The sequence below is a fragment of the Microtus oregoni genome, unplaced genomic scaffold, assembly GCF_018167655.1.
Source record: "Microtus oregoni isolate MIOR12 unplaced genomic scaffold, Mior012 000051F_ref0000332, whole genome shotgun sequence".
Lineage (NCBI taxonomy): Eukaryota > Metazoa > Chordata > Mammalia > Rodentia > Cricetidae > Microtus > Microtus oregoni.
Genome location: NW_024543811.1, coordinates 11,810,289 through 11,882,377, shown reverse-complemented (window position 1 = coordinate 11,882,377; position 72,089 = coordinate 11,810,289).

The following is a 72,089-nucleotide window of genomic DNA, read 5'->3' as shown; positions in this document are numbered from 1 at the left end:
AGCACCGAGCACCCTGAGCACTGAGCACCCAGCACCCTGAGGACTGAGCACCCAGCACCCTGAGCACTGAGCACCCTGAGTACTGAGCACTGAGCACCCTGAGTACTGAGCACTGAGCACCCTGAGTACTGAGCACCCAGCACCCTGAGCACTGAGCACCCTGAGGACTGAGCACCCAGAATCCAAAGCACTGAGCAACCAGCACCCTCAGTACTGAGCACCCAGCACCCCGAGCACTGAGCACCCAGCACCCTGAGTACTGAGCACACTGAGTACTGAGCACCGATCACCCTGAGCACTGAGCTCCCAGCACCCTGAGTACTGAGCACCCAGCACCCTGAGCACTGAGCACCCAGCACCCTGAGTACTGAGCACCCAGCACTCTGAGCACTGAGCACCCAGCACCCTGAGTACTGAGCACCCAGCACCCCGAACACTGAGCAACCAGCACCCCGAGAATGAGCACCCAGCACCCCGAGTACTGAGCACCGAGCACCCTGAGCACTGAGTACCCAGCACCCTGAGTACTGAGCACCCAGCACCCTGAGCACTGAGCACCGAGCACCCCGAGTACTGAGCACCCAGCACCCTGAGCACTGAGCACCCAGCACCCTGAGTACTGAGCACCCAGCACCCTGAGTACTGAACACCCAGCACCCTGAGCACTGAGCACTGAGCACCCTGATCACTGAGTACTGAGCACCGAGCACCCTGAGTACTGAGCACTGAGCACCCAGCACACCAGGCACTGAGCACCCAGCACCCTGAGTACTGAGCACTGAGCACCCAGCACCCCGAGCACTGAGCACCATGCACCCTGAGCACTGAGCACACAGCACCCGAGTACTGAGCACCCAGCACCCTGAGTACTGAGCACCCAGCACCCTGAGTACTGAGCACCCAGCACCCTGAGTACTGAGCACCCAGCACCCCGATCACTGAGCACCCAGCACCCCGAGTACTGAGCACCCAGCACCCTGAGTACTGAGCACCCAGCACCCTTAGCACTGAGCACACAGCACCCCGAGCACTGAGCACCGAGCACCCTGAGCACTGAGCACCCAGCACCCTGAGTACTGAGCACTGAGCACCCAGCACCCCAGGCACTGATCACCCAGCACCCTGAGTACTGAGCACTGAGCACCCAGCACCCTGAGCTCTGAGCACCCAGCACCCTGAGTACTGAGCACTGAGCACCCAGCACACCAGGCACTGAGCACCCAGCACCCTGAGTACTGAGCACTGAGCACCCAGCACCCCGAGCACTGAGCACCATGCACCCTGAGCACTGAGCACACAGCACCCGAGTACTGAGCACCCAGCACCCTGAGTACTGAGCACCCAGCACCCTGAGTACTGAGCACCCAGCACCCTGAGTACTGAGCACCCAGCACCCCGATCACTGAGCACCCAGCACCCCGAGTACTGAGCACCCAGCACCCTGAGTACTGAGCACCCAGCACCCTTAGCACTGAGCATTCAGCACCCCGAGCACTGAGCAACCAGCACCCTGAGTACTGACCACCCAGCACCCTGAGCAATGAGCACCCAGCACCCTGAGTAGTGAGCACCCAACGTACTGAGCACCGAGCACCCCGAGCACTGAGCACCCAGCACCCTGAGTACTGAGCACCGAGCACCCCGAGCACTGAACACCCAGCACCCTGAGTACTGAGCTCCGAGCACCCCGAGCACTGAGCACCCAGCGCCCCGAGCACCGAGCACCCTGAGCACTGAGCACACAGCACCCCGAGCACTGAGCACCCAGCACCCTGAGTTCTAAGCACCGAGCACCCTGAGTACTGAGCACCCAGCACCCTGAGCACTGAACACACAGCACCCTGAGTACTGAGCACCTCGAGCACTGAGCACCCAGCACCCTGAGCACTGAGTACCCAGCACCCTGAGCACTGAGCACCCAGCACCCTGAGCACTGAGCAAACAGCACCCTGAGCACTGAGCACCCAGCACCCTGAGTACTGAGCACTGAGCACCCAGCACCCCAAGCACTGAGCACCCAGCACCCTGAGAACTGAGCACTGAGCACCCAGCACCCCGAGCACTGAGCACCCAGCACCCTGAGCACTGAGCACCCAGCACCCGAGTACTGAGCACCCAGCACCCTGAGTACTGAGCAAACAGCACCCTGAGTACTGAGCACCCAGCACCCCGAGTACTGAGCACCCAGCACCCTGAGTACTGAGCACCCAGCACCCTGAGCACTGAGCACCAAGCACCCCGAGCACTGAGCACCCAGAACCCTGAGTACTGAGCACCCAGCGCCCCGAGCACTGTACACCCAGCACCCTGAGCACTGAGCACCCAGCACCCTGAGTACTGAGCACCCAGCACCCTGAGTACTGAACACCAAGCACCCTGAGCACGGAGCACTGAGCACCCTGAGCACTGAGTACTGAGCACTGAGCACCCTGAGCACTGAGCACCCAGCAACCCGAGTACTGAGCACCCAGCACCCCGAGCACTGAGCACCCAGCGCCCCGAGCACTGAGCACCCAGCACCCCGAGCACTGAGCACTGAGCACCTAGCACCCCGAGTACTGAGCAGTGAGCACCCTGAGCACTGAGCACCCAGCACCCCGAGTACTGAGCACTGAGCACCCTGAGTACTGAGCACCCAGCAACCTGAGCACTGAGTACCCAGCACCCTGAGCACTGAGCACCCAGCACCCTGAGCACTGAGCACCCAGCACCCTCAGCACTGAGCACCCAGCACCCTGAGTACTGATCACTGAGCACCCAGCACCCCGAGCATTGAGCACCCAGCACCCTGAGCACTGAGCACCCAGCACCCGAGTACTGAGCACCCAGCACATTGAGTACTGAGCACCCAGCACCCTGAGTACTGAGCACCCAGCACCCCGAGTACTGATCACCCAGCACCCTGAGTACTGAGCACCCAGCACCCTGAGCACTGAGCACCCAGCACCCCGAGCACTGAGCACCCAGCTCCCTGAGTACTGAGCACCCAGCACCCTGAGCACTGAGCACCCAGCACCCTGAGCACTGAGCACCCAGCACCCTGAGTAGTGAGCACCCAACGTACTGAGCACCGAGCACCCCGAGCACTGAGCACCCAGCACCCTGAGTACTGAGCAGCGAGCACCCTGAGCACTGAGCACCCAGCACCCTGTGTACTGAGCTCCGAGCACCCCGAGCACTGAGCACCCAGCGCCCCGAGCACCGAGCACCCTGAGCACTGAGCACCCAGCACCCTGAGTACTGAGCACCCTGCACCCTGAGCAATGAGCACCCTGAGTACTGAGCACCCAGCACCTTGAGCACTGAGCACCCAGCACCCGGAGTACTGAGCACCCAGCAACCTGAGTACTAAGCACCGAGCACCCTGAGTACTGAGCACCCGCACCCTGAGCACTGAACACACAGCACCCTGAGTACTGAGCACCTCGAGCACTGAGCACCCAGCACCCTGAGTACTGAGCACCGAGCACCCCGAGCACTGAGCACCCAGCACCGCGAGCACTGAGCACATAGCACCCCGAGCACTGAGCACCCAGCACCCTGAGTACTGAGCACCCAGCACCCTGAGTACTGAGCACCCAGCACCCTGAGCACTGAGTACCCAGCACCCTGAGCACTTAGCACCCAGCACCCTGAGCACTGAGCACACATCACCCTGAGCACTGAGCACCCAGCACCCTGAGCACTGAGCACTGAGCACCCTGATCACTGAGTACTGAGCACCGAGCACCCCGAGAACTGAGCACCCAGCACCCGGAGTACTGAGCACCCAGCACCCCAAGCACTGAGCACCCTGAGTATTGAGCACCCAGCACCCTGAGTACTGAGCACCCAGCACCCTGAGTACTGAGCACCCAGCACCCTGAGTACTGAGCACCCAGGACCCCGAGCACTGAGCACCATGCACCCTGAGCACTGAGCACACAGCACCCGAGTACTGAGCACCCAGCACCCTGAGTACTGAGCACCCAGCACCCTGAGTACTGAGCACCCAGCACCCTGAGTACTGAGCACCCAGCACCCCGATCACTGAGCACCCAGCACCCCGAGTACTGAGCACCCAGCACCCTGAGTACTGAGCACCCAGCACCCTTAGCACTGAGCATTCAGCACCCCGAGCACTGAGCAACCAGCACCCTGAGTACTGACCACCCAGCACCCTGAGCAATGAGCACCCAGCACCCTGAGTAGTGAGCACCCAACGTACTGAGCACCGAGCACCCCGAGCACTGAGCACCCAGCACCCTGAGTACTGAGCACCGAGCACCCCGAGCACTGAACACCCAGCACCCTGAGTACTGAGCTCCGAGCACCCCGAGCACTGAGCACCCTGCGCCCCGAGCACCGAGCACCCTGAGCACTGAGCACCCAGCACCCCGAGCACTGAGCACCCAGCACCCTGAGTTCTAAGCACCGAGCACCCTGAGTACTGAGCACCCAGCACCCTGAGCACTGAACACACAGCACCCTGAGTACTGAGCACCTCGAGCACTGAGCACCCAGCACCCTGAGCACTGAGTACCCAGCACCCTGAGCACTGAGCACCCAGCACCCTGAGCACTGAGCAAACAGCACCCTGAGCACTGAGCACCCAGCACCCTGAGTACTGAGCACTGAGCACCCAGCACCCCAAGCACTGAGCACCCAGCACCCTGAGAACTGAGCACTGAGCACCCAGCACCCCGAGCACTGAGCACCCAGCACCCTGAGCACTGAGCACCCAGCACCCGAGTACTGAGCACCCAGCACCCTGAGTACTGAGCAAACAGCACCCTGAGTACTGAGCACCCAGCACCCCGAGTACTGAGCACCCAGCACCCTGAGTACTGAGCACCCAGCACCCTGAGCACTGAGCACCAAGCACCCCGAGCACTGAGCACCCAGAACCCTGAGTACTGAGCACCCAGCGCCCCGAGCACTGTACACCCAGCACCCTGAGCACTGAGCACCCAGCACCCTGAGTACTGAGCACCCAGCACCCTGAGTACTGAACACCAAGCACCCTGAGCACGGAGCACTGAGCACCCTGAGCACTGAGTACTGAGCACTGAGCACCCTGAGCACTGAGCACCCAGCAACCCGAGTACTGAGCACCCAGCACCCCGAGCACTGAGCACCCAGCGCCCCGAGCACTGAGCACCCAGCACCCCGAGCACTGAGCACTGAGCACCTAGCACCCCGAGTACTGAGCAGTGAGCACCCTGAGCACTGAGCACCCAGCACCCCGAGTACTGAGCACTGAGCACCCTGAGTACTGAGCACCCAGCAACCTGAGCACTGAGTACCCAGCACCCTGAGCACTGAGCACCCAGCACCCTGAGCACTGAGCACCCAGCACCCTCAGCACTGAGCACCCAGCACCCTGAGTACTGATCACTGAGCACCCAGCACCCCGAGCATTGAGCACCCAGCACCCTGAGCACTGAGCACCCAGCACCCGAGTACTGAGCACCCAGCACATTGAGTACTGAGCACCCAGCACCCTGAGTACTGAGCACCCAGCACCCCGAGTACTGATCACCCAGCACCCTGAGTACTGAGCACCCAGCACCCTGAGCACTGAGCACCCAGCACCCCGAGCACTGAGCACCCAGCTCCCTGAGTACTGAGCACCCAGCACCCTGAGCACTGAGCACCCAGCACCCTGAGCACTGAGCACCCAGCACCCTGAGTAGTGAGCACCCAACGTACTGAGCACCGAGCACCCCGAGCACTGAGCACCCAGCACCCTGAGTACTGAGCAGCGAGCACCCTGAGCACTGAGCACCCAGCACCCTGTGTACTGAGCTCCGAGCACCCCGAGCACTGAGCACCCAGCGCCCCGAGCACCGAGCACCCTGAGCACTGAGCACCCAGCACCCTGAGTACTGAGCACCCTGCACCCTGAGCAATGAGCACCCTGAGTACTGAGCACCCAGCACCTTGAGCACTGAGCACCCAGCACCCGGAGTACTGAGCACCCAGCAACCTGAGTACTAAGCACCGAGCACCCTGAGTACTGAGCACCCGCACCCTGAGCACTGAACACACAGCACCCTGAGTACTGAGCACCTCGAGCACTGAGCACCCAGCACCCTGAGTACTGAGCACCAAGCACCCCGAGCACTGAGCACCCAGCACCGCGAGCACTGAGCACATAGCACCCCGAGCACTGAGCACCCAGCACCCTGAGTACTGAGCACCCAGCACCCTGAGTACTGAGCACCCAGCACCCTGAGCACTGAGTACCCAGCACCCTGAGCACTTAGCACCCAGCACCCTGAGCACTGAGCACACATCACCCTGAGCACTGAGCACCCAGCACCCTGAGCACTGAGCACTGAGCACCCTGATCACTGAGTACTGAGCACCGAGCACCCCGAGAACTGAGCACCCAGCACCCGGAGTACTGAGCACCCAGCACCCCAAGCACTGAGCACCCTGAGTATTGAGCACCCAGCACCCTGAGTACTGAGCACCCAGCACCCTGAGTACTGAGCACCCAGCACCCTGAGTACTGAGCACCCAGGACCCCGAGCACTGAGCACCCAGCACCCTGAGTACTGAGCACCCAGCACCCTGAGCCTTGAGCACCGAGAACCCTGAGCACTGAGCACCCAGCACCCTGAGGACTGAGCACCCAGCACCCTGAGCACTGAGCACCCTGAGTACTGAGCACTGAGCACCCTGAGTACTGAGCACTGAGCACCCTGAGTACTGAGCAACCAGCACCCTGAGTACTGAGCACCCAGCACCCTGAGCACTGAGCACCGAGCACCCTGAGCACTGAGCACCCAGCACCCTGAGCACTGAGCCCCCAGCACCCTGAGTTGTGAGCACCCAACGTACTGAGCACCGAGCACCCCGAGCACTGAGCACCCAGCACCCTGAGTACTGAGCACCCAGCACCCTGAGCATTGATCACCCTGCACCCTGAGCACTGAGCACCCAGCACCCTGAGTACTGAGCACCCAGCACCCTGAGCACTGAGCAGCGAGCACCCTGAGCACTGAGCACCCAGCACCCTGAGCACTGAGCACCCAGCACCCTGAGTTGTGAGCACCCAACGTACTGAGCACCGAGCACCCCGAGCACTGAGCACCCAGCACCCTGAGCACTGAGCACCCAGCACCCTGAGCATTGATCACCCAGCACCCTGAGCACTGAGCACCCAGCACCCTGAGTACTGAGCACCCAGCACCCTGAGTACTGAGCACTCAGCACCCTGAGTACTGAGCACCGAGCACCCCGAGCACTGAGCACCCAGCACCCTGAGCACTGAGCACCCTGAGGACTGAGCACCCAGCACCCTGAGCACTGAGCACCCAGCACCCTGAGTACTGAGCACCGATCATCCTGAGCACTGAGCACCCAGAATCCAAAGCACTGAGCAACCAGCACCCTCAGTACTGAGCACCCCTCACCCCGAGCACTGAGCACCCAGCACCCTGAGTACTTAGCACCCTGAGTACTGAGCACCGATCACCCTGAACACTGAGCTCACAGCACCCTGAGTACTGAGCACCCAGCACCCTGAGCACTGAGCACCCAGCACCCTGAGTACTGAGCACCCAGCACTCTGAGCACTGAGCACCCAGCACCCTGAGTACTGAGCACCCAGCACCCCGAACACTGAGCACCCAGCACCCCGAGAATGAGCACCCATCACCCCGAGTACTGAGCACCGAGCACCCTGAGCACTGAGTACCCAGCACCCTGAGTACTGAGCACCCAGCACCCTGAGCACTGAGCACCGAGCACCCCGAGTACTGAGCACCCAGGACCCTGAGCACTGAGCACCAAGCACCCTGAGTACTGAGCACCCAGCACCCTGAGTACTGAACACCCAGCACCCTGAGCACTGAGCACTGAGCACCCTGATCACTGAGTACTGAGCACCGAGCACCCCGAGAACTGAGAACCCAGCACCCGGAGTGCTGAGCACCCAGCACCCTGAGTACTGAGCACACAGCACCCCGAGCACTGAGCACCCAGCACCCTGAGCACTGAGCACCCAGCACCCTGAGTACTGAGCACTGAGCACCCCGCACACCGAGCACTGAGCACCCAGCACCCTGAGTACTGAGCACTGAGCACCCAGCACCCTGAGCACTGAGCACCCAGCACCCTGAGCTCTGAGCACCCAGCACCCTGAGTACTGAGCACTGAGCACCCAGCACCCCGGGCACTGAGCACCCAGCACCCTGAGTACTGAGCACTGAGCACCCAGCACCCCGAGCACTGAGCACCCAGCACCCTGAGCACTGAGCACACAGCACCCGAGTACTGAGCACCCAGCACCCTGAGTACTGAGCACCCAGCACCCTGAGTACTGAGCACCCAGCACACTGAGTACTGAGCACCCAGCACCCCGAGCACTGAGCACCCAGCACCCCGAGTACTGAGCACCCAGCACCCTGAGTACTGAGCACCCAGCACCCTGAGCACTGAGCACCCAGCACCCCGAGCACTGAGCAACCAGCACCCTGAGTACTGAGCACCCAGCAACCTGAGCAATGAGCACCCAGCACCCTGAGTAGTGAGCACCCAACGTACTGAGCACCGAGCACCCCGAGCACTGAGCACCCAGCACCCTGAGTACTGAGCAACCTGAGTACTGAGCACCCAGCACCTTGAGCACTGAGCACCGAGCACCCTGAGCACTGAGCACCCAGCACCCGGAGTACTGAGCACCCAGCACCCTGAGTACTAAGCACCGAGCACCCTGAGTACTGAGCACCCAGCACCCTGAGCACTGAACACACAGCACCCTGAGTACTGAGCACCTCGAGCACTGAGCACCCAGCACCCTGAGCACTGAGTACCCAGCACCCCGAGCACTGAGCACCCAGCACCCTGAGTACTGAGCACCGAGCACCCTGAGCACTGAGCACCCAGGACCCTGAGTACTGAGCTCCGAGCACCCCGAGCACTGAGCACCCAGCGCCCCGAGCACCGAGCACCCTGAGCACTGAGCACCCAGCACCCTGAGTACTGAGCACCCTGCACCCTGAGCAATGAGCACCCTGAGTACTGAGCACCCAGCACCTTGAGCACTGAATACCCAGCACCCGGAGTACTGAGCACCCAGCAACCTGAATACTAAGCACTGAGCACCCTGAGTACTGAGCACCCAGCACCCTGAGCACTGAACACACAGCACCCTGAGTACTGAGCACCTCGAGCACTGAGCACCCAGCACCCTGAGTACTGAGCACCGAGCACCCCGAGCACTGAGCACCCAGCACCGCGAGCACTGAGCACATAGCACCCCGAGCACTGAGCACCCAGCACCCTGAGTACTGAGCACCCAGCACCCTGAGTACTGAGCACCCAGCACCCTGAGCACTGAGTACCCAGCACCCTGAGCACTTAGCACCCAGCACCCTGAGCACTGAGCTCACATCACCATGAGCACTGAGCACCCAGCACCCTGAGCACTGAGCACTGAGCACCCTGATCACTGAGTACTGAGCACCGAGCACCCCGAGAACTGAGCACCCAGCACCCGGAGTACTGAGCACCCAGCACCCCAAGCACTGAGCACCCTGAGTATTGAGCACCCAGCACCCTGAGTACTGAGCACCCAGCACCCTGAGTACTGAGCACCCAGCACCCTGAGTACTGAGCACCCAGGACCCCGAGCACTGAGCACCCAGCACCCTGAGTACTGAGCACCCAGCACCCTGAGCCTTGAGCACCGAGCACCCTGAGCACTGAGCACCCAGCACCCTGAGGACTGAGCACCCAGCACCCTGAGCGCTGAGCACCCTGAGTACTGAGCACTGAGCACCCTGAGTACTGAGCACTGAGCACCCTGAGTACTGAGCAACCAGCACCCTGAGTACTGAGCACCCAGCACCCTGAGCACTGAGCACCGAGCACCCTGAGCACTGAGCACCCAGCACCCTGAGCACTGAGCACCCAGCACCCTGAGTTGTGAGCACCCAACGTACTGAGCACCAAGCACCCCGAGCACTGAGCACCCAGCACCCTGAGTACTGAGCACCCAGCAGACCGAGCACTGAGCACCCAGCACCCTGAGCACTGAGCAACCAGCACCCTGAGCACTGATCACCCAGCACCCTGAGCACTGAGCACCCAGCACCCTGAGTACTGAGCACCCAGCACCCTGAGTACTGAGCACTCAGCACCCTGAGTACTGAGCACCGAGCACCCCGAGCACTGAGCACCCAGCACCCTGAGCACTGAGCACCCTGAAGACTGAGCACCCAGCACCCTGAGCACTGAGCACCCAGCACCCTGAGGACTGAGCACCCAGCACCCTGAGCGCTGAGCACCCTGAGTACTGAGCACTGAGCACCCTGAGTACTGAGCACTGAGCACCCTGAGTACTGAGCAACCAGCACCCTGAGTACTGAGCACCCAGCACCCTGAGCACTGAGCACCGAGCACCCTGAGCACTGAGCACCCAGCACCCTGAGCACTGAGCACCCAGCACCCTGAGTTGTGAGCACCCAACGTACTGAGCACCGAGCACCCCGAGCACTGAGCACCCAGCACCCTGAGTACTGAGCACCCAGCACCCCGAGCACTGAGCACCCAGCACCCTGAGCACTGAGCAACCAGCACCCTGAGCACTGATCACCCAGCACCCTGAGCACTGAGCACCCAGCACCCTGAGTACTGAGCACCCAGCACCCTGAGTTCTGAGCACTCCGCACCCTGAGTACTGAGCACCGAGCACCCCGAGCACTGAGCACCCAGCACCCTGAGCACTGAGCACCCTGAGGACTGAGCACCCAGCACCCTGAGCACTGAGCACCCAGCACCCTGAGTACTGAGCACCGATCATCCTGAGCACTGAGCACCCAGAATCCAAAGCACTGAGCAACCAGCACCCTCAGTACTGAGCACCCAGCAACCCAAGCACTGAGCACAAAGCACCCTGAGTACTGAGCACCCTGAGTACTGAGCACCGATCACCCTGAGCACTGAGCTCCCAGCACCCTGAGTACTGAGCACCCAGCACCCTGAGCACTGTGCACCCAGCACCCTGAGTACTGAGCACCCAGCACCCCGAACACTGAGCACCCAGCACCCCGAGAATGAGCACCCAGCACCCCGAGTACTGAGCACCGAGCACCCTGAGCACTGAGTACCCAGCACCCTGAGTACTGAGCACCCAGCACCCTGAGCACTGAGCACCGAGCACCCCGAGTACTGAGCACCCAGCACCCTGAGCACTGAGCACCCAGCACCCTGAGTACTGAGCACAGAGCACCCTGAGTACTGAACACCCAGCACCCTGAGCACTGAGCACTGAGCACCCTGATCACTGAGTACTGAGCACCGAGCACCCCGAGAACTGAGAACCCAGCACCCGGAGTGCTGAGCACCCAGCACCCTGAGTACTGAGCACACAGCACCCCGAGCACTGAGCACCCAGCACCCTGAGCACTGAGCACCCAGCACCCTGAGTACTGAGCACTGAGCACCCAGCACACCGAGCACTGAGCACCCAGCACCCTGAGTACTGAGCACTGAGCACCCAGCACCCTGAGCACTGAGCACCCAGCACCCTGAGCTCTGAGCACCCAGCACCCTGAGTACTGAGCACTGAGCACCCAGCACCCCGGGCACTGAGCACCCAGCACCCTGAGTACTGAGCACTGAGCACCCAGCACCCCGAGCACTGAGCACCCAGCACCCTGAGCACTGAGCACACAGCACCCGAGTACTGAGCACCCAGCACCCTGAGTACTGAGCACCCAGCACCCTGAGTACTGAGCACCCAGCACCCTGAGTACAGAGCACCCAGCACCCCGAGCACTGAGCACCCAGCACCCCGAGTACTGAGCACCCAGCACCCTGAGTACTGAGCACCCAGCACCCTGAGCACTGAGCACCCAGCACCCCGAGCACTGAGCAACCAGCACCCCGAGCACTGAGCACCCAGCGCCCCGAGCACCGAGCACCCTGAGCACTGAGCACCCAGCACCCTGAGTACTGAGCACCCTGCACCCTGAGCAATGAGCACCCTGAGTACTGAGCACCCGCACCCTGAGCACTGAACACACAGCACCCTGAGTACTGAGCACCTCGAGCACTGAGCACCCAGCACCCTGAGTACTGAGCACCGAGCACCCCGAGCACTGAGCACCCAGCACCGCGAGCACTGAGCACATAGCACCCCGAGCACTGAGCACCCAGCACCCTGAGTACTGAGCACCCAGCACCCTGAGTACTGAGCACCCAGCACCCTGAGCACTGAGTACCCAGCACCCTGAGCACTTAGCACCCAGCACCCTGAGCACTGAGCACACATCACCCTGAGCACTGAGCACCCAGCAACCTGAGCACTGAGCACTGAGCACCCTGATCACTGAGTACTGAGCACCGAGCACCCCGAGAACTGAGCACCCAGCACCCGGAGTACTGAGCACCCAGCACCCCAAGCACTGAGCACCCTGAGTATTGAGCACCCAGCACCCTGAGTACTGAGCACCCAGCACCCTGAGTACTGAGCACCCAGCACCCTGAGTACTGAGCACCCAGGACCCCGAGCACTGAGCACCCAGCACCCTGAGTACTGAGCACCCAGCACCCTGAGCCTTGAGCACCGAGAACCCTGAGCACTGAGCACCCAGCACCCTGAGGACTGAGCACCCAGCACCCTGAGCACTGAGCACCCTGAGTACTGAGCACTGAGCACCCTGAGTACTGAGCACTGAGCACCCTGAGTACTGAGCAACCAGCACCCTGAGTACTGAGCACCCAGCACCCTGAGCACTGAGCACCGAGCACCCTGAGCACTGAGCACCCAGCACCCTGAGCACTGAGCACACAGCACCCTGAGTTGTGAGCACCCAACGTACTGAGCACCGAGCACCCTGAGTACTGAGCACCCAGCACCCCGAGCACTGAGCACCCAGCACCCTGAGCACTGAGCACCCAGCACCCTGAGCACTGATCACCCAGCACCCTGAGCACTGAGCACCCAGCACCCTGAGTACTGAGCACCCAGCACCCTGAGTACTGAGCACTCAGCACCCTGAGTACTGAGCACCGAGCACCCCGAGCACTGAGCACCCAGCACCCTGAGCACTGAGCACCCTGAGGACTGAGCACCCAGCACCCTGAGCACTGAGCACCCAGCACCCTGAGTACTGAGCACCGATCATCCTGAGCACTGAGCACCCAGAATCCAAAGCACTGAGCAACCAGCACCCTCAGTACTGAGCACCCAGCACCCCGAGCACTGAGCACCCAGCACCCTGAGTACTGAGCACCCTGAGTACTGAGCACCGATCACCCTGAGCACTGAGCTCCCAGCACCCTGAGTACTGAGCACCCAGCACCCTGAGCACTGAGCACCCAGCACCCTGAGTACTGAGCACCCAGCACTCTGAGCACTGAGCACCCAGCTCCCTGAGTACTGAGCACCCAGCACCCCGAACACTGAGCACCCAGCACCCCGAGAATGAGCACCCAGCACCCCGAGTACTGAGCACCGAGCACCCTGAGCACTGAGTACCCAGCACCCTGAGTACTGAGCACCCAGCACCCTGAGCACTGAGCACCGAGCACCCCGAGTACTGAGCACCCAGGACCCTGAGCACTGAGCACCCAGCACCCTGAGTACTGAGCACCCAGCACCCTGAGTACTGAACACCCAGCACCCTGAGCACTGAGCACTGAGCACCCTGATCACTGAGTACTGAGCACCGAGCACCCCGAGAACTGAGAACCCAGCACCCGGAGTGCTGAGCACCCAGCACCCTGAGTACTGAGCACACAGCACCCCGAGCACTGAGCACCCAGCACCCTGAGCAATGAGCACCCAGCACCCTGAGTACTGAGCACTGAGCACCCAGCACACCGAGCACTGAGCACCCAGCACCCTGAGTACTGAGCACTGAGCACACAGCACCCTGAGCACTGAGCACCCAGCACCCTGAGCTCTGAGCACCCAGCACAATGAGTACTGAGCACTGAGCACCCAGCACCCCGGGCACTGAGCACCCAGCACCCTGAGTACTGAGCACTGAGCACCCAGCACCCCGAGCACTGAGCACCAAGCACCCTGAGCACTGAGCACACAGCACCCGAGTACTGAGCACCCAGCACCCTGAGTACTGAGCACCCAGCACCCTGAGTACTGAGCACCCAGCACACTGAGTACTGAGCACCCAGCACCCCGAGCACTGAGCACCCAGCACCCCGAGTACTGAGCACCCAGCACCCTGAGTACTGAGCACCCAGCACCCTGAGCACTGAGCACCCAGCACCCCGAGCACTGAGCAACCAGCACCCTGAGTACTGAGCACCCAGCAACCTGAGCAATGAGCACCCAGCACCCTGAGTAGTGAGCACCCAACGTACTGAGCACCGAGCACCCGGAGCACTGAGCACCCAGCACCCTGAGTACTGAGCACCCAGCACACCGAGTACTGAGCACACAGCACCCCGAGTACTGAGCACCCAGCACCCTGAGTACTGAGAATCCAGCACCCTGAGCACTGAGCATCCAGCACCCCGAGCACTGAGCACCCAGCACCCTGAGTACTGAGCACCCAGCGCCCCGAGCACTGAGCACCCAGCACCCTGAGCACTGAGCACCCAGCACCCTGAGTACTGAGCACCCAGCACCCTGAGTACTGAACACCCAGCACCCTGAGCACTGAGCACTGAGCACCCTGAGCACTGAGTACTGAGCACTGAGCACCCTGAGCACTGAGCACCCAGCACCCCGAGTACTGAGCACCCAGCACCCCGAGCACTGAGCACCCAGCGCCCCGAGCACTGAGCACCCAGCACCCCGAGCACTGAGCACTGAGCACCCAGCACCCCGAGTACTGAGCAGTGAGCACCCTGAGCACTGAGCACCCAGCACCACGAGTACTGAGCACTGAGCACCCTGAGTACTGAGCACCCAGCACCCTGAGCACTGAGTACCCAGCACCCTGAGCACTGAGCACCCAGCACTCTGAGCACTGAGCACCCAGCACCCTGAGCACTGAGCACCCAGCACCCTGAGTACTGATCACTGAGCACCCAGCACCCCGAGCACTGAGCACCCAGCACCCTGAGAACTGAGCACTGAGCACCCAGCACCCCGAGCACTGAGCACCCAGCACCCTGAGCACTGAGCACCCAGCACCCGAGTACTGAGCACCCAGCACATTGAGTCCTGAGCACCCAGCACCCTGAGTACTGAGCACCCAGCACCCCGAGTACTGAGCACCCAGCACCCTGAGTACTGAGCACCCAGCACCCTGAGCACTGAGCACCCAGCACCACGAGCACTGAGCACCCAGCTCCCTGAGTACTGAGCACCCAGCACCCTGAGCACTGAGCACCCAGCACCCTGAGCACTGAGCACCCAGCACCCTGAGCACTGAGCACCCAGCACCCTGAGTAGTGAGCACCCAACGTACTGAGGACCGAGCACCCCGAGCACTGAGCACCCAGCACCCTGAGTACTGAGCACCGAGCACCCTGAGCACTGACCACACAGCACCCTGAGTACTGAGCTCCGAGCACCCAGAGCACTGAGCACCCAGCGCCCCGAGCACCGAGAACCCTGAGCACTGAGCACCCAGCACCCTGAGTACTGAGCACCCTGCACCCTGAGCAATGAGCACCCTGAGTACTGAGCACCCAGCACCTTGAGCACTGAGCACCCAGCACCCGGAGTACTGAGCACCCAGCAACCTGAGTACTAAGCACCGAGCACCCTGAGTACTGAGCACCCAGCACCCTGAGCACTGAACACACAACACCCTGAGTACTGAGCACCTCGAGCACTGAGCACCCAGCACCCTGAGTACTGAGCACCGAGCACCCCGAGCACTGAGCACCCAGCACCGCGAGCACTGAGCACATAGCACCCCGAGCACTGAGCACCCAGCACCCTGAGTACTGAGCACCCAGCACCCTGAGTACTGAGCACCCAGCACCCTGAGCACTGAGTACCCAGCACCCTGAGCACTTAGCACCCAGCACCCTGAGCACTGAGCACACATCACCCTGAGCACTGAGCACCCAGCACCCTGAGCACTGAGCACTGAGCACCCTGATCACTGAGTACTGAGCACCGAGCACCCCGAGAACTGAGCACCCAGCACCCGGAGTACTGAGCACCCAGCACCCCAAGCACTGAGCACCCTGAGTATTGAGCACCCAGCAACCTGAGTACTGAGCACCCAGCACCCTGAGTACTGAGCACCCAGCACCCTGAGTACTGAGCACCCAGCACACCGAGCACTGAGCACCCAGCACCCTGAGTACTGAGCACCCAGCACCCTGAGCCTTGAGCACCGAGCACCCTGAGCACTGAGCACCCAGCACCCTGAGGACTGAGCACCCAGCACCCTGAGCACTGAGCACCCTGAGTACTGAGCACTGAGCACCCTGAGTACTGAGCACTGAGCACCCTGAGTACTGAGCAACCAGCACCCTGAGTACTGAGCACCCAGCACCCTGAGCACTGAGCACCGAGCACCCTGAGCACTGAGCACCCAGCACCCTGAGCACTGAGCAGCCAGCACCCTGAGTTGTGAGCACCCAAAGTACTGAGCACCGAGCACCCCGAGCACTGAGCACCCAGCACCCTGAGTCCTGAGCACCCAGCACCCCGAGCACTGAGCACCCAGCACCCTGAGCACTGAGCACCCAGCACCCTGAGCACTGATCACCCAGCACCCTGAGCACTGAGCACCCAGCACCCTGAGTACTGAGCACCCAGCACCCTGAGTACTGAGCACTCAGCACCCTGAGTACTGAGCACCGAGCACCCCGAGCACTGAGCACCCAGCACCCAGAGCACTGAGCACCCTGAGGACTGAGCCCCCAGCACCCTGGGCACAGAGCACCCAGCACCCTGAGTACTGAGCACCGATCACCCTGAGCACTGAGCACCCAGCACCCCGAGCACTGAGCACCCAGCACCCTGAGCACTGAGCACCCAGCACCCTGAGCACTGAGCACCCAGCACCCTGAGTAGTGAGCACCCAACGTACTGAGCACCGAGCACCCCGAGCACTGAGCACACAGCACCCGGAGCACTGAGTACCCAGCACCCTGAGCACTGAGCACCCAGCACCCTGAGCACTGAGCACCCAGCACCCTGAGCACTGAGCACCCAGCACCCTGAGTACTGATCACTGAGCACCCAGCACCCCGAGCACTGAGCACCCAGCACCCTGAGTAATGAGCACTGAGCACCCAGCACCCCGAGCACTGAGAACCCAGCACCCTGAGCACTGAGCACCCAGCACCCTGAGCACTGAGCACCCAGCACCCCGAGCACTGAGCACCCAGCTCCCTGAGTACTGAGCACCCAGCACCCTGAGCACTGAGCACCCAGCACCCTGAGCACTGAGCACCCAGCACCCTGAGCACTGAGCACCCAGCACCCTGAGTAGTGAGCACCCAACGTACTGAGCAGCGAGCACCCCGAGCACTGAGCACCCAGCACCCTGAGTACTGAGCACCGAGCACCCTGAGCACTGACCACACAGCACCCTGAGTACTGAGCTCCGAGCACCCTGAGCACTGAGCACCCAGCACCCCGAGCACTGAGCACCCAGCACCCTGAGCACTGAGCACCCAGCACCCTGAGCACTGAGCACCCAGCACCCTGAGTAGTGAGCACCCAACGTACTGAGCACCGAGCACCCCGAGCACTGAGTACCCAGCACCCTGAGTACTGAGCACCGAGCACCCCGAGCACTGAGCACCCAGCACCCTAAGTACTGAGCTCCGAGCACCCCGAGCACTGAGCACCCAGTGCCCCGAGCACCGAGCACCCTGAGCACTGAGCACCCAGCACCCTGACTACTGAGCACCCAGCACCCTGAGCAATGAGCACCCTGAGCACTGAGCACCCAGCACCCGGAGTACTGAGCACCCAGCACCCTGAGTACTAAGCACCAAGCACCCTGAGTACTGAGCACCTAGCACCCTGAGCACTGAACACACAGCACCCTGAGTACTGAGCACCCAGCACACCGAGCACTGAGCACCCAGCACCGTGAGCACTGAGCACCCAGCACGCCGAGCACTGAGCACCCAGCACCCTCAGTACTGAGCACCCAGCACCCTGAGTACTGTGCACCCAGCACCCTGAGCACTGTGTACCCAGCACCCTGAGCACTGAGCACCCAGCACCCTGAGCACTGAGCACACAGCACAATGAGCACTGAGCACCCAGCACCCTGAGTACTGAGCACCGATCACCCTGAGCACTGAGAACCCAGCACCCCGAGCACTGAGCACCCAGCACCCTGAGTACTGAGCACCCTGAGTACTGAGCACCGATCACCCTGAGCACTGAGCTCCCAGCACCCTGAGTACTGAGCACCCAGCACCCCGAGTACTGAGCAGTGAGCACCCTGAGCACTGAGCACCCAGCACCCCGAGTACTGAGCACTGAGCACCCTGAGCACTGAGCACCCAGCACCCTGAGCACTGAGCACCCAGCACCCTGAGCACTGAGCACCCAGCACCCTGAGTACTGATCACTGAGCACCCAGCACCCCGAGCACTGAGCACCCAGCACCCTGAGTACTGAGCACTGAGCACCCAGCACCCCGAGCACTGAGCACCCAGCACCCTGAGCACTGAGCACCCAGCACCCGAGTACTGAGCACCCAGCACATTGAGTCCTGAGCACCCAGCACCCTGAGTACTGAGCACCCAGCACCCCGAGTACTGAGCACCCAGCACCCTGAGTACTGAGCACCCAGCACCCTGAGCACTGAGCACCCAGCACCACGAGCACTGAGCACCCAGCTCCCTGAGTACTGAGCACCCAGCACCCTGACCACTGAGCACCCAGCACCCTGAGCACTGAGCACCCAGCACCCTGAGCACTGAGCACCCAGCACCCTGAGTAGTGAGCACCCAACGTACTGAGCACCGAGCACCCCGAGCACTGAGCACCCAGCACCCTGAGTACTGAGCACCGAGCACCCTGAGCACTGACCACACAGCACCCTGAGTACTGAGCTCCGAGCACCCAGAGCACTGAGCACCCAGCGCCCCGAGCACCGAGAACCCTGAGCACTGAGCACCCAGCACCCTGAGTACTGAGCACCCTGCACCCTGAGCAATGAGCACCCTGAGTACTGAGCACCCAGCACCTTGAGCACTGAGCACCCAGCACCCGGAGTACTGAGCACCCAGCAACCTGAGTACTAAGCACCGAGCACCCTGAGTACTGAGCACCCAGCACCCTGAGCACTGAACACACAACACCCTGAGTACTGAGCACCTCGAGCACTGAGCACCCAGCACCCTGAGTACTGAGCACCGAGCACCCCGAGCACTGAGCACCCAGCACCGCGAGCACTGAGCACATAGCACCCCGAGCACTGAGCACCCAGCACCCTGAGTACTGAGCACCCAGCACCCTGAGTACTGAGCACCCAGCACCCTGAGCACTGAGTACCCAGCACCCTGAGCACTTAGCACCCAGCACCCTGAGCACTGAGCACACATCACCCTGAGCACTGAGCACCCAGCACCCTGAGCACTGAGCACTGAGCACCCTGATCACTGAGTACTGAGCACCGAGCACCCCGAGAACTGAGCACCCAGCACCCGGAGTACTGAGCACACAGCACCCCAAGCACTGAGCACCCTGAGTATTGAGCACCCAGCAACCTGAGTACTGAGCACCCAGCACCCTGAGTACTGAGCACCCAGCACCCTGAGTACTGAGCACCCAGCACACCGAGCACTGAGCACCCAGCACCCTGAGTACTGAGCACCCAGCACCCTGAGCCTTGAGCACCGAGCACCCTGAGCACTGAGCACCCAGCACCCTGAGGACTGAGCACCCAGCACCCTGAGCACTGAGCACCCTGAGTACTGAGCACTGAGCACCCTGAGTACTGAGCACTGAGCACCCTGAGTACTGAGCAACCAGCACCCTGAGTACTGAGCACCCAGCACCCTGAGCACTGAGCACCGAGCACCCTGAGCACTGAGCACCCAGCACCCTGAGCACTGAGCAGCCAGCACCCTGAGTTGTGAGCACCCAAAGTACTGAGCACCGAGCACCCCGAGCACTGAGCACCCAGCACCCTGAGTACTGAGCACCCAGCACCCCGAGCACTGAGCACCCAGCACCCTGAGCACTGAGCACCCAGCACCCTGAGCACTGATCACCCAGCACCCTGAGCACTGAGCACCCAGCACCCTGAGTACTGAGCACCCTGCACCCTGAGTACTGAGCACTCAGCACCCTGAGTACTGAGCACCGAGCACCCCGAGCACTGAGCACCCAGCACCCAGAGCACTGAGCACCCTGAGGACTGAGCCCCCAGCACCCTGGGCACAGAGCACCCAGCACCCTGAGTACTGAGCACCGATCACCCTGAGCACTGAGCACCCAGCACCCCGAGCACTGAGCACCCAGCACCCTGAGCACTGAGCACCCAGCACCCTGAGCACTGAGCACCCAGCACCCTGAGTAGTGAGCACCCAACGTACTGAGCACCGAGCACCCCGAGCACTGAGCACCCAGCACCCGGAGCACTGAGTACCCAGCACCCTGAGCACTGAGCACCCAGCACCCTGAGCACTGAGCACCCAGCACCCTGAGCACTGAGCACCCAGCACCCTGAGTACTGATCACTGAGCACCCAGCACCCCGAGCACTGAGCACCCAGCACCCTGAGTAATGAGCACTGAGCACCCAGCACCCCGAGCACTGAGAACCCAGCACCCTGAGCACTGAGCACCCAGCACCCTGAGCACTGAGCACCCAGCACCCCGAGCACTGAGCACCCAGCTCCCTGAGTACTGAGCACCCAGCACCCTGAGCACTGAGCACCCAGCACCCTGAGCACTGAGCACCCAGCACCCTGAGCACTGAGCACCCAGCACCCTGAGTAGTGAGCACCCAACGTACTGAGCAGCGAGCACCCCGAGCACTGAGCACCCAGCACCCTGAGTACTGAGCACCGAGCACCCTGAGCACTGACCACACAGCACCCTGAGTACTGAGCTCCGAGCACCCTGAGCACTGAGCACCCAGCACCCCGAGCACTGAGCACCCAGCACCCTGAGCACTGAGCACCCAGCACCCTGAGCACTGAGCACCCAGCACCCTGAGTAGTGAGCACCCAACGTACTGAGCACCGAGCACCCCGAGCACTGAGTACCCAGCACCCTGAGTACTGAGCACCGAGCACCCCGAGCACTGAGCACCCAGCACCCTAAGTACTGAGCTCCGAGCACCCCGAGCACTGAGCACCCAGTGCCCCGAGCACCGAGCACCCTGAGCACTGAGCACCCAGCACCCTGACTACTGAGCACCCAGCACCCTGAGCAATGAGCACCCTGAGCACTGAGCACCCAGCACCCGGAGTACTGAGCACCCAGCACCCTGAGTACTAAGCACCAAGCACCCTGAGTACTGAGCACCTAGCACCCTGAGCACTGAACACACAGCACCCTGAGTACTGAGCACCCAGCACACCGAGCACTGAGCACCCAGCACCGTGAGCACTGAGCACCCAGCACGCCGAGCACTGAGCACCCAGCACCCTGAGTACTGAGCACCCTGAGTACTGAGCACCGATCACCCTGAGCACTGAGCTCCCAGCACCCTGAGTACTGAGCACCCAGCACCCTGAGTACTGAGCACGCAGCACCCTGAGCACTGAGCACCCAGCACCCTGAGTACTGAGCACCCAGCACCCCGAGCACTGAGCACCCAGCACCCCGAGAATGAGCACCCAGCACCCCGAGTACTGAGCACCGAGCACCCTGAGCACTGAGTACCCAGCACCCTGAGTACTGAGCACCCAGCACCCCGAGCACTGAGAACCGAGCACCCCGAGTACTGAGCACCCAGCACCCTGAGCACTGAGCACCCAGCACCCTGAGTACTGAGCACCCAGCACCCTGAGCACTGAGCACCCAGCACGCCGAGCACTGAGCACCCAGCACCCTGAGTACTGAGCACCCAGCACCCTTAACACTGTGCACCCAGCACCCTGAGCACTGAGTACCCAGCACCCTGAGCACTGAGCACCCAGCACCCTGAGCACTGAGCACACAGCACCCTGAGCACTGAGCACCCAGCACCCTGAGTACTGAGCACTGAGCACCCAGCACCCCGAGCACTGAGCACCCAGCACCCTGAGTACTGAGCACTGAGCACCCAGCACACCGAGCACTGAGCACCCAGCACCCTGAGTACTGAGCACCCAGCACCCTGAGCACTGAGCACCCAGCACCCTGAGCACTGAGCACCCAACACCCTGAGTACTGAGCACCCAGCACCCTGAGTACTGAACACCCAGCACCCTGAGCACTGAGCACTGAGCACCCTGAGCACTGAGTACTGAGCACTGAGCACCCTGAGCACTGAGCACCCAGCACCCCGAGTACTGAGCACCCAGCACCCCGAGCACTGTGCACCCAGCGCCCCGAGCACTGAGCACCCAGCACCCCGAGCACTGAGCACTGAGCACCCAGCACCCCGAGTACTGAGCAGTGAGCACCCTGAGCACTGAGCACCCAGCACCCCGAGTACTGAGCACCCAGCACCCCAAGCACTGAGCACCCTGAGTATTGAGCACCCAGCAACCTGAGTACTGAGCACCCAGCACCCTGAGTACTGAGCACCCAGCACCCTGAGTACTGAGCACCCAGCACACCGAGCACTGAGCACCCAGCACCGTGAGTACTGAGCACCCAGCACCCTGAGCCTTGAGCACCGAGCACCCTGAGCACTGAGCACCCAGCACCCTGAGGACTGAGCACCCAGCACCCTGAGCACTGAGCACCCTGAGTACTGAGCACTGAGCACCCTGAGTACTGAGCACTGAGCACCCTGAGTACTGAGCAACCAGCACCCTGAGTACTGAGCACCCAGCACCCTGAGCACTGAGCACCGAGCACCCTGAGCACTGAGCACCCAGCACCCTGAGCACTGAGCAGCCAGCACCCTGAGTTGTGAGCACCCAAAGTACTGAGCACCGAGCACCCCGAGCACTGAGCACCCAGCACCCTGAGTACTGAGCACCCAGCACCCCGAGCACTGAGCACCCAGCACCCTGAGCACTGAGCACCCAGCACCCTGAGCACTGATCACCCAGCACCCTGAGCACTGAGCACCCAGCACCCTGAGTACTGAGCACCCAGCACCCTGAGTACTGAGCACTCAGCACCCTGAGTACTGAGCACCGAGCACCCCGAGCACTGAGCACCCAGCACCCAGAGCACTGAGCACCCTGAGGACTGAGCCCCCAGCACCCTGGGCACAGAGCACCCAGCACCCTGAGTACTGAGCACCGATCACCCTGAGCACTGAGCACCCAGCACCCCGAGCACTGAGCACCCAGCACCCTGAGCACTGAGCACCCAGCACCCTGAGCACTGAGCACCCAGCACCCTGAGTAGTGAGCACCCAACGTACTGAGCACCGAGCACCCCGAGCACTGAGCACCCAGCACCCGGAGCACTGAGTACCCAGCACCCTGAGCACTGAGCACCCAGCACCCTGAGCACTGAGCACCCAGCACCCTGAGCACTGAGCACCCAGCACCCTGAGTACTGATCACTGAGCACCCAGCACCCCGAGCACTGAGCACCCAGCACCCTGAGTAATGAGCACTGAGCACCCAGCACCCCGAGCACTGAGAACCCAGCACCCTGAGCACTGAGCACCCAGCACCCTGAGCACTGAGCACCCAGCACCCCGAGCACTGAGCACCCAGCTCCCTGAGTACTGAGCACCCAGCACCCTGAGCACTGAGCACCCAGCACCCTGAGCACTGAGCACCCAGCACCCTGAGCACTGAGCACCCAGCACCCTGAGTAGTGAGCACCCAACGTACTGAGCAGCGAGCACCCCGAGCACTGAGTACCCAGCACCCTGAGTACTGAGCACCGAGCACCCTGAGCACTGACCACACAGCACCCTGAGTACTGAGCTCCGAGCACCCTGAGCACTGAGCACCCAGCACCCCGAGCACTGAGCACCCAGCACCCTGAGCACTGAGCACCCAGCACCCTGAGCACTGAGCACCCAGCACCCTGAGTAGTGAGCACCCAACGTACTGAGCACCGAGCACCCCGAGCACTGAGTACCCAGCACCCTGAGTACAGAGCACCGAGCACCCCGAGCACTGAGCACCCAGCACCCTAAGTACTGAGCTCCGAGCACCCCGAGCACTGAGCACCCAGTGCCCCGAGCACCGAGCACCCTGAGCAGTGAGCACACAGCACCCTGACTACTGAGCACCCAGCACCCTGAGCAATGAGCACCCTGAGCACTGAGCACCCAGCACCCGGAGTACTGAGCACCCAGCACCCTGAGTACTAAGCACCAAGCACCCTGAGTACTGAGCACCTAGCACCCTGAGCACTGAACACACAGCACCCTGAGTACTGAGCACCCAGCACACCGAGCACTGAGCACCCAGCACCGTGAGCACTGAGCACCCAGCACGCCGAGCACTGAGCACCCAGCACCCTCAGTACTGAGCACCCAGCACCCTGAGTACTGTGCACCCAGCACCCTGAGCACTGTGTACCCAGCACCCTGAGCACTGAGCACCCAGCACCCTGAGCACTGAGCACACAGCACAATGAGCACTGAGCACCCAGCACCCTGAGTACTGAGCACCGATCACCCTGAGCACTGAGAACCCAGCACCCCGAGCACTGAGCACCCAGCACCCTGAGTACTGAGCACCCTGAGTACTGAGCACCGATCACCCTGAGCACTGAGCTCCCAGCACCCTGAGTACTGAGCACCCAGCACCCTGAGTACTGAGCACGCAGCACCCTGAGCACTGAGCACCCAGCACCCTGAGTACTGAGCACCCAGCACCCCGAGCACTGAGCACCCAGCACCCCGAGAATGAGCACCCAGCACCCCGAGTACTGAGCACCGAGCACCCTGAGCACTGAGTACCCAGCACCCTGAGTACTGAGCACCCAGCACCCCGAGCACTGAGAACCGAGCACCCCGAGTACTGAGCACCCAGCGCCCTGAGCACTGAGCACCCAGCACCCTGAGTACTGAGCACCCAGCACCCTTAACACTGTGCACCCAGCACCCTGAGCACTGAGTACCCAGCACCCTGAGCACTGAGCACCCAGCACCCTGAGCACTGAGCACACAGCACCCTGAGCACTGAGCACCCAGCACCCTGAGTACTGAGCACTGAGCACCCAGCACCCCGAGCACTGAGCACCCAGCACCCTGAGTACTGAGCACTGAGCACCCAGCACACCGAGCACTGAGCACCCAGCACCCTGAGTACTGAGCACCCAGCACCCTGAGCACTGAGCACCCAGCACCCTGAGCACTGAGCACCCAACACCCTGAGTACTGAGCACCCAGCACCCTGAGTACTGAACACCCAGCACCCTGAGCACTGAGCACTGAGCACCCTGAGCACTGAGTACTGAGCACTGAGCACCCTGAGCACTGAGCACCCAGCACCCCGAGTACTGAGCACCCAGCACCCCGAGCACTGTGCACCCAGTGCCCCGAGCACTGAGCACCCAGCACCCCGAGCACTGAGCACTGAGCACCCAGCACCCCGAGTACTGAGCAGTGAGCACCCTGAGCACTGAGCACCCAGCACCCCGAGTACTGAGCACTGAGCACCCTGAGTACTGAGCACCCAGCACCCTGAGCACTGAGTACCCAGCACCCTGAGCACTGAGCACCCAGCACCCTGAGCACTGAGCACCCAGCACCCTGAGCACTGAGCACCCAGCACCCTGAGTACTGATCACTGAGCACCCAGCACCCCGAGCACTGAGCACCCTGCACCCTGAGTACTGAGCACTGAGCACCCAGCACCCCGAGCACTGAGCACCCAGCACCCTGAGTACTGAGCTCCGAGCACCGCGAGCACTGAGCACCCAGCGCCCCGAGCACCGAGCACCCTGAGCACTGAGCACCCAGCACCCTGAGTACTGAGCACCCTGCACCCTGAGCAATGAGCACCCTGAGTATTGAGCACCCAGCACCTTGAGCACTGAGCACCCAGCACCCGGAGTACTGAGCACCCAGCACCCTGAGTACTAAGCACCGAGCACCCTGAGTACTGAGCACCCAGCACCCTGAGCACTGAACACCTCGAGCACTGAGCACCCAGCACCCTGAGTACTGAGCACCGAGCACCCCGAGCACTGAGCCCCCAGCACCGCGAGCACTGAGCACATAGCTCCCCGAGCACTGAGCACCCAGCACCCTGAGTACTGAGCACCCAGCACCCTGAGTACTGAGCACCCAGCACCCTGAGCACTGAGTACCCAGCACCCTGAGCACTGAGCACCCAGCACCCTGAGCACTGAGCACACAGCACCCTGAGCACTGAGCACACAGCACCCTGAATACTGAGCACTGAGCACCCAGCACCCCGAGCACTGAGCACCCAGCACCCTGAGTACTGAGCACCGAGCACCCCGAGCACTGAGCACCCAGCACCCTGAGTACTGAGCTCCGAGCACCCCGAGTACTGAGCACCCTGAGCACTGAGCACCGTGCACCCTGAGCACTGAGTACCCAGCACCCTTAGCACTGAGCACCCAGCACCCTGAGCACTGAGAACCCAGCACCCTGAGCACTGAGCACCCAGCACCCTGAGTACTGAGCACTGAGCACCCAGCACCCCGAGCACTGAGCACCCAGCACCCCGAGTACTGAGCACTGAGCACCCTGAGTACTGAGCACCCAGCACACTGAGCACTGAGTACACAGCACCCTGAGCACTGAGCACCCAGCACCCTGAGCACTGAGCACCCAGCACCCTGAGCACTGAGCACCCAGCACCATGAATACTGAGCCCTGAGCACCCAGCACCCCGAGCACTGAGCACCCAGCACCCTGAGTACTGAGCACTGAGCAACCAGCACCCCGAGCACTGAGCACCCAGCACCCTGAGCACTGAGCACCCAGCACCTGAGTACTGAGCACACAGCACCCTGAGTACTGAGCACCCAGCACCCTGAGTACTGAGCACCGAGCACCCCGAGAAGTGAGCACCCAGCACCCTGAGTACTGAGCACCCAGCACCCTGAGCACTGAGCACCCAGCACCCCGAGCACTGAGCACCCAGCACCCTGAGTACTGAGCACCCAGCACCCTGAGCACTGAGCACCCAGCACCCTGAGCACTGAGCACCCAGCACCCAGCACCCGGAGTACTGAGCACCCAGCACCCTGAGGACTGAGCACCCAGCACCCTGAGCACTGAGCACCCTGAGTACTGAGCACTGAGCACCCAACGTACTGAGCACCGAGCACCCCGAGCACTGAGCACCCAGCTCCCTGAGTACTGAGCACCAAGCACCCCGAGCACTGAGCACCCAGCACCCTGAGCACTGAGCACCCAGCACCCTGAGCACTGATCACCCAGCACCCTGAGCACTGAGCACCCAGCACCCTGAGTACTGAGCACCCAGCACCCTGAGTACTGAGCACTCAGCACCCTGAGTACTGAGCAGCGAGCACCCCGAGCACTGAGCACCCAGCACCCTGAGCACTGAGCACCCTGAGGACTGAGCACCCAGCACCCTGAGCACTGAGCACCCAGCACCCTGAGTACTGAGCACCCAGCACCCTGAGCACTGAGCACCCAGCACACTGAGTACTGAGCACCCAGCACCCCAAGCACTGAGCACCCAGCACCCTGAGTACTGAGCACCCTGAGTACTGCGCACCGATCACCCTGAGCACTGAGCTCCCAGCACCCTGAGTACTGAGCACCCAGCACCCTGAGCACTGAGCACCCAGCACCCTGAGTACAGAGCACCCAGCACCCTGAGCACTGAGCACCCAGCACACTGAGTACTGAGCACCCAGCACCCCGAGCACTGAGCACCCAGCACCCCGAGAATGAGCACCCAGCACCCCGAGTACTGAGCACCGAGCACCCTGAGCACTGAGTACCCAGCACCCTGAGTACTGAGCACCCAGCACCCTGAGCACTGAGCACCGAGCAACCCGAGTACTGAGCACCCAGCACCCTGAGCACTGAGCACCCAGCACCCTGAGTACTGAGCACCCAGCACCCTGAGTACTGAACACCCAGCACCCTGAGCACTGAGCACTGAGCACCCTGATCACTGAGTACTGAGCACCGAGCACCCCGAGAACTGAGCACCCAGCACCCGGAGTACTGAGCACCCAGCACCCTGAGTACTGACCACCCAGCACCCCGAGCACTGAGCACCCAGCACCCTGAGCACTGAGCACCCAGCACCCTGAGTACTGAGCACTGAGCACCCAGCACCCTGAGCACTGAGCACCCAGCACCCTGAGTACTGAGCACTGAGCACCCAGCACCCCGAGCACTGAGCACCCAGCACCCTGAGCACTGAGCCCCCAGCACCCTGAGCACTGAGCACCCAGCACACCGAGCACTGAGCACCCAGCACCCTGAGTACTGAGCACCCAGCACCCTGAGCACTGAGCACCCAGCACCCTGAGCACTGAGCACCCAGCACCCCGAGCACTGAGCACCCAGCACCCTGAGTACTGAGCACCCAGCACCATGAGCACTGAGCACCCAGCACCCTGAGCACTGAGTACCCAGCACCCTGAGCACTGAGCACCCAGCACCCTGAGTAGTGAGCACCCAACGTACTGAGCACCGAGCACCCCGAGCACTGAGCACCCAGCACCCTGAGTACTGAGCACCGAGTACCCTGAGCACTGAGCACCCAGCACCCTGAGTACTGAGCACCCAGCACCCTGAGTACTGAACACCCAGCACCCTGAGCACTGAGCACTGAGCACCCTGATCACTGAGTACTGAGCACCGAGCACCCCGAGAACTGAGCACCCAGCACCCGGAGTACTGAGCACCCAGCACCCTGAGTACTGACCACCCAGCACCCCGAGCACTGAGCACCCAGCTCCCTGAGTACTGAGCACCAAGCACCCCGAGCACTGAGCACCCAGCACCCTGAGCACTGAGCACCCAGCACCCTGAGCACTGATCACCCAGCACCCTGAGCACTGAGCACCCAGCACCCTGAGTACTGAGCACCCAGCACCCTGAGTACTGAGCACTCAGCACCCTGAGTACTGAGCAGCGAGCACCCCGAGCACTGAGCACCCAGCACCCTGAGCACTGAGCACCCTGAGGACTGAGCACCCAGCACCCTGAGCACTGAGCACCCAGCACCCTGAGTACTGAGCACCCAGCACCCTGAGCACTGAGCACCCAGCACACTGAGTACTGAGCACCCAGCACCCCAAGCACTGAGCACCCAGCACCCTGAGTACTGAGCACCCTGAGTACTGCGCACCGATCACCCTGAGCACTGAGCTCCCAGCACCCTGAGTACTGAGCACCCAGCACCCTGAGCACTGAGCACCCAGCACCCTGAGTACAGAGCACCCAGCACCCTGAGCACTGAGCACCCAGCACACTGAGTACTGAGCACCCAGCACCCCGAGCACTGAGCACCCAGCACCCCGAGAATGAGCACCCAGCACCCCGAGTACTGAGCACCGAGCACCCTGAGCACTGAGTACCCAGCACCCTGAGTACTGAGCACCCAGCACCCTGAGCACTGAGCACCGAGCAACCCGAGTACTGAGCACCCAGCACCCTGAGCACTGAGCACCCAGCACCCTGAGTACTGAGCACCCAGCACCCTGAGTACTGAACACCCAGCACCCTGAGCACTGAGCACTGAGCACCCTGATCACTGAGTACTGAGCACCGAGCACCCCGAGAAGTGAGCACCCAGCACCCTGAGTACTGAGCACCCAGCACCCTGAGCACTGAGCACCCAGCACCCCGAGCACTGAGCACCCAGCACCCTGAGTACTGAGCACCCAGCACCCTGAGCACTGAGCACCCAGCACCCTGAGCACTGAGCACCCAGCACCCAGCACCCGGAGTACTGAGCACCCAGCACCCTGAGGACTGAGCACCCAGCACCCTGAGCACTGAGCACCCTGAGTACTGAGCACTGAGCACCCAACGTACTGAGCACCGAGCACCCCGAGCACTGAGCACCCAGCTCCCTGAGTACTGAGCACCAAGCACCCCGAGCACTGAGCACCCAGCACCCTGAGCACTGAGCACCCAGCACCCTGAGCACTGATCACCCAGCACCCTGAGCACTGAGCACCCAGCACCCTGAGTACTGAGCACCCAGCACCCTGAGTACTGAGCACTCAGCACCCTGAGTACTGAGCAGCGAGCACCCCGAGCACTGAGCACCCAGCACCCTGAGCACTGAGCACCCTGAGGACTGAGCACCCAGCACCCTGAGCACTGAGCACCCAGCACCCTGAGTACTGAGCACCCAGCACCCTGAGCACTGAGCACCCAGCACACTGAGTACTGAGCACCCAGCACCCCAAGCACTGAGCACCCAGCACCCTGAGTACTGAGCACCCTGAGTACTGCGCACCGATCACCCTGAGCACTGAGCTCCCAGCACCCTGAGTACTGAGCACCCAGCACCCTGAGCACTGAGCACCCAGCACCCTGAGTACAGAGCACCCAGCACCCTGAGCACTGAGCACCCAGCACACTGAGTACTGAGCACCCAGCACCCCGAGCACTGAGCACCCAGCACCCCGAGAATGAGCACCCAGCACCCCGAGTACTGAGCACCGAGCACCCTGAGCACTGAGTACCCAGCACCCTGAGTACTGAGCACCCAGCACCCTGAGCACTGAGCACCGAGCAACCCGAGTACTGAGCACCCAGCACCCTGAGCACTGAGCACCCAGCACCCTGAGTACTGAGCACCCAGCACCCTGAGTACTGAACACCCAGCACCCTGAGCACTGAGCACTGAGCACCCTGATCACTGAGTACTGAGCACCGAGCACCCCGAGAACTGAGCACCCAGCACCCGGAGTACTGAGCACCCAGCACCCTGAGTACTGACCACCCAGCACCCCGAGCACTGAGCACCCAGCACCCTGAGCACTGAGCACCCAGCACCCTGAGTACTGAGCACTGAGCACCCAGCACCCTGAGCACTGAGCACCCAGCACCCTGAGTACTGAGCACTGAGCACCCAGCACCCCGAGCACTGAGCACCCAGCACCCTGAGCACTGAGCCCCCAGCACCCTGAGCACTGAGCACCCAGCACACCGAGCACTGAGCACCCAGCACCCTGAGTACTGAGCACCCAGCACCCTGAGCACTGAGCACCCAGCACCCTGAGCACTGAGCACCCAGCACCCCGAGCACTGAGCACCCAGCACCCTGAGTACTGAGCACCCAGCACCATGAGCACTGAGCACCCAGCACCCTGAGCACTGAGTACCCAGCACCCTGAGCACTGAGCACCCAGCACCCTGAGTAGTGAGCACCCAACGTACTGAGCACCGAGCACCCCGAGCACTGAGCACCCAGCACCCTGAGTACTGAGCACCGAGTACCCTGAGCACTGAGCACCCAGCACCCTGAGTACTGAGCACCCAGCACCCTGAGTACTGAACACCCAGCACCCTGAGCACTGAGCACTGAGCACCCTGATCACTGAGTACTGAGCACCGAGCACCCCGAGAACTGAGCACCCAGCACCCGGAGTACTGAGCACCCAGCACCCTGAGTACTGACCACCCAGCACCCCGAGCACTGAGCACCCAGCACCCTGAGCACTGAGCACCCAGCACCCTGAGTACTGAGCACTGAGCACCCAGCACCCTGAGCACTGAGCACCCAGCACCCTGAGTACTGAGCACTGAGCACCCAGCACCCCGAGCACTGAGCACCCAGCACCCTGAGCACTGAGCCCCCAGCACCCTGAGCACTGAGCACCCAGCACACCGAGCACTGAGCACCCAGCACCCTGAGTACTGAGCACCCAGCACCCTGAGCACTGAGCACCCAGCACCCTGAGCACTGAGCACCCAGCACCCCGAGCACTGAGCACCCAGCACCCTGAGTACTGAGCACCCAGCACCATGAGCACTGAGCACCCAGCACCCTGAGCACTGAGTACCCAGCACCCTGAGCACTGAGCACCCAGCACCCTGAGTAGTGAGCACCCAACGTACTGAGCACCGAGCACCCCGAGCACTGAGCACCCAGCACCCTGAGTACTGAGCACCGAGTACCCTGAGCACTGAGCACCCAGCACCCTGAGTACTGAGCTCCGAGCACCGCGAGCACTGAGCACCCAGCGCCCCGAGCACCGAGCACCCTGAGCACTGAGCACCCAGCACCCTGAGTACTGAGCACCCTGCACCCTGAGCAACGAGCACCCTGAGTACTGAGCACCCAGCACCTTGAGCACTGAGCACCCAGCACCAGGAGTACTGAGCACCCAGCACACTGAGTACTAAGCACCGAGCACCCTGAGTACTGAGCACCCAGCACCCTGAGCACTGAACACCTCGAGCACTGAGCACCCAGCACCCTGAGTACTGAGCACCGAGCACCCCGAGCAATGAGCACCCAGCACCGCGAGCACTGAGCACATAGCACCCCGAGCACTGAGCACCCAGCACCCTGAGTACTGAGCACCCAGCACCCTGAGTACTGAGCACCCAGCACCCTGAGCACTGAGTACCCAGCACCCTGAGCACTGAGCACCCAGCACCCTGAGCACTGAGCACACAGCACCCTGAGCACTGAGCACACAGCACCCTTAATACTGAGCACTGAGCACCCAGCACCCCGAGCACTGAGCACCCAGCACCCTGAGTACTGAGCACCGAGCACCCCGAGCACTGAGCACCCAGCACCCTGAGTACTGTGCTCCGAGCACCCCGAGTACTGAGCACCCTGAGCACTGAGCACCGTGCACCCTGAGCACTGAGTTCCCAGCACCCTGAGCACTGAGCACCCAGCACCCTGAGCACTGAGCACCCAGCACCCTGAGCACTGAGCACCCAGCACCCTGAGCACTGAGCACCCAGCACCCTGAGTACTGAGCACTGATCACCCAGCACCCCGAGCACTGAGCACCCAGCACCCTGAGCACTGAGCACCCAGCACCTGAGTACTGAGCACACAGCACCCTGAGTACTGAGCACCCAGCACCCTGAGTACTGAGCACCGAGCACCCCGAGAACTGAGCACCCAGCACCCTGAGTACTGAGCACCCAGCACCCTGAGCATTGAGCACCCAGCACCCCGAGTACTGAGCACTGAGCACCCTGAGTACTGAGCACCCAGCACCCTGAGCACTGAGTACACAGCACCCTGAGCACTGAGCACCCAGCACCCTGAGCACTGAGCACCCAGCACCCTGAGCACTGAGCACCCAGCACCATGAATACTGAGCACTGAGCACCCAGCACCCCGAGCACTGAGCAACCAGCACCCTGAGTACTGAGCACTGAGCACCCAGCACCCCGAGCACTGAGCACCCAGCACCCTGAGCACTGAGCACCCAGCACCTGAGTACTGAGCACACAGCACCCTGAGTACTGAGCACCCAGCACCCTGAGTACTGAGCACCGAGCACCCCGAGAACTGAGCACCCAGCACCCTGAGTACTGAGCACCCAGCACCCTGAGCATTGAGCACACAGCACCCCGAGCACTGAGCACCCAGCACCCTGAGTACTGAGCACCCAGCACCCTGAGCACTGAGCACCCAGCACCCTGAGCACTGAGCACCCAGCACCCAGCACCCGGAGTACTGAGCACCCAGCACCCTGAGGATTGAGCACCCAGCACCCTGAGCACTGTGCACCCTGAGTACTGAGCACTGAGCACCCTGAGTACTGAGCACTGAGCACCCTGAGTACTGAGCAACCAGCACCCTGAGTACTGAGCACCCAGCACCCTGAGCACTGAGCTCTGAGCACCCTGAGCACTGAGCACCCAGCACCCTGAGCACTGATCACCCAGCACCCTGAGTTGTGAGCACCCAACGTACTGAGCACCGAGCACCCCGAGCACTGAGCACCCAGCACCCTGAGTACTGAGCACCCAGCACCCCGAGCACTGAGCACCCAGCACCCTGAGCACTGAGCACCCAGCACCCTGAGCACTGATCCCCCAGCACCCTGAGCACTGAGCACCCAGCACCCTGAGTACTGAGCACCCAGCACCCTGAGTACTGAGCACTCAGCACCCTGAGTACTGAGCACCGAGCACCCCGAGCACTGAGCACCCAGCACCCTGAGCACTGAGCACCCTGAGGACTGAGCACCCAGCACCCTGAGCACTGAGCACCCAGCACCCTGAGTACTGAGCACCGATCACCCTGAGCACTGAGCACCCAGCACCCCGAGCACTGAGCACCCAGCACCCTGAGTACTGAGCACCCTGAGTACTGAGCACCGATCACCCTGAGCACTGAGCTCCCAGCACCCTGAGTACTGAGCACCCAGCACCCTGAGCACTGAGCACCCAGCACCCTGAGTACAGAGCACCCAGCACCCTGAGCACTGAGCACCCAGCACACTGAGTAGTGAGCACCCACCACCCTGAGCACTGAGCACCCAGCACCCCGAGAATGAGCACCCAGCACCCCGAGTACTGAGCACCGAGCACCCCGAGAACTGAGCACCCAGCACCCGGAGTACTGAGCACCCAGCACCCTGAGTACTGAGCACCCAGCACCCCGAGCACTGAGCACCCAGCACCCTGAGCACTGAGCACCCAGCACCCTGAGTACTGAGCACTGAGCACCCAGCACCCTGAGCACTGAGCACCCAGCACCCTGAGTACTGAGCACTGAGCACCCAGCACCCCGAGCACTGAGCACCCAGCACCCTGAGCACTGAGCACCCAGCACCCTGAGCACTGAGCACCCAGCACCCTGAGTACTGAGCACTGAGCACCCAGCACCCCGGGCACTGAGCACCCAGCACCCTGAGTACTGAGCACTGAGCAACCAGCACCCCGAGAACTGAGCACCCAGCACCCTGAGCACTGAGCACCCAGCACCCGAGTACTGAGCGCCCAGCACCCTGAGTACTGAGCACCCAGCACCCTGAGTACTGAGCACCCAGCACCCTGAGTACTGAGCAACCAGCACCCTGAGCACTGAGTACCCAGCACCCTGAGCACTGAGCACCCAGCACCCTGAGCACTGAGCACACAGCACCCTGAGCACTGAGCACACAGCACCCTGAATACTGAGCACTGAGCACCCAGCACCCCGAGCACTGAGCACCCAGCACCCTGAGTACTGAGCACCGAGCACCCCGAGCACTGAGCACCCAGCACCCTGAGTACTGAGCTCCGAGCACCCCGAGTACTGAGCACCCTGAGCACTGAGCACCGTGCACCCTGAGCACTGAGTACCCAGCACCCTTAGCACTGAGCACCCAGCACCCTGAGCACTGAGAACCCAGCACCCTGAGCACTGAGCACCCAGCACCCTGAGTACTGAGCACTGAGCACCCAGCACCCCGAGCACTGAGCACCCAGCACCCCGAGTACTGAGCACTGAGCACCCTGAGTACTGAGCACCCAGCACACTGAGCACTGAGTACACAGCACCCTGAGCACTGAGCACCCAGCACCCTGAGCACTGAGCACCCAGCACCCTGAGCACTGAGCACCCAGCACCATGAATACTGAGCACTGAGCACCCAGCACCCCGAGCACTGAGCACCCAGCACCCTGAGTACTGAGCACTGAGCAACCAGCACCCCGAGCACTGAGCACCCAGCACCCTGAGCACTGAGCACCCAGCACCTGAGTACTGAGCACACAGCACCCTGAGTACTGAGCACCCAGCACCCTGAGTACTGAGCACGGAGCACCCCGAGAAGTGAGCACCCAGCACCCTGAGTACTGAGCACCCAGCACCCTGAGCACTGAGCACCCAGCACCCCGAGCACTGAGCACCCAGCACCCTGAGTACTGAGCACCCAGCACCCTGAGCACTGAGCACCCAGCACCCTGAGCACTGAGCACCCAGCACCCAGCACCCGGAGTACTGAGCACCCAGCACCCTGAGGACTGAGCACCCAGCACCCTGAGCACTGAGCACTCTGAGTACTGAGCACTGAGCACCCAACGTACTGAGCACCGAGCACCCCGAGCACTGAGCACCCAGCTCCCTGAGTACTGAGCACCAAGCACCCCGAGCACTGAGCACCCAGCACCCTGAGCACTGAGCACCCAGCACCCTGAGCACTGATCACCCAGCACCCTGAGCACTGAGCACCCAGCACTCTGAGTACTGAGCACCCAGCACCCTGAGTACTGAGCACTCAGCACCCTGAGTACTGAGCAGCGAGCACCCCGAGCACTGAGCACCCAGCACCCTGAGCACTGAGCACCCTGAGGTCTGAGCACCCAGCACCCTGAGCACTGAGCACCCAGCACCCTGAGTACTGAGCACCGATCACCCTGAGCACTGAGCACCCAGCACCCCAAGCACTGAGCACCCAGCACCCTGAGTACTGAGCACCCTGAGTACTGCGCACCGATCACCCTGAGCACTGAGCTCCCAGCACCCTGAGTACTGAGCACCCAGCACCCTGAGCACTGAGCACCCAGCACCCTGAGTACAGAGCACCCAGCACCCTGAGCACTGAGCACCCAGCACACTGAGTACTGAGCACCCAGCACCCCGAGCACTGAGCACCCAGCACCCCGAGAATGAGCACCCAGCACCCCGAGTACTGAGCACCGAGCACCCTGAGCACTGAGTACCCAGCACCCTGAGTACTGAGCACCCAGCACCCTGAGCACTGAGCACCGAGCAACCCGAGTACTGAGCACCCAGCACCCTGAGCACTGAGCACCCAGCACCCTGAGTACTGAGCACCCAGCACCCTGAGTACTGAACACCCAGCACCCTGAGCACTGAGCACTGAGCACCCTGATCACTGAGTACTGAGCACCGAGCACCCCGAGAACTGAGCACCCAGCACCCGGAGTACTGAGCACCCAGCACCCTGAGTACTGACCACCCAGCACCCCGAGCACTGAGCACCCAGCACCCTGAGCACTGAGCACCCAGCACCCTGAGTACTGAGCACTGAGCACCCAGCACCCTGAGCACTGAGCACCCAGCACCCTGAGTACTGAGCACTGAGCACCCAGCACCCCGAGCACTGAGCACCCAGCACCCTGAGCACTGAGCCCCCAGCACCCTGAGCACTGAGCACCCAGCACACCGAGCACTGAGCACCCAGCACCCTGAGTACTGAGCACCCAGCACCCTGAGCACTGAGCACCCAGCACCCTGAGCACTGAGCACCCAGCACCCCGAGCACTGAGCACCCAGCACCCTGAGTACTGAGCACCCAGCACCATGAGCACTGAGCACCCAGCACCCTGAGCACTGAGCACCCAGCACCCTGAGTACTGAGCACCGAGCACCCTGAGCACTGAGCACCCAGCACCCTGAGTACTGAGCTCCGAGCACCGCGAGCACTGAGCACCCAGCGCCCCGAGCACCGAGCACCCTGAGCACTGAGCACCCAGCACCCTGAGTACTGAGCACCCTGCACCCTGAGCAACGAGCACCCTGAGTACTGAGCACCCAGCACCTTGAGCACTGAGCACCCAGCACCAGGAGTACTGAGCACCCAGCACACTGAGTACTAAGCACCGAGCACCCTGAGTACTGAGCACCCAGCACCCTGAGCACTGAACACCTCGAGCACTGAGCACCCAGCACCCTGAGTACTGAGCACCGAGCACCCCGAGCACTGAGCACCCAGCACCGCGAGCACTGAGCACATAGCACCCCGAGCACTGAGCACCCAGCACCCTGAGTACTGAGCACCCAGCACCCTGAGTACTGAGCACCCAGCACCCTGAGCACTGAGTACCCAGCACCCTGAGCACTGAGCACCCAGCACCCTGAGCACTGAGCACACAGCACCCTGAGCACTGAGCACACAGCACCCTTAATACTGAGCACTGAGCACCCAGCACCCCGAGCACTGAGCACCCAGCACCCTGAGTACTGAGCACCGAGCACCCAGAGCACTGAGCACCCAGCACCCTGAGTACTGTGCTCCGAGCACCCCGAGTACTGAGCACCCTGAGCACTGAGCACCGTGCACCCTGAGCACTGAGTACCCAGCACCCTGAGCACTGAGCACCCAGCACCCTGAGCACTGAGCACCCAGCACCCTGAGCACTGAGCACCCAGCACCCTGAGCACTGAGCACCCAGCACCCTGAGTACTGAGCACTGAGCACCCAGCACCCCGAGCAATGAGCACCCAGCACCCCGAGTACTGAGCACTGAGCACCCTGAGTACTGAGCACCCAGCACCCTGAGCACTGAGTACACAGCACCCTGAGCACTGAGCACCCAGCACCCTGAGCACTGAGCACCCAGCACCCTGAGCACTGAGCACCCAGCACCATGAATACTGAGCACTGAGCACCCAGCACCCCGAGCACTGAGCAACCAGCACCCTGAGTACTGAGCACTGAGCACCCAGCACCCCGAGCACTGAGCACCCAGCACCCTGAGCACTGAGCACCCAGCACCTGAGTACTGAGCACACAGCACCCTGAGTACTGAGCACCCAGCACCCTGAGTACTGAGCACCGAGCACCCCGAGAACTGAGCACCCAGAACCCTGAGTACTGAGCACCCAGCACCCTGAGCATTGAGCACACAGCACCCCGAGCACTGAGCACCCAGCACCCTGAGTACTGAGCACCCAGCACCCTGAGCACTGAGCACCCAGCACCCTGAGCACTGAGCACCCAGCACCCAGCACCCGGAGTACTGAGCACCCAGCACCCTGAGGATTGAGCACCCAGCACCCTGAGCACTGTGCACCCTGAGTACTGAGCACTGAGCACCCTGAGTACTGAGCACTGAGCACCCTGAGTACTGAGCAACCAGCACCCTGAGTACTGAGCACCCAGCACCCTGAGCACTGAGCTCTGAGCACCCTGAGCACTGAGCACCCAGCACCCTGAGCACTGATCACCCAGCACCCTGAGTTGTGAGCACCCAACGTACTGAGCACCGAGCACCCCGAGCACTGAGCACCCAGCACCCTGAGTACTGAGCACCCAGCACCCCGAGCACTGAGCACCCAGCACCCTGAGCACTGAGCACCCAGCACCCTGAGCACTGATCCCCCAGCACCCTGAGCACTGAGCACCCAGCACCCTGAGTACTGAGCACCCAGCACCCTGAGTACTGAGCACTCAGCACCCTGAGTACTGAGCACCGAGCACCCCGAGCACTGAGCACCCAGCACCCTGAGCACTGAGCACCCTGAGGACTGAGCACCCAGCACCCTGAGCACTGAGCACCCAGCACCCTGAGTACTGAGCACCGATCACCCTGAGCACTGAGCACCCAGCACCCCGAGCACTGAGCACCCAGCACCCTGAGTACTGAGCACCCTGAGTACTGAGCACCGATCACCCTGAGCACTGAGCTCCCAGCACCCTGAGTACTGAGCACCCAGCACCCTGAGCACTGAGCACCCAGCACCCTGAGTACAGAGCACCCAGCACCCTGAGCACTGAGCACCCAGCACACTGAGTAGTGAGCACCCACCACCCTGAGCACTGAGCACCCAGCACCCCGAGAATGAGCACCCAGCACCCCGAATACTGAGCACCGAGCACCCTGAGCACTGAGTACCCAGCACCCTGAGTACTGAGCACCCAGCACCCTGAGCACTGAGCACCGAGCACCCCGAGAACTGAGCACCCAGCACCCGGAGTACTGAGCACCCAGCACCCTGAGTACTGAGCACCCAGCACCCCGAGCACTGAGCACCCAGCACCCTGAGCACTGAGCACCCAGCACCCTGAGTACTGAGCACTGAGCACCCAGCACCCTGAGCACTGAGCACCCAGCACCCTGAGTACTGAGCACTGAGCACCCAGCACCCCGAGCACTGAGCACCCAGCACCCTGAGCACTGAGCACCCAGCACCCTGAGCACTGAGCACCCAGCACCCTGAGTACTGAGCACTGAGCACCCAGCACCCCGGGCACTGAGCACCCAGCACCCTGAGTACTGAGCACTGAGCAACCAGCACCCCGAGAACTGAGCACCCAGCACCCTGAGCACTGAGCACCCAGCACCCTGAGTACTGAGCACTGAGCACCCAGCACCCCAAGCACTGAGCACCCAGCACCCTGAGTACTGAGCACCCTGAGTACTGCGCACCGATCACCCTGAGCACTGAGCTCCCAGAACCCTGAGTACTGAGCACCCAGCACCCTGAGCACTGAGCACCCAGCACCCTGAGTACAGAGCACCCAGCACCCTGAGCACTGAGCACCCAGCACACTGAGTACTGAGCACCCAGCACCCCGAGCACTGAGCACCCAGCACCCCGAGAATGAGCACCCAGCACCCCGAGTACTGAGCACCGAGCACCCTGAGCACTGAGTACCCAGCACCCTGAGTACTGAGCACCCAGCACCCTGAGCACTGAGCACCGAGCAACCCGAGTACTGAGCACCCAGCACCCTGAGCACTGAGCACCCAGCACCCTGAGTACTGAGCACCCAGCACCCTGAGTACTGAACACCCAGCACCCTGAGCACTGAGCACTGAGCACCCTGATCACTGAGTACTGAGCACCGAGCACCCCGAGAACTGAGCACCCAGCACCCGGAGTACTGAGCACCCAGCACCCTGAGTACTGACCACCCAGCACCCCGAGCACTGAGCACCCAGCACCCTGAGCACTGAGCACCCAGCACCCTGAGTACTGAGCACTGAGCACCCAGCACCCTGAGCACTGAGCACCCAGCACCCTGAGTACTGAGCACTGAGCACCCAGCACCCCGAGCACTGAGCACCCAGCACCCTGAGCACTGAGCCCCCAGCACCCTGAGCACTGAGCACCCAGCACACCGAGCACTGAGCACCCAGCACCCTGAGTACTGAGCACCCAGCACCCTGAGCACTGAGCACCCAGCACCCTGAGCACTGAGCACCCAGCACCCCGAGCACTGAGCACCCAGCACCCTGAGTACTGAGCACCCAGCACCATGAGCACTGAGCACCCAGCACCCTGAGCACTGAGCACCCAGCACCCTGAGTACTGAGCACCGAGCACCCTGAGCACTGAGCACCCAGCACCCTGAGTACTGAGCTCCGAGCACCGCGAGCACTGAGCACCCAGCGCCCCGAGCACCGAGCACCCTGAGCACTGAGCACCCAGCACCCAGAGTACTGAGCACCCTGCACCCTGAGCAACGAGCACCCTGAGTACTGAGCACCCAGCACCTTGAGCACTGAGCACCCAGCACCAGGAGTACTGAGCACCCAGCACACTGAGTACTAAGCACCGAGCACCCTGAGTACTGAGCACCCAGCACCCTGAGCACTGAACACCTCGAGCACTGAGCACCCAGCACCCTGAGTACTGAGCACCGAGCACCCCGAGCACTGAGCACCCAGCACCGCGAGCACTGAGCACATAGCACCCCGAGCACTGAGCACCCAGCACCCTGAGTACTGAGCACCCAGCACCCTGAGTACTGAGCACCCAGCACCCTGAGCACTGAGTACCCAGCACCCTGAGCACTGAGCACCCAGCACCCTGAGCACTGAGCACACAGCACCCTGAGCACTGAGCACACAGCACCCTTAATACTGAGCACTGAGCACCCAGCACCCCGAGCACTGAGCACCCAGCACCCTGAGTACTGAGCACCGAGCACCCCGAGCACTGAGCACCCAGCACCCTGAGTACTGTGCTCCGAGCACCCCGAGTACTGAGCACCCTGAGCACTGAGCACCGTGCACCCTGAGCACTGAGTACCCAGCACCCTGAGCACTGAGCACCCAGCACCCTGAGCACTGAGCACCCAGCACCCTGAGCACTGAGCACCCAGCACCCTGAGCACTGAGCACCCAGCACCCTGAGTACTGAGCACTGAGCACCCAGCACCCCGAGCAATGAGCACCCAGCACCCCGAGTACTGAGCACTGAGCACCCTGAGTACTGAGCACCCAGCACCCTGAGCACTGAGTACACAGCACCCTGAGCACTGAGCACCCAGCACCCTGAGCACTGAGCACCCAGCACCCTGAGCACTGAGCACCCAGCACCATGAATACTGAGCACTGAGCACCCAGCACCCCGAGCACTGAGCAACCAGCACCCTGAGTACTGAGCACTGAGCACCCAGCACCCCGAGCACTGAGCACCCAGCACCCTGAGCACTGAGCACCCAGCACCTGAGTACTGAGCACACAGCACCCTGAGTACTGAGCACCCAGCACCCTGAGTACTGAGCACCGGGCACCCCGAGAACTGAGCACCCAGCACCCGGAGTACTGAGCACCCAGCACCCTGAGGATTGAGCACCCAGCACCCTGAGCACTGTGCACCCTGAGTACTGAGCACTGAGCACCCTGAGTACTGAGCACTGAGCACCCTGAGTACTGAGCAACCAGCACCCTGAGTACTGAGCACCCAGCACCCTGAGCACTGAGCTCTGAGCACCCTGAGCACTGAGCACCCAGCACCCTGAGCACTGATCACCCAGCACCCTGAGTTGTGAGCACCCAACGTACTGAGCACCGAGCACCCCGAGCACTGAGCACCCAGCACCCTGAGTACTGAGCACCCAGCACCCCGAGCACTGAGCACCCAGCACCCTGAGCACTGAGCACCCAGCACCCTGAGCACTGATCCCAAAGCACCCTGAGCACTGAGCACCCAGCACCCTGAGTACTGAGCACCCAGCACCCTGAGTACTGAGCACTCAGCACCCTGAGTACTGAGCACCGAGCACCCCGAGCACTGAGCACCCAGCACCCTGAGCACTGAGCACCCTGAGGACTGAGCACCCAGCACCCTGAGCACTGAGCACCCAGCACCCTGAGTACTGAGCACCGATCACCCTGAGCACTGAGCACCCAGCACCCCGAGCACTGAGCACCCAGCACCCTGAGTACTGAGCACCCTGAGTACTGAGCACCGATCACCCTGAGCACTGAGCTCCCAGCACCCTGAGTACTGAGCACCCAGCACCCTGAGCACTGAGCACCCAGCACCCTGAGTACAGAGCACCCAGCACCCTGAGCACTGAGCACCCAGCACACTGAGTAGTGAGCACCCACCACCCTGAGCACTGAGCACCCAGCACCCCGAGAATGAGCACCCAGCACCCCGAGTACTGAGCACCGAGCACCCTGAGCACTGAGTACCCAGCACCCTGAGTACTGAGCACCCAGCACCCTGAGCACTGAGCACCGAGCACCCCGAGAACTGAGCACCCAGCACCCGGAGTACTGAGCACCCAGCACCCTGAGTACTGAGCACCCAGCACCCCGAGCACTGAGCACCCAGCACCCTGAGCACTGAGCACCCAGCACCCTGAGTACTGAGCACTGAGCACCCAGCACCCTGAGCACTGAGCACCCAGCACCCTGAGTACTGAGCACTGAGCACCCAGCACCCCGAGCACTGAGCACCCAGCACCCTGAGCACTGAGCACCCAGCACCCTGAGCACTGAGCACCCAGCACCCTGAGTACTGAGCACTGAGCACCCAGCACCCCGGGCACTGAGCACCCAGCACCCTGAGTACTGAGCACTGAGCAACCAGCACCCCGAGAACTGAGCACCCAGCACCCTGAGCACTGAGCACCCAGCACCCGAGTACTGAGCGCCCAGCACCCTGAGTACTGAGCACCCAGCACCCTGAGTACTGAGCACCCAGCACCCTGAGTACTGAGCACCCAGCACCCCGAGCATTGAGCACCCAGCACCCCAAGTACTGAGCACCCAGCACCCTGAGTACTGAGCACCCAGCACCCTGAGCACTGAGCACCCAGCACCCCGAGCACTGAGCACCCAGCACCCTGAGTACTGAGCACCCAGCACCCTGAGCACTGAGCACACAGCACCCTGAGCACTGAGCACCCAGCACACTGAGCACTGAGCACCCAGCACCCTGAGTAGTGAGCACCTAACGTACTGAGCACCGAGCACCCCGAGCACTGAGTACCCAGCACCCAGAGTACTGAGCACCCAGCACCCCGAGCACTGAGCACCCAGCACCCTGAGTACTGAGCTCCGAGCACCCCGAGCACTGAGCACCCAGCGCCACGAGCACCGAGCACCCTGAGCACTGAGCAACCTGAGTACTGAGCACCCAGCACCTTGAGCACTGAGCACCGAGCACCCCGAGCACTGAGCACCCAGCACCCGGAGTACTGAGCACCCAGCACCCTGAGTACTAAGCACCGAGCACCCTGAGTACGAGCACCCAGCACCCTGAGCACTGAACACACAGCACCCTGAGTACTGAGCACCTCGATCACTGAGCACCCAGCACCCTGAGTACTGAGCACCGAGCACACCGAGCACTGAGCACCCAGCACCGTGAGCACTGAGCCCCCAGCACCCCGAGCACTGAGCACCCAGCACCCTGAGTACTGAGCACCCAGCACCCTGAGTACTGAGCACCCAGCACTCTGAGCGCTGAGTACCCAGCACCCTAAGCACTGAGCACCCAGCACCCTGAGCACTGAGCACACAGCACCCTGAGCACTGAGCACCCAGCACCCTGATTACTGAGCACTGAGCACCCAGCACCCCGAGCACTGAGCACCCAGCACCCTGAGTACTGAGCACTGAGCACCCAGCACCCTGAGCACTGAGCACCCAGCACCCGAGTACTGAGCACCCAGCACCCTGAGTACTGAGCACCCAGCACCCTGAGTACTGAGCACACAGCACCCCGAGTACTGAGCACCCAGCACCCCGAGTACTGAGCACCCAGCACCCTGAGCACTGAGCACCCAGCATCCCGAGCACTGAGCACCCAGCACCCTGAGTACTGAGCACCCAGCGCCCCGAGCACTGAGCACCCAGCACCCTGAGCACTGAGCACCCAGCACCCTGAGTACTGAGCACCCAGCACCCTGAGTACTGAACACCCAGCACCCTGAGCACTGAGCACTGAGCACCCTGAGCACTGAGTACTGAGCACTGAGCACCCTGAGCACTGAGCACCCAGCACCCCGAGTACTGAGCACCCAGCACCCCGAGCACTGAGCACCCAGCGCCCCGAGCACTGAGCACCCAGCACCCCGAGCACTGAGCACTGAGCACCCAGCACCCCGAGTACTGAGCAGTGAGCACCCTGAGCACTGAGCACCCAGCACCCCGAGTACTGAGCACTGAGTACCCTGAATACTGAGCACCCAGCACCCTGAGCACTGAGCACCCAGCACCCTGAGCACTGAGCACCCAGCACCCTGAGTACTGAGCACTGACCACCCAGCAACCCGAGCACTGAGCTCCCAGCACCCTGAGTACTGAGCACTGAGCACCCAGCAACCCGAGCACTGAGCACCCAGCACCCTGAGCACTGAGCACCCACCACCCGAGTACTGAGCACCCAGCACCCTGGGTACTGAGCACCCAGCACCCTGAGCACTGAGCACCCAGCACCCTGAGCACTGAGCACCCAGCACCCTGAGTACTGAGCACTGACCACCCAGCACCCCGAGCACTGAGCTCCCAGCACCCTGAGTACTGAGCACTGAGCACCCAGCAACCCGAGCACTGAGCACCCAGCACCCTGAGCACTGAGCACCCACCACCCGAGTACTGAGCACCCAGCACCCTGGGTACTGAGCACCCAGCACCCTGAGTACTGAGCACCCAGCACCCTGAGCACTGAGCACTGAGCACCCTGATCACAGAGTACTGAGCACCGAGCACACCGAGAACTGAGCACCCAGCACCCGGAGTACTGAGCACCCAGCACCCTGAGTACTGAGCACCCAGCACCCCGAGCACTGAGCCCCCAGCACGCCGAGTACTGAGTACCCAGCACCCTGAGTACTGAGATCCGAGCACCCCGAACACTGAGCACCCTGAGCACTGAGCACCGAGCACCCTGAGCACTAAGTACCCAGCACCCTGAGCACTGAGCACCCAGCACCCTGAGCACTGAGCACCCAGCACCCTGAGCACTGAGCACCCAGCACCCTGAGTACTGAGCACTGAGCACCCAGCACCCCGAGCACTGAGCACCCAGCACCCCGAGTACTGAGCACTGAGCACCCTGAGTACTGAGCACCCAGCACCCTGAGCACTGAGTACCCAGCACCCTGAGCACTGAGCACCCAGCACCCTGAGCACTGAGCACCCAGCACCCAGAGTACTGAGCACTGAGCACCCAGCATCCCGAGCACTGAGCACCCAGCACCCTGAGTACTGAGCACTGAGCACCCAGCACCCCGAGCACTGAGCACCCAGCACCCTGAGCACTGAGCACCCACCACCCTGAGTACTGAGCACCTAGCAACCTGAGTACTGAGCACACAGCACCCCGAGTACTGAGCACCCAGCACCCTGAGAACTGAGCACCCAGCACCCTGAGCACTGAACACCCAGCACCCCGAGCACTGAGCACCCAGCACACTGAGTACTGAGCACCCAGCACCCTGAGCACTGAGTACCCAGCACCCTGAGCACTGAGCACCCAGCACCCTGAGCACTGAGCACTGAGCACCCTGATCACTGAGTACTGAGCACCGAGCACCCCGAGAACTGAGCACCCAGCACCCTGAGCACTGAGCACCCAGCACCCTGAGCACTGAGCACCCACCACCCTGAGTACTGAGCACTGAGTAGCCAGCACCCTCAGCACTGAGCACCCAGCACCCCGAGCACTGAGCACCCAGCACCCTGAGTACTGAGCACCCAGCACCCTGAGTACTGAGCAGCCCGAGAACTGAGCACACAGCACCCCGAGCACTGAGCACCCAGCACCCCGAGAATGAGCACCCAGCACCCTGAGTACTGAGCACCCAGCACCCTGAGTTCTGAGCACCGAGCTCCCCGAGCACTGGGCACCCAGCACCCTGAGCACTGAGCACCCAGCACCCTGAGCACTGAGCACCCAGCACCCTGAGTACTGAGCACCCAGCACGCTGAGTACTGAGCACCCAGCACCCTGAGCACTGAGCACCCAATCACCCTGAGTACTGAGCACTGAGCACCCAGCAACCCGAGCACTGAGCACCCAGCACCCTGTGTACTGAGCACTGAGCACCCTGAGTACTAAGCACCCAGCACCCTGAGTACTGAGCACCCAGGACCCTGAGCACTGAGCACCGAGCACCCGAGCACTGAGCACCCAGCACCCTGAGCACTCAGCACCCATCTCCCCGATCACTGAGCACCCAGAACCCTGAGCACTGAGCACCCAGCACCCTGAGCAGGGAGCACCCAGCACCCAGAGCACTGAGCACCCAGCACCCTGAGCACTGAGCACAGAGCACCCTGAGTACTGAGCACCCAGCACCCTGAGTACTGAGCACCCAGACCCTGAGCACTGAGCACCCAGCACCCCTAGCACTGGGCACCCAGCACCCTGAGTACTGAGAACCCAGCACCCTGAGTACTGAGCACCCAGCACCCTGAGCACTGAGCACCCAGCAGCCCGAGCAATGAGCACCCAGCATCCTGAGCACTGAGTACTGAGCACCCAGCACCCTGAGCACTGTGCACCCAGCACCCTGAGCACTGAGCACCCAGCACCCTGAGTACTGAGCACCCAGCACCCCAAGCACTGAGCACCGAGCACCCTGAGTACTGAGCACCCAGCACGCTGAGCACTGAGCACCCAGCACCCCGAGTACTGAGCACCCAGCACCCTGAGTACGGAGCACCCAGCACCCTGAGTACTGAGCAACCAGCACCCCGAGCACTGAGCACCCAGCACACTGAGCACTGAGCACCCAGCACCCTTAGTACTGAGCATCAAGCATGCTGAGCACTGAGCACCCAGCACCCTGAGCACTGAGCACCAAGCACCCTGAGTACGGAGCACCCACCACCCTGAGTACTGAGCAACCAGCACACCGAGCACTGAGCACCAGGTACCCCGAGCACTGAGCAGCCAGCACCCTGAGTACTGAACACCAAGCACCCTGAGTACTGAGCACTGAGCACTGAGCACCCAGAGCACTGAACACCCAGAACCCTGAGCACTGAGCACCCAGCATCCTGAGCACTGAGTAGTGAGCACCCAGCACCCTGAGTAATGAGCACTGAGCACCCTGAGCACTGAGCAACCAATACCCCGAGCACTGAGCACCCAGCACCCTGAGTACTGAGCACCCAGCACCCTGAATACTGAGCACTCAGCACCCTGAGTACTGAGCACCCAGCACCCTGAGCACTGAGCACCCTGAGGACTGAGCACCCAGCACCCTGAGTACTGAGCACCCAGCACCCTGAGTACTGAGCACCCAGCACCCTGAGTACTGAGCACCGATCACCCTGAGCACTGAGCACCCAGCATCCCGAGCACTGAGCACCCAGCACCCTGAGTACTGAGCACCCTGAGTACTGAGCACCCAGCACCCCGAGCACTGAGCACCCAGCACCCTGAGTACTGAGCACCGAGCACCATGAGTACTGAGCACTGAGCACCCCGAGTACTGAGCACCCAGCACCCCGAGCACTGAGCACCGAGCACCCCGAGCACTGAGCACCCAGCACCGCGAGCACTGAGCACCCTGCACCGCGAGCACTGAGCAGCCAGCACCCTGAGTACTGAGCACCCAGCACCCTGAGTACTCAGCACCCAGCACCCTGAGCACTGAGCAACCAGCACCCTGAGTACTAAGCACCCTGCAGCCCAAGCACTGAGCACCCTGAGAACTGAGCACCCAGCACCCCAAGCACTGAGCACCCTGAGTACTGAGCACCCAGCACCCTGATTAATGAGCACCCAGCACCCCGAGAACTGAGAACCCAGCACCCTGAGTATTGAGCACCCAGCACCCTGAGTACTGAGCACCCAGTGTACTGAGCACCGAGCACCCAACACCCTAAGTACTGAGCACCCAGCACCCTGAGCACTGAGCACCCAGCACCCTGAGTACTGAGCACCGAGCACCCTGAGTACTGAGCACCCAGCACCCCGAGCACTGAACACCCAGCACCCCGAGCACTGAGCACCCAGCACACCGAGCACTCAGCACCCAGCACTCCGAGCACTGAGCACCCAGCACACCGAGCACTGAGCACCCAGCACCCCGAGAATGAGCACCCAGCACCATGAGTACTGAGCACCGAGCACCCTGAGCACTGAGCACCCAGCACCCTGAGTACTGAGCACCAAGCACCCTGAGTACTGAGCACCCAGCACCCTGAGTACTGAGCACCAAGCACCCTGAGTTCTGAGCAACCAGCACCCTGAGCACTGAGCACCCAGCACCCCGAGCACTGAGCACCCAGCACCCCGAGCACTGAGCTCTGAGCACCCTGAGCACTGAGGACCCAGCACCCCGAGCACTGAGCACCCAGGACCCTGAGTACTGAGCACCCAGCACCCTGAGCACTGAGGACCCAGCACCCCGAGCACTGAGCACCAATCACGCTGAGTACTGAGCACTGAGCAACCAGCACCCTGAGTACTAAGCACCCAGCACCCTGAATACTGAGCACCCAGCACCCCGAGCACTGAGCACTGAGCACCCTGAGTACTGAGCACTGAGCACCCTTAGTACTGAGCACCGAGCTCCCTGAGTACTGAGCACCCAGCACCCTGAGTACTGAGCAGCCAGCACACTCAGCACTGAGCACCCAGCACCCCGAGCACTGGACACACAGCACCCTGAGCACTGAGCACACAGCACCCCGAGTACTGAGCACCCAGCATCCCGAGTACTGAGCATCGAGCACCCCGAGCACTGAGCACCTAGCACCCTGAGTAATGAGCACCCAGCACCCTGAGTACTGCGCACCCCGAGAACTGAGCACACAGCACCCCGAGCACTGAGAACCCAGCACCCTGAGTACTGAGAACAGATCACCCTGAGTACTGAGCACCCAGCAACCTGAGTACTGAGCCCCCAGCACCCTGAGTACTGAGCACCCAGCACCCCGAGCACTGAGCACCCAGCACCCCGAGAATGAGCACCCAGCACCCTGAGTACTGAGAACCGAGCACCCTGAGTACTGAGCACCCAGCACCCTGAGTACTGAGCCCCCAGCACCCTGAGTACTGAGCACCCAGCACCCCGAGCACTGAGCACCCAGCACCCCGAGAATGAGCACCCAGCACCCTGAGTACTGAGCACCCAGCACCCCGAGCACGGAGCACCCAGGACCCCGAGCACTGAGTACTGAGCACCCAGCACCCTGAGCACTGAGCACCCAGCACCCTGAGCACTGAGCACCCAGCACCCTGAGTACTGAGCACCCAGCACGCTGAGTACTGAGCACCCAGCACCCTGAGCACTGAGCACCCAGCACCCTGAGTACTGAGCACTGAGCACCCAGCACCCCGAGCACTGAGCACCCAGCGCCCAGTGTACTGAGCACTGAGCACCCTGAGTACTAAGCACCCAGCACCCTGAGTACTGAGCACCCAGGACCCTGAGCACTGAGCACCGAGCACCCCGAGCACAGAGCACCCAGCACCCTGAGCACTCAGCACCCATCACCCCGATCACTGAGCACCCAGCACCCTGAGCACTGAGGACCCAGCACCCTGAGCACGGAGCAACAAGCACCCAGAGCACTGAGCACCCAGCAGCCTGAGCACTGAGCACAGAGCACCCTGAGTACTGAGCACCCAGCACCCTGAGTACTGAGCACCCAGACCCCGAGCACTGAGCACCCAGCACCCCTAGCACTGTGCACCCAGCACCCTGAGTACTGAGACCCCAGCAACCTGAGTACTGAGCACAGAGCACCCTGAGTACTGAGCACCCAGCACGCTGAGCACTGAGCACCCAGCACCCCGAGTACTGAGCACCCAGCACCCTGAGTACGGAGCACCCAGCACCCCGAGCACTGAGCACCCAGCACCCTGAGCACTGAGCACCCAGCACCCTTAGTACTGAGCATCAAGCACGCTGAGCGCTGAGCACCCAGCACCCTGAGTACTGAGCACAGAGCCCCCTGAGCACTGAGCACCCAGCACCCTGAGCACTGAGCACTCAGCACCCTGAGTACTGAGCACCGAGCACCCCGAGCACTGAGCACCAGGTACCCCGAGCACTGAGCACCCAGCACCCTGAGTACTGAGCACCAAGCACCCTGAGTACTGAGCACTGAGCACTGAGCACCCTGAGCACTGAGCACCCAGCACCCTGAGCACTGAGCACCCAGCATCCTGAGCACTGAGTACTGAGCACCCAGCACCCTGAGTAATGAGCACTGAGCACCCTGAACACTGAGCACCCAACACCCCGAGCACTGAGCACCCAGCACCCTGAGTACTGAGCACCCAGCACCCTGAGTACTGAGCACTCAGCACCCTGAGTACTGAGCACCCAGCACCCTGAGCACTGAGCACCCTGAGGACTGAGCACCCAGCACCCTGAGTACTGAGCACCCAGCACCCCGAGTACTGAGCACCCAGTACCCTGAGTACTGAGCACCGATCACCCTGAGCACTGAGCACCCAGCATCCCGAGCACTGAGCACCCAGCACCCTGAGTACTGAGCACCCTGAGTACTGAGCACCCAGCACCCCGAGCACTGAGCACCCAGCACCCTGAGTACTGAACACTGAGCACCATGAGTACTGAGCACCCAGCACACCGAGCAATGAGCACCGAGCACCCTGAGTACTGAGCACCCAGCACCCCGAGTACTGAGCACCCAGCACCCTGAGTACTCAGCACCCAGCACCCTGAGCACTGAGCAACCAGCACCCTGAGTACTGAGCACCCTGCACCCCAAGCACTGAGCACCCTGAGAACTGAGCACCCAGCACACCAAGCACTGAGCACCCTGAGTACTGAGCACCCAGCACCCTGATTAATGAGCAACCAGCACCCCGAGAACTGAGCACCCAGCATCCTGAGTATTGAGCACCGAGCACCCTGAGTACTGAGCACCCAGCACCCTGAGTACTGAGCACCCAGTGTACTGAGCACTGAGCACCCAGCACCCTGAGTACTGAGCACCCAGCACCCTGAGTTCTGAGCACCGAGCTGCCCGAGCACTGAGCACCCAGCACCCTGAGCACTGAGCACCCAGCACCCTGAGCACTGAGCACCCAGCACCCTGAGTACTGAGCACCCAGCACGCTGAGTACTGAGCACCCAGCACCCTGAGCACTGAGCACCCAGCACCCTGAGTACTGAGCACTGAGCACCCAGCACCCCGAGCACTGAGCACAAAGCACCCTGTGTACTGAGCACTGAGCACCCTGAGTACTAAGCACCCAGCACCCTGAGTACTGAGCACCCAGGACCCTGAGCACTGAGCACCGAGCACCCCGAGCACTGAGCACCCAGCACCCTGAGCACTCAGCACCCATCACGCCGATCACTGAGCACCAAGCACCCTGAGCACTGAGCACCCAGCACCCTGAGCACGGAGCACCCAGCACCCAGAGCACTGAGCACCCAGCACCCTGAGCACTGAGCACCTAGCACCCTGAGCACTGAGCACCCAGCACCCTGAGCACGGAGCACCCAGCACCCAGAGCACTGAGCACCCAGCACCCTGAGCACTGAGCACCCAGCACCCTGAGCACTGAGCACCCAGCACACTGAGTACTGAGCCCCCAGCACCCCGAGCACTGAGCATCCAGCACCCCGAGAATGAGCACCCAGCACCATGGTTACTGAGCACCGAGCACCCTGAGCACTGAGCACCCAGCACCCTGAGTACTGAGCACCAAGCACCCTGAGTACTGAGCACCCAGCACCCTGAGTACTGAGCACCAAGCACCCTGAGTTCTGAGCACCCAGCACCCTGAGCACTGAGCACACTGAGTACTAAGCAACCAGCACCCTGAGCACTGAGCACCCAGCACCCCGAGCACTGAGCACCCAGCACCCCGAGCACTGAGCTCTGAGCACCCTGAGCACTGAGGACCCAGCACCCCGAGCACTGAGCACCCAGCACCCTGAGTACTGAGCACCCAGCACCCTGAGCACTGAGGACCCAGCACCCCGAGCACTGAGCACCCCACACGCTGAGTACTGAGCACTGAGCAACCAGCACCCTGAGTACTGAGCACCCAGCACCCTGAATACTGAGCACCCAGCACCCCGAGCACTGAGCACTGAGCACCCTGAGTACTGAGCACTGAGCACCCTTAGTACTGAGCACCGAGCTCCCTGAGTACTGAGCACCCAGCACCCTGAGTACTGAGCAGCCAGCACCCGCAGCACTGAGCACCCAGCACCCCGAGCACTGGACACCCAGCACCCTGAGCACTGAGCACACAGCACCCCGAGTACTGAGCACCCAGCACCCCGAGTACTGAGCATCGAGCACCCCGAGCACTTAGCACCTAGCACCCTGAGTAATGAGCACCCAGCACCCTGAGTACTGCGCACCCCGAGAACTGAGCACACAGCACCCCGAGCACTGAGAACCCAGCACCCTGAGTACTGAGAACAGATCACCCTGAGTACTGAGCACCCAGCAACCTGAGTACTGAGCCCCCAGCACCCTGAGTACTGAGCACCCAGCACCCCGAGCACTGAGCACCCAGCACCCCGAGAATGAGCACCCAGCACCCTGAGTACTGAGAACCGAGCACCCTGAGTACTGAGCACCCAGCACCCTGAGTACTGAGCCCCCAGCACCCTGAGTACTGAGCACCCAGCACCCCGAGCACTGAGCACCCAGCACCCCGAGAATGAACACCCAGCACCCTGAGTACTGAGCACCCAGCACCCCGAGCACGGAGCACCCAGGACCCCGAGCACTGAGTACTGAGCACCCAGCACGATGAGTTCTGAGCACCGAGCTCCCCGAGCACTGAGCACCCAGCACCCTGAGCACTGAGCACCCAGCACCCTGAGCACTGAGCACCCAGCACCCTGAGTACTGAGCACCCAGCACGCTGAGTACTGAGCACCCAGCACCCTGAGCACTGAGCACCCAGCACCCTGAGTACTGAGCACTGAGCACCCAGCACCCCGAGCACTGAGCACCCAGCACCCAGTGTACTGAGCACTGAGCACCCTGAGTACTAAGCACCCAGCACCCTAAGTACTGAGCACCCAGGACCCTGAGCACTGAGCACCGAGCACCCCGAGCACTGAGCACCCAGGACCCTGAGCACTCAGCACCCATCACCCCGATCACTGAGCACCCAGCACCCTGAGCACTGAGGACCCAGCACCCTGAGCACGGAGCAACAAGCACCCAGAGCACTGAGCACCCAGCAGCCTGAGCACTGAGCACAGAGCACCCTGAGTACTGAGCACCCAGCACCCTGAGTACTGAGCACCCAGACCCCGAGCACTGAGCACCCAGCACCCCTAGCACTGTGCACCCAGCACCCTGAGTACTGAGAACCCAGCAACCTGAGTACTGAGCACAGAGCACCCTGAGTACTGAGCACCCAGCACGCTGAGCACTGAGCACCCAGCACCCCGAGTACTGAGCACCCAGCACCCTGAGTACGGAGCACCCAGCACCCCGAGCACTGAGCACCCAGCACCCTGAGCACTGAGCACCCAGCACCCTGAGCACTGAGCACCCAGCACCCTGAGTACTGAGCACTGAGCACCCAGCACCCCGAGCACTGAGCACCCAGCACCCAGTGTACTGAACACTGAGCACCCTGAGTACTAAGCACCCAGCACCCTAAGTACTGAGCACCCAGGACCCTGAGCAATGAGCACCGAGCACCCCGAGCACTGAGCACCCAGGACCCTGAGCACTCAGCACCCATCACCCCGATCACTGAGCACCCATCACCCTGAGCACTGAGGACCCAGCACCCTGAGCACGGAGCAACAAGCACCCAGAGCACTGAGCACCCAGCAGCCTGAGCACTGAGCACAGAGCACCCTGAGTACTGAGCACCCAGCACCCTGAGTACTGAGCACCCAGACCCCGAGCACTGAGCACCCAGAACCCCTAGCACTGTGCACCCAGCACCCTGAGTACTGAGAACCCAGCAACCTGAGTACTGAGCACAGAGCACCCTGAGTACTGAGCACCCAGCACGCTGAGCACTGAGCACCCAGCACCCCGAGTACTGAGCACCCAGCACCCTGAGTACGGAGCACCCAGCACCCCGAGCACTGAGCACCCAGCACCCTGAGCACTGAGCACCCAGCACCCTGAGTACTGAGCACCCAGTGTACTGAGCACTGAGCACCCAGCACCCTGAGTACTCAGCACCCAGCACCCTGAGCACTGAGCAACCAGCACCCTGAGTACTGAGCACCCTGCACCCCAAGCACTGAGCACCCTGAGAACTGAGCACCCAGCACACCAAGCACTGAGCACCCTGAGTACTGAGCACCCAGCACCCTGATTAATGAGCAACCAGCACCCCGAGAACTGAGCACCCAGCATCCTGAGTATTGAGCACCGAGCACCCTGAGTACTGAGCACCCAGCACCCTGAGTACTGAGCACCCAGTGTACTGAGCACTGAGCACCCAGCACCCTGAGTACTGAGCACCCAGCACCCTGAGTTCTGAGCACCGAGCTGCCCGAGCACTGAGCACCCAGCACCCTGAGCACTGAGCACCCAGCACCCTGAGCACTGAGCACCCAGCACCCTGAGTACTGAGCACCCAGCACGCTGAGTACTGAGCACCCAGCACCCTGAGCACTGAGCACCCAGCACCCTGAGTACTGAGCACTGAGCACCCAGCACCCCGAGCACTGAGCACAAAGCACCCTGTGTACTGAGCACTGAGCACCCTGAGTACTAAGCACCCAGCACCCTGAGTACTGAGCACCCAGGACCCTGAGCACTGAGCACCGAGCACCCCGAGCACTGAGCACCCAGCACCCTGAGCACTCAGCACCCATCACGCCGATCACTGAGCACCAAGCACCCTGAGCACTGAGCACCCAGCACCCTGAGCACGGAGCACCCAGCACCCAGAGCACTGAGCACCCAGCACCCTGAGCACTGAGCACCTAGCACCCTGAGCACTGAGCACCCAGCACCCTGAGCACGGAGCACCCAGCACCCAGAGCACTGAGCACCCAGCACCCTGAGCACTGAGCACCCAGCACCCTGAGCACTGAGCACCCAGCACACTGAGTACTGAGCCCCCAGCACCCCGAGCACTGAGCATCCAGCACCCCGAGAATGAGCACCCAGCACCATGGTTACTGAGCACCGAGCACCCTGAGCACTGAGCACCCAGCACCCTGAGTACTGAGCACCAAGCACCCTGAGTACTGAGCACCCAGCACCCTGAGTACTGAGCACCAAGCACCCTGAGTTCTGAGCACCCAGCACCCTGAGCACTGAGCACACTGAGTACTAAGCAACCAGCACCCTGAGCACTGAGCACCCAGCACCCCGAGCACTGAGCACCCAGCACCCCGAGCACTGAGCTCTGAGCACCCTGAGCACTGAGGACCCAGCACCCCGAGCACTGAGCACCCAGCACCCTGAGTACTGAGCACCCAGCACCCTGAGCACTGAGGACCCAGCACCCCGAGCACTGAGCACCCCACACGCTGAGTACTGAGCACTGAGCAACCAGCACCCTGAGTACTGAGCACCCAGCACCCTGAATACTGAGCACCCAGCACCCCGAGCACTGAGCACTGAGCACCCTGAGTACTGAGCACTGAGCACCCTTAGTACTGAGCACCGAGCTCCCTGAGTACTGAGCACCCAGCACCCTGAGTACTGAGCAGCCAGCACCCGCAGCACTGAGCACCCAGCACCCCGAGCACTGGACACCCAGCACCCTGAGCACTGAGCACACAGCACCCCGAGTACTGAGCACCCAGCACCCCGAGTACTGAGCATCGAGCACCCCGAGCACTTAGCACCTAGCACCCTGAGTAATGAGCACCCAGCACCCTGAGTACTGCGCACCCCGAGAACTGAGCACACAGCACCCCGAGCACTGAGAACCCAGCACCCTGAGTACTGAGAACAGATCACCCTGAGTACTGAGCACCCAGCAACCTGAGTACTGAGCCCCCAGCACCCTGAGTACTGAGCACCCAGCACCCCGAGCACTGAGCACCCAGCACCCCGAGAATGAGCACCCAGCACCCTGAGTACTGAGAACCGAGCACCCTGAGTACTGAGCACCCAGCACCCTGAGTACTGAGCCCCCAGCACCCTGAGTACTGAGCACCCAGCACCCCGAGCACTGAGCACCCAGCACCCCGAGAATGAACACCCAGCACCCTGAGTACTGAGCACCCAGCACCCCGAGCACGGAGCACCCAGGACCCCGAGCACTGAGTACTGAGCACCCAGCACGATGAGTTCTGAGCACCGAGCTCCCCGAGCACTGAGCACCCAGCACCCTGAGCACTGAGCACCCAGCACCCTGAGCACTGAGCACCCAGCACCCTGAGTACTGAGCACCCAGCACGCTGAGTACTGAGCACCCAGCACCCTGAGCACTGAGCACCCAGCACCCTGAGTACTGAGCACTGAGCACCCAGCACCCCGAGCACTGAGCACCCAGCACCCAGTGTACTGAGCACTGAGCACCCTGAGTACTAAGCACCCAGCACCCTAAGTACTGAGCACCCAGGACCCTGAGCACTGAGCACCGAGCACCCCGAGCACTGAGCACCCAGGACCCTGAGCACTCAGCACCCATCACCCCGATCACTGAGCACCCAGCACCCTGAGCACTGAGGACCCAGCACCCTGAGCACGGAGCAACAAGCACCCAGAGCACTGAGCACCCAGCAGCCTGAGCACTGAGCACAGAGCACCCTGAGTACTGAGCACCCAGCACCCTGAGTACTGAGCACCCAGACCCCGAGCACTGAGCACCCAGCACCCCTAGCACTGTGCACCCAGCACCCTGAGTACTGAGAACCCAGCAACCTGAGTACTGAGCACAGAGCACCCTGAGTACTGAGCACCCAGCACGCTGAGCACTGAGCACCCAGCACCCCGAGTACTGAGCACCCAGCACCCTGAGTACGGAGCACCCAGCACCCCGAGCACTGAGCACCCAGCACCCTGAGCACTGAGCACCCAGCACCCTGAGCACTGAGCACCCAGCACCCTGAGTACTGAGCACTGAGCACCCAGCACCCCGAGCACTGAGCACCCAGCACCCAGTGTACTGAACACTGAGCACCCTGAGTACTAAGCACCCAGCACCCTAAGTACTGAGCACCCAGGACCCTGAGCAATGAGCACCGAGCACCCCGAGCACTGAGCACCCAGGACCCTGAGCACTCAGCACCCATCACCCCGATCACTGAGCACCCATCACCCTGAGCACTGAGGACCCAGCACCCTGAGCACGGAGCAACAAGCACCCAGAGCACTGAGCACCCAGCAGCCTGAGCACTGAGCACAGAGCACCCTGAGTACTGAGCACCCAGCACCCTGAGTACTGAGCACCCAGACCCCGAGCACTGAGCACCCAGAACCCCTAGCACTGTGCACCCAGCACCCTGAGTACTGAGAACCCAGCAACCTGAGTACTGAGCACAGAGCACCCTGAGTACTGAGCACCCAGCACGCTGAGCACTGAGCACCCAGCACCCCGAGTACTGAGCACCCAGCACCCTGAGTACGGAGCACCCAGCACCCCGAGCACTGAGCACCCAGCACCCTGAGCACTGAGCACCCAGCACCCTGAGTACTGAGCACCCAGCACCCTGAGCACTGAGCACCCAGCACCCTGAGCACTGAGCACTCAGCACCCTGAGTACTGAGCACCGAGCACCCCGAGCACTGAGCACCAGGTACCCCGAGCACTGAGCACCCAGCACCCTGAGTACTGAGCACCAAGCACCCTGAGTACTGAGCACTGAGCACTGAGCACCCTGAGCACTGAGCACCCAGCACCCTGAGCACTGAGCACCCAGCATCCTGAGCACTGAGTACTGAGCACCCAGCACCCTGAGTAATGAGCACTGAGCACCCTGAACACTGAGCACCCAACACCCCGAGCACTGAGCACCCAGCACCCTGAGTAATGAGCACCCAGCACCCTGAGTACTGAGCACTCAGCACCCTGAGTACTGAGCACCCAGCACCCTGAGCACTGAGCACCCTGAGGACTGAGCACCCAGCACCCTGAGTACTGAGCACCCAGCACTCCGAGTACTGAGCACCCAGCACCCTGAGTACTGAGCACCGATCACCCTGAGCACTGAGCACCCAGCATCCTGAGCACTGAGCACCCAGCACCCTGAGTACTGAGCACCCTGAGTACTGAGCACCCAGCACCCCGAGCACTGAGCACCCAGCACCCTGAGTACTGAGCACCGAGCACCATGAGTACTGAGCACCCAGCACACCGAGCAATGAGCACCGAGCACCCCGAGTACTGAGCACCCAGCACACCGAGCAATGAGCACCGAGCACCCCGAGCACTGAGCACCCAGCACCCCGAGCACTGAGCACCCAGCAACCCGAGCACTGAGCACCCAGCACCGCGAGCACTGAGCACCCAGCACCCTGAGTACTGAGCACCCAGCACCCTGAGTACTCAGCACCCAGCACCCTGAGCACTGAGCAACCAGCACCCTGAGTACTGAGCACCCTGCACCCCAAGCACTGAGCACCCTGAGAACTGAGCACCCAGCACACCAAGCACTGAGCACTCTGAGTACTGAGCACCCAGCACCCTGATTAATGAGCAACCAGCACCCCGAGAACTGAGCACCCAGCACCCTGAGTATTGAGCACCGAGCACCCTGAGTACTGAGCACCCAGCACCCTGAGTACTGAGCACCCAGTGTACTGAGCACTGAGCACCCAGCACCCTGAGTACTGAGCACCCAGCACCCTGAGTTCTGAGCACCGAGCTGCCCGAGCACTGAGCACCCAGCACCCTGAGCACTGAGCACCCAGCACCCTGAGCACTGAGCACCCAGCACCCTGAGTACTGAGCACCCAGCACGCTGAGTACTGAGCACCCAGCACCCTGAGCACTGAGCACCCAGCACCCTGAGTACTGAGCACTGAGCACCCAGCACCCCGAGCACTGAGCACCCAGCACCCTGTGTACTGAGCACTGAGCACCCTGAGTACTAAGCACCCAGCACCCTGAGTACTGAGCACCCAGGACCCTGAGCACTGAGCACCGAGCACCCCGAGCACTGAGCACCCAGCACCCTGAGCACTCAGCACCCATCACGCCGATCACTGAGCACCCAGCACCCTGAGCACTGAGCACCCAGCACCCTGAGCACGGAGCACCCAGCACCCAGAGCACTGAGCACCCAGCACCCTGAGCACTGAGCACAGAGCACCCTGAGTACTGAGCACCCAGCACCCTGAGTACTGAGCATCCAGACCCCGAGCACTGAGCACCCAGCACCCCTAGCACTGTGCACCCAGCACCCTGAGTACTGAGAACCCAGCAACCTGAGTACTGAGCACCGAGCACCCTGAGTACTGAGCACCCAGCACGCTGAGCACTGAGCACCCAGCACCCCGAGTACTGAGCACCCAGCACCCTGAGTACGGAGCACCCAGCACCCCGAGCACTGAGCACCCAGCACCCTGAGCACTGAGAACCCAGCACCCTTAGTACTGAGCATCAAGCACGCTGAGCACTGAGCACCCAGCACCCTGAGTATTGAGCACCCAGCACCCTGAGCACTGAGCACCCAGCACCCTGAGCACTGAGCACTCAGCACCCTGAGTACTGAGCACCAAGCACCCCGAGCACTGAGCACCAGGTACCCCGAGCACTGAGCACCCAGCACCCTGAGTACTGAGCACCAAGCACCCTGAGTACTGAGCACTGAACACTGAGCACCCTGAGCACTGAGCACCCAGCACCTTGAGCACTTAGCACCCAGCATCCTGAGCACTGAGTACTGAGCACCAAGCACCCTGAGTAATGAGCACTGAGCACCCTGAACACTGAGCACCCAACACCCTGAGCACTGAGCACCCAGCACCCTGAGTACTGAGCACCCAGCACCCTGAGTACTGAGCACTCAGCACCCTGAGTACTGAGCACCGAGCACCCTGAGCACTGAGCACCCTGAGGACTGAGCACCCAGCACCCTGAGTACTGAGCACCCAGCACCCCTAGTACTGAGCACCCAGCACCCTGAGTACTGAGCACCGATCACCCTGAGCACTGAGCACCCAGCATCCCGAGCACTGAGCACCCAGCACCCTGAGAACTGAGCACCCTGAGTACTGAGCACCCAGCACCCCGAGCACTGTGCACCCAGCACCCTGAGTACTGAGCACCGAGCACCATGAGTACTGAGCACTGAGCACCCCGAGTACTGAGCACCCAGCAACCCGAGCACTGAGCACCGAGCACCCCGAGCACTGAGCACCCAGCACCCCGAGCACTGAGCACCCAGCAACCCAAGCACTGAGCACCCAGCACCGCGAGCACTGAGCACCCAGCACCCTGAGTACTCAGCACCCAGCACCCTGAGTACTCAGCACCCAGCACCCTGAGCACTGAGCAACCAGCACCCTGAGTACTGAGCACCCTGCACCCCAAGCACTGAGCACCCTGAGAACTGAGCACCCAGCACCCCAAGCACTGAGCGCCCTGAGTACTGAGCACCCAGCACCCTGATTAATGAGCACCCAGCACCCCGAGAACTGAGCACACAGCACCCTGAGTATTGAGCACCGAGCACCCTGAGTACTGAGCACCCAGCTCCCTGAGTACTGAGCACCCAGTGTACTGAGCACCGAGCACCCAGCACCCTGAGTACTGAGCACCCAGCACCCTGAGCACTGAGCACCGAGCACCCTGAGTACTGAGCACCCAGCACCCCGAGCACTGAGCACCCAGCACCCCGAGCACTGAGCACCCAGCACACCGAGCACTCAGCACCCAGCACCCCGAGCACTGAGCACCCAGCACACCGAGCACTGAGCACCCAGCACCCCGAGCACCGAGCACCATGAGTACTAAGCACCGAGCACCCTGAGCACTGAGCACCCAGCACCCTGAGCACTGAGCACCCAGCACCCTGAGTACTGAGCCCCCAGCACCCCGAGCACTGAGCACCCAGCACCCCAAGAATGTGCACCCAGCACCATGAGTACTGAGCACCGAGCACCCTGAGCACTGAGCACCCAGCACCCTGAGTACTGAGCACCAAGCACCCTGAGTACTGAGCACCCAGCACCCTGAGTACTGAGCACCAAGCACCCTGAGTTCTGAGCACCCAGCACCCTGAGCACTGAGCACACTGAGTACTAAGCAACCAGCACCCTGAGCACTGAGCACCCAGCACCCCGAGCACTGAGCACCCAGCACCCCGAGCACTGAGCTCTGAGCACCCTGAGCACTGAGGACCCAGCACCCCGAGCACTGAGCACCCAGCACCCTGAGTACTGAGCACCCAGCACCCTGAGCACTGAGGACCCAGCACCCCGAGCACTGAGCACCCAGCACGCTGAGTACTGAGCACTGAGCACGAAGCACCCTGAGTACTGAGCACCCAGCACCCTGAATACTGAGCACACAGCACCCCGAGCACTGAGCACTGAGCACCCTGAGTACTGTGCACTGAGCACCCTTAGTACTGAGAACCGAGCACCCTGAGTACTGAGCACCCAGCACACTGAGCACTGAGAACGGAGCACCCCGAGGACTGAGCACCCAGCACCGTGAGCACTGAGCACCCAGCACCTTGAGTACTGAGCACCGAGCACCCCGAGCACTGAGCACCCAGCACCCTGAGTACTGAGCACCCAGCACCCCGAGCACTGAGCACCCAGCACCCTGAGTACTGAGCACCCAGCACCCTGAGTACTGAGCACTGAGCACCCTGAGCACTGAGCACCCAACACCCCAAGCACTGAGCACCCAGCACCCTGAGTACTGAGCACCCAGCACCCTGCGTACTGAGCACTCAGCACCCTGAGTACTGAGCACCGAGCTCCCTGAGCACTGAGCACCCAGCACCCTGAGCACTTAGCACCCTGAGGACTGAGCAAACAGCACCCTGAGTACTGAGCACCCAGCACCCTGAGTACTGAGCACCCAGCATCCTGAGTACTGAGCACCCTGAGTACTGAGCACCCAGTACCCCGAGCACTGAGCACCCAGCACCTGAGCACTTAGCACACAGCACCCTGAGTACTGAGCACCGAGCACTCCGAGAACTGAGCACCCAGCAACCCGAGCACTGAGCACCCAGCACCCTGAGCACTCAGCACCCAGCACCCCAAGCACTGAGCACCCAGCACCCTGAGTACTGAGTACTGAGCACCCTGAGTACTGAGCACCCAGCATCCTGAGCACTGAGCACCCAGCACCCTGAGTACTGAGCACCGAGAACCCCGAGCACTGAGCACCCAGCACCCTGAGTACTGAGCACCCAGCACCAAAAGTACTGAGCACCGAGCATCCTGAGCACTGAGCACCGAGCACCCCGAGCACTGAGCACCCAGCACCCTGAGTACTGAGCACCCAGCAAAAAGAGTACTGAGCAGCGAGCACCCTGAGCACTGAGCACCCAGCACCCTGAGTAATGAGCACCCAGAACCCCGAGTACTCAGCACCCAGCACAGTGAGTACTGAGCAACCAGCACCCTGAGTACTGAGCACCCAGCACCCTGAGCACTGAGCACAAAGCACGCTGAGTACTGAGCACCCTGAGTACTGAGCATAGAGGACCCTGAGCACTGAGCACCCAGCACCCTGAGCACTGAGCACCCAACACCCCGAGAATGAGCACCCAGCACCCTGAGTACTGAGAACCGAGCACCCTGAGTACTGAGCACCCAGCACGCTGAGCACTGAGCACCCAGCACCCCGAGTACTGAGCACCCAGCACCCCGAGCACTGAGCACCCAGCACCACGAGAATGAGCACCCAGCAACCTGAGTACTGAGCACCCTGCACCCTGAGTAATGAGCACCCAGCACCCCGAGCACTGAGCACCCTGAATACTGAGCACCCAGCACCCTGAGTACTGTGCACTAAGCACCCAGAGCGCTGAGCACCCAGGACCCCGAGCACTGAGTACTGAGCACCCAGCACCCTGAGTACTGAGCACCGAGCTCCCCGAGCACTGAGCACCCTGAATACTGAGCACCCAGCACCCTGAGTACTGAGCACCCAGCACCCTGAGCACTGAGCACCCAGCACCCTGAGTACTGAGCACCCAGCACCACGAGCACTGAGCACACAGCACCCTGAGTACTGAGTACCCAGCACCCTGAGTACTGAGCAACCTGAGCACTGAGCACCCAACACCCTGAGTACTGAGCACCCTGAGGACTGAGCCCCGATCACCATGAGCACTGAGCACCCAGCACCCTGAGTACTGAGCACCCAGCACCGTGAGCACTGAGCACCCAGCACCCTGAGTACTGAGCAGAGAGCACCCTGATCACTGAGCACCCAGCACACTGAGTACTGAGCACCCAGCACCCTGAGTACTGAGCACCGAGCACCCCGAGTACTGAGCACCCAGCACCCTGAGCACTCAGCACCCAGCACACCGAGCACTGAGCACCCAGCACCCTGAGTACTGAGCTCCCAGCACCACGAGCCCTGAGCACCCAGCACCCTGAGTACTGAGCACCCTGAGTACTTAGCACCGATCACCCTGAGCACTGAGCACCCAACACCCTGAGTACTGAGCACCCAACGTACTGAGCACCGAGCACACTGAGCACTGAGCACCCAGCACCCTGAGTACTGAGCACCGAGCACCCTGAGCACTGAGCAACCAGCACCCTGAGTACTGAGCACCGAGCACCCCGAGCACTGAGCACCCAGCGCCCCGAGCACTGAGCACCCAGCACCCCGAGCACTGAGCACCCAGCACCCGTAGCACTGAGGACCCAGCACCCCGAGCAATGAGCACCCAGCACCCTGAGTACTGAGCACCCAGCACCCCGAGTACTGAGCACCCAGCAACCTGAGCACCGAGCACCCAGCACCCCGAGCACTGAGCACCCAGCACCCTGAGCACTGAGCACCCAGCACCCTGAGTACTGAGCACTGAGCTCCCCGAGTACTGAGCACCCACCACCCCGAGCACTGAGCACCGAGCACACCGAGCACTGACCACCCAGCACCCCGAGCACTGAGCACCCAGCACCCTGAGCACTGAGCACCCAGCACCCTGAGCACTGAGCACCCAGCACCCCGAGCACTAAGCACCCAGCAACCCGAGCACTGAGCACCCAGCACCCCGAGAACTGAGCACCCAGCACCCTGAGTACTGAGCACCCAGCACCCTGAGTACTCAGCACCCAGCACCCTGAGCACTGAGCAACCAGCACCCTGAGTACTGAGCACCCTGCACCCCAAGCACTGAGCACCCTGAGAACTGAGCACCCAGCAGCCCAAGCACTGAGCACCCTGAGTACTGAGCACCCAGCACCCTGATTAATGAGCACCCAGCACCCCGAGAACTGAGCACCCAGCACCGTGAGTATTGAGCACTGAGCACCCTGAGTACTGAGCACCCAGCACCCTGAGTACTGAGCACCCAGCACCCTGAGCACTGAGCACCCAGCACCCTGAGTACTGAGCACCCAGCACCACGAGCACTGAGCACACAGCACCCTGAGTACTGAGCACCCAGCACCCTGAGCACTGAGCACCCAGCACCCTGAGTTCTGAGCACCGAGCACCCTGAGTACTGAGCACCCAGCACCCCGAGCACTGAGCACCCTGAGTACTGAGCACTGAGCACCCTGAGTACTGAGCACCCAGCACCCTGAGTATTGAGCACCCAGCAACCTGAGCACTGAGCACCGAGCACCCTGAGCACTGAGCACCAAGCACCCTGAGTACTGAGCACCCTGAGTACTGAGCACACAGCACCGTGAGCACTGAGCACGCAGCACGCCGAGCACTGAGTACCCAGCACCCTGAGCACTGAGCACCCTGAGTACTGAGCACTGAGCACCCTGAGTACTGAGCACTGAGCACCCTGAGTACTGAGCACCCAGCACCCTGAGTACTGAGCACCCAGCACCCTGAGCAATGAGCACCCGGAGTACTGAGCACCCAGCACCCTGAGTACTAAGCACCGAGCACCCTGAGTACTGAGCACCCAGTACCATGAGCACTGAACACACAGCACCGTGAGTACTGAGCACCCCGAGCATTGAGCACCCAGCACCCTGAGCACTGAGGACCCAGCACCCTGAGTACTGAGCACCCTGCACCCTGAGCCCTGAGCACCCAGCACCCTGAGTACTGAGCACCCAGCACCCTGAGCACTGAGCACCCAGCACCCTGAGTAATGAGCACTGAGCAACCAGCACCCCGAGCACTGAGCACTCAGCACCCTGTGTACTGAGCACTGAGTACCCAGCACCCCGAGCACTGAGCACCCAGCACCCTGAGCACTGAGCACCCAGAGTACTGAGCACCCAGCACCCTGAGCACTGAGCACCCAGCACCCTGAGCACTGAGCACCCAGCACCCAGAGCACTGGGCACCCTGAGTACTGAGCACTGAGCACCCTGAGCACTGAGCACCGAGCACCCTGAGTGCTGAGCACTGAGCACCCTGACCACTGAGCACCCAGCACCCTGAGTACTGAGCACCCAGCACCCTGAGCACTGAGGACCGAGCACCCTGAGTACTAAGCACAAAGCACCCTGAGTACTGAGCACCCAGCACCCTGAGCACTGAGCACCCAGCAAACTGAGTACTGAGCACTGAGCACCCTGAGTACTGAGCACCGAGCACCCTGAGCACTGAGCACCCAGCACGCTGAGTACTGAGCACTGAGCACCCTGATTAATGAGCACCCAGCACCCCGAGAACTGAGCACCCAGCACCCTGAGTATTGAGCACCGAGCACCCTGAGTACTGAGCACCCAGCACCCTGAGTACTGAGCACCCAGTGTACTGAGCACCGAGCACCCAGCACCCTGAGTACTGAGCACCCAGCACCCTGAGCACTGAGCACCCAGCACCCTGAGTACTGAGCACCGAGCACCCTGAGCACAGAGCACCCAGAACCCTGAGCACTGAGCACCCTGAGTACTGAGCACTGAGCACCCTGAGTACTGAGCACCCAGCACCCTGAGTATTGAGCACCCAGCAACCTGAGCACTGAGCACCGAGCACCCTGAGCACTGAGCACCCAGCACCCTGAGTAATGAGCACCCTGAGTACTGAGCACACAGCACCGTGAGCACTGAGCACCCAGCACCCCGAGCACTGAGCACCCAGCACCCTGAGCACTGAGCACCCTGAGTACTGAGCACTGAGCACCCTGAGTACTGAGCACTGAGCACCCTGAGTACTGAGCACCCAGCACCCTGAGTACTGAGCACCCAGCACCCTGAGCAATGAGCACCCTGAGTACTGAGCACCCAGCACCCTGAGCACTGAGCACCGAGCACCCCGAGCACTGAGCACCCAGCACCCGGAGTACTGAGCACCCAGCACCCTGAGTACTAAGCACCGAGCACCCTGAGTACTGAGCACCCAGTACCCTGAGCACTGAACACACAGCACCCTGAGTACTGAGCACCCCGAGCATTGAGCACCCAGCACCCTGAGCACTGAGGACCCAGCACCCTGAGGACTGAGCACCCAGCACCCTGAGCACTGAGCACCCAGCACCCTGAGTACTGAGCACCCAGCACCCTGAGCACTGAGCACCCAGCACCCTGAGTAATGAGCACTGAGCACCCAGCACCCCGAGCACTGAGCACTCAGCACCCTGTGTACTGAGCACTGAGTACCCAGCACCCCGAGCACTGAGCACCCAGCACCCTGAGCACTGAGCACCCTGAGTACTGAGCACCCAGCACCCTGAGCACTGAGCACCCAGCACCCTGAGCACTGAGCACCCAGCAGCCAGAGCACTGAGCACCCTGAGTACTGAGCACTGAGCACCCTGAGCACTGAGCACCGAGCACCCTGAGTGCTGAGCACTGAGCACACTGACCACTGAGCACCCAGCACCCTGAGTACTGAGCACCCAGCACCCTGATCACTGAGCACCCAGCACCCTGAGCACTGAGCACCCAGCACGCTGAGTACTGAGCACTGAGCACCCTGAGTACTGAGCACTGAGCACCCTGATTAATGAGCACCCAGCACCCCGAGAACTGAGCACCAAGCACCCTGAGTATTGAGCACCGAGCACCCTGAGTACTGAGCACCCAGCACCCTGAGTACTGAGCACCCAGTGTACTGAGCACCGAGCACCCAGCACCCTGAGTACTGAGCACCCAGCACCCTGAGCACTGAGCACCCAGCACCCTGAGTACTGAGCACCGAGCACCCTGAGTACTGAGCACTTAGCACCCCGAGCACTGAGCACCCAGCACCCCGAGCACTGAGCACCCAGCACACCGAGCACTCAGCACCCAGCACCCCGAGCACTGAGCACCCAGCACACCGAGCACTGAGCACCCAGCACCCCGAGCACCGAGCACCATGAGTACTAAGCACCGAGCACCCTGAGCACTGAGCAACCAGCACCCTGAGCACTGAGCACCCAGCACCCTGAGTACTGAGCCCCCAGCACCCCGAGCACTGAGCACCCAGCACCCTGAGTACTGATCACCCAGCACCCTGAGCACTGAGCACCGAGCACCCTGAGCACTGAGCACCCAGCACCCTGAGGACTGAGAACCCAGCACCCCGAGCACTGAGCACCCAGCACCCTGAGCACTGAGCACCCTGAGTACTGAGCACTGAGCACCCTGAGTACTGAGCACCCAGCACCCTGAGTATTGAGCACCCAGCAACCTGAGCACTGAGCACCGAGCACCCTGAGCTCTGAGCACCCAGCACCCTGAGCACTGAGCACCCAGCACCCTGAGCACTGAGCACCCAGCACCCTGAGTACTGAGCACCCTGAGTACTGAGCACACAGCACCGTGATCACTGAGCACCCAGCACCCCGAGCACTGAGCACCCAGCACCCTGAGCACTGAGCACCCTGAGTACTGAGCACAAAGCACCCTGAGAACTGAGCACCGAGCACCCCGAGCACTGAGCACCCAGCACCCGGAGTACTGAGCACCCAGCACCCTGAGTAATGAGCACCCAGCACCCTGAGCAATGAGCACCCTGAGTACTGACCACCCAGTACCCTGAGCACTGAACACCCAGCACCCTGAGTACTGAGCACACCGAGCACTGAGCACCCAGCACCCTGAGCACTGAGGACCCAGCACCCTGAGTACTGAGCACCCAGCACCCTGAGCACTGAGCACCCAGCACCCTGAGTACTGAGCACCCAGCACCCTGAGCACTGAGCACCCAGCACCCTGAGCACTGAGCACCCAGCACCCCGAGCACTGAGCACTCAGCACGCTGAGTACTGAGCACTGAGCACCCAGCACCCTGAGTACTGAGCACCCAGCACCCTGAATACTGAGCACCCTGAGTACTGAGCACCCAGCACCCTGTGCACTGATCACCCAGCACCCTGAGCACTGAGAACCCAGCACCCAGAGCACTGAGCACCCTTAGTACGGAGCACTGAGCACCCTGAGCACTGAGCACCCAGCACCCTGAGTACTGAGCACCCAGCACCCTGAGCACTGAGGACCGAGCACCCTGAGTACTAAGCACAAAGCACCCTGAGTACTGAGCACCCAGCACCCTGAGCACTGAGCACCCAGCACCCTGAGTACTGAGCACTGAGCACCCTGAGTACTGAGCACCGAGCACCCTGAGCACTGAGCACCCAGCACGCTGAGTACTGAGCACTGAGCACCCTGAGTACTGAGCACCTAGCACCCCGAGCACTGAGCACCCAGCACCCTGAGCACTGAGCACCCAGCACCCTGAGTACTGAGCACCCAGCAACCTGAGTACTGAGCACACAGCACCCTGACCACTGAGCACCCAGCACCCTGAGTACTGAGCACCCAGCACCCTGAGTACTGAGCACCGAGCACCCCGTGTACTGAGCACCCAGCACCCCGAGCACTGAGCACCCAGCACCCTGAGCACTGAGCACCCAGTACCCCAAGCACTGAGCACCCAGCACCCTGAGTACTGAGTACTGAGCACCCTGAGTACTGAGCACCCAGCACCGTGAGTACTGAGCACTCAGCACCCTGAGTACTGAGCAACCAGCACCCTGAGCACTGAGCACAAAGCACGCTGAGTACTGAGCACCCTGAGTACTGAGCACCGAGGACCCTGAGCACTGAGCACCCAGCACCCCGAGCACTGAGCACCCAGCACACCGAGAATGAGCACCCAGCCCCCTGAGTACTGAGAACCGAGCACCCTGAGTACTGAGCACCCAGCATGCTGAGCACTGAGCACCCACCACCCCGAGTACTGAGCACCCAGCACCCCGAGCACTGAGCACCCAGCACCCCGAGAATGAGCACCCAGCACCCTGAGCACTGAGCACCCAGCACCCTGAGTACTGAGCACCCAACGTACTGAGCACACCGATCACTGAGCACCCAGCACCCTGAGTACTGAGCACCGAGCACCCTGAGCACTGAGCACACAGAACCCTGAGTACTGAGCACCGAGCACCCCGAGCACTGAGCACCCAGCACCATGAGCACTGAGCACCCAGCAGCCCGAGCACTGAGCACCCAGCACCCGGAGCACTGAGCACCCAGCACCCCGAGCAATGAGTACCCAGCACGCTGAGTACTGAGCACCCAGCACCCCGAGTACTGAGCACCCAGCAACCTGAGCACCGAGCACCCAGCACCCCGAGCACTGAGCACCCAGCACCCTGAGCACTGAGCACCCAGCACCCTGAGTACTGAGCACTGAGCACCCCGAGTACTGAGTACCCAGCACCCCGAGCACTGAGCACCGAGCACCCCGAGCACTGAGCACCCAGCACCCCGAGCACTGAGCACCCAGCACCCTGAGCACTGAGCACCCAGCACCCTGAGCACTGAGCACCCAGCACCCCGAGCACTGAGCACCCAGCATCCCGAGCACTGAGCACCCAGCACCCTGAGTACTGAGCACCCAGCACCCTGAGTACTCAGCACCCAGCACCCTGAGCACTGAGCAACCAGCACCCTGAGTACTTAGCACCCAGCACCCCAAGCACTGAGCACCCTGAGTACTGAGCACCCAGCACCCCAAGCACTGAGCACCCTGAGTACTGAGCACCCAGCACCCTGATTAATGAGCACCCAGCACCCCGAGCACTGAGCACCCAGCACCCTGAGCACTGAGCACCCAGCACCCTGAGTACTGAGCACCGAGCACCCCGAGCACTGAGCACTCAGCACACTGAGTACTGAGCACGGAGAACCCTGAGAACTGAGCACCAAGCACCCTGAGCACTGAGCACCCAGCACCCTGAGTACTGAGCACCCAGCACCCTGAGCACTGAGCACCCAGCACCCTGAGTACTGAGCACCGAGCACCCTGAGTACTGAGAACCCAGCACCCTGAGTACTGAGCACCCAGCACCCTGAGTACTGAGCACCGAGCACCCTGAGTACTGAGAACCCAGCACCCTGAGTACTGAGCACCCAGCACCCTGAGTACTGAGCACCCAGCACCCTGAGAACTGAGCACCCAGCACCATGAGTACTGAGCACTGAGCACCCCGAGTACTGAGCACCGAGCACCCCGAGCACTGAACACCCAGCACCCCGAGCACCGAGCACCCTGAGTACTGAGCACCCAGCACCCTGAGCAATGATCACCCTGAGTACTGAGTACCCAGCACCTTGAGAACTGAGCACCGAGTACCCCGAGCACTGAGCACCCAGCACCCTGAGTACTGAGTACCCAGCACCCTTAGTACTGAGCATCGAGCACCCCGAGCACTGAGCACCCAGCACCCTGAGTACTGAGCACCCAGCACCCCGATCACTGAGCACCAAGCACCCTGAGCACTGAGCACCCAGCACCCTGAGCACTGAGCACCCAGCACCCTGAGCACTGAGCACCCAGCACCCTGAGAACTGAGCACAAAGGACCCTGAGCACTGAGCACCCAGCACCCTGAGTACTGAGCATCGAGCACCCTGAGTACTGAGCACCCAGCACCCTGAGCACTGAGCACCCAGCACCCTGAGTACTGAGCACCCAGCACCCTGAGCACTGAGCACCCAGCACCCTGAGTACTGAGCACCGAGCACCCTGAGTACTGAGAACCCAGCACCCTGAGTACTGAGCACCCAGCACCCTGAGAACTGAGCACCCATCGTACTGAGCACCGAGCACCCAGCACCCTGAGGACTGAGCACCCAGCACCCTGAGCACTGAGCACCCAGCACCCTGAGTACTGAGCACAGAGCACCCCGAGTACTGAGCACCGAGCAGCCCGAGCACTGAACACCCAGAACCCCGAGCACCGAGCACCCTGAGTACTGAGCACTCAGCACCCTGAGTACTGAGCACCGAGCACCCCGAGCACTGAGCACCCAGCACCCTGAGCACTGAGCACCCTTAGTACTGAGCACTGAGCACCCAGCACCCTGAGCACTGAGCACCCAGCACC